This window comes from Carya illinoinensis, chromosome 15, assembly GCF_018687715.1.
Source record: "Carya illinoinensis cultivar Pawnee chromosome 15, C.illinoinensisPawnee_v1, whole genome shotgun sequence".
Taxonomy (NCBI): Eukaryota; Viridiplantae; Streptophyta; class Magnoliopsida; order Fagales; family Juglandaceae; genus Carya; species Carya illinoinensis.
Window position 1 is genome coordinate 45,552,746 of NC_056766.1, and position 71,352 is coordinate 45,624,097.

Here is a 71,352-nt window from a genome sequence, read left to right on the forward strand (position 1 = left end):
GGCTTGGATCATAGGGCGGCCACTTCCATTCACTAGCGCATATAAAAAGTAGTGGATTCTCTATAGTATCCCCCGACAGAAGAGAAAAATTGAAAACAAATGGACAATGAATATGAAAAATTGGACCAATCGAATGGTGAATTATTATTTGTTAATGTAATTTCCTTCCATTTTCTGGACTTTATTATTTACACTTATCTTCTTGTTTTGTTCAGCAACAACCAAGTACGTACTACTTCACGACGACGTTATTGCCAAGTGTGTGTGTGTGTTTGTGTGTGCATATATATGATGTTATTGAGATATTTAACATGGGGCCATTAAACTGACACAAATCTAGCATCTGGCATTGGGAAAATTAGTAAAGAGATGAAATACCATACAAAAGGAAAAGTATTTTGTGTTTATGATTATTTTTGGAATTGAACTTTATGCAAAACATAGTAAAGTTTAATATCAACTACATTAGTTTAATACCACATTAGTTTCACATAAAGTTTATCGAAGAAATAGAAAAACACATGCAGGAAATATATTTGTTCTCACAAATACTCTTAAATTATACTTTTTAGATTTAATGGGAAAAAATGTCGTTAAAAAGTTTGTTATAAATACGTACCAAAGAATGAAAATCATGTAAGTCGACAGTGGCACAAGGTCAAGACAAATGCACAATATAATATTGAAACATTGGAAGGAGAAAGCGGGCTAGCTAGACTTTGACATCATAATACACTACTGTCACATGACAGAAAATAAGGAAAAATATACTTAACTCAATCATATTCAATATATGTCATCTACCTAGCGTGAAATGTCTGACTCTTTGAATTTTCTTCTATTTTTTATTGATAGGGATTATAAGTCAGAATTTCTCCAAACAATCATTCGGTGGGTGAACCCAAAAATAGTAAATCGAACATCTTGAAGCATTGCCAAGCATCCAATTGGGATAGAGTCTCGTATATGAGACATTTATCAGCATTTAAGTATCAAAATGAATGATGTCATAAGCTTGGTGGGGATATTCGGAACTAGTGGAATTGGTAAGACAACTATTTCAAATTATATTTATAACTAGATTTCTTTTCAATTTAAAGGAAGTTGTTTCTTGAGAAATATTAGATAAACTTTAAAACAAGAGGGAGCTCTAATTCAGCTGCAAAATACACTTCTTTCTGAGATCTTAGGAAAAAAATTGGATATTAATGATGTTGTTAAAGGAGCCAATGTAATTTGGCATAGGCTTCAATCTAAAAGGATTCTACTAATTCTTGATGATGTGGATGACTTGGTCCAACTAGAAAAATTAGCTGGTGATCGTTCCTGGTTTGGTTCCGAAAGTAGAGTCATCGTAACAACAAGAGACCAACATATACTAGATAACTCTAAAGTTGATTCAAAATACGAGCTAGGTGAGGACTTTGGATGACAATGAAGCTCTTCAACTCATTAGCTTGTATGCTTTCAAGAAAAACGAACCACTTGAAGATTACGTGGATCTCTCTAAACAAGTGATAAAATATGCTCGAGGTCTTCCACTAACTTTAACAGTGCTAGGTTCAGATCTACAAGGTCGAAATATACATCAATGGAAAAGCGCATTGGATAAGTATAAAAAAATTCCCCACCGAGAAATTCAGAGAGTGCTTCAAATAAGTTATGATAGTTTGGAAGTTAGTGAGAAAGACATGTTCCTTGATATTGCATTTTTCTTCAAAGGAGAACCTTTGGCTAAGGTCATGGAAATATTTGATAGTTGCGGTTTTTCTCCAATTCTTGGTATCCAGAGGCTTATGGAAAAGTGTCTTATTTATACTTTTAATTATGAATATTTTTGGATGCACGACTTGCTACAAGATATGGGTCAAGAAATTGTTCGAGAAAAATCAGCCAAAGATCTCAGCAAACGCAGCAGATTTTGGTTTCACGAGGATATTCATCAAGTGTTTGAAGAAGATATGGTAAGAGTCACAAAGAAATTCTTGGGTTTTACATTTATTTCCTTTTTATAAAAGAGAAATCTAGTGAAAAATATTGACTTATGAATTAATACATGGCCTAGTGTAAAAATCCTTGAAATGATCAAGGATGAATTTGTAGTTATAATTAGAATTTGTTTTTTATTAAGATGAATCACTAAATTAAGTACCATATAAATGTCCTTTTTCGTTTCAAATATATATGAATATTTTTTTAATTTAGTGCCTAGTGTCTCTTGTAGCTAGCATTTGTTTTATGAAAAGTTAAAAGAGTAGTGTACATAAGTTGGGAAAGAAAAGACAATCTTTTATATTTTAACACGCGAATATTTAGTATTGAAAAATAGCATGTAAAGATAACGAGAGGGTAGTATTTTTTATGAAAAAATATACCATCAACTCGAAAATTATTAACTTTAGCAAATTGCAATTTATGAACAACTTTATGCACTAATTTTACTGACACTCTTTATATATGCATTCTCTTATATCAAGGGCCAAATGAAATTGAAGGCATAGTATTAGATTTACCTGAAGGTGATGAGGAGATAAGCTTGCATTCGGATGCATTTCGACATATGAAAAGACTCAAGAGTCTTTATAAACCGTAATGCACGTTTTTCTTGTGGACCCAATTACCTCACCGACAAGTTAAGAGTCCTTGATTGGTATAAATATCCTATAGAGTCTTTGCCACATAATTTCCAGGGAAAGAAACTCATTGTCACATGCGTGATAGCTTGGTCAAGGAGTTAGGTGATGGATTCAAGTCCCAAGGTACGTACACAATTATAATAATCAATAATTTTTTTTATTTAAATTATGTAATAAATTTCATTAAACTTTTTTTTTCTTTTCTTGTACAGAATTTGATGATAATGACTTTCTATGGTTGTAAATTGTTAAAAAATATTCTTGATCTTTCAAGCGTCTCAAATTTGAAAGAATTGATTGTCCAATATTGTAAAAGATTAGTTGAGGTGCATGATTCGGTTGGATCTTTGAAAAATCTTTCCAGGTTGGATTTTGATGGATGCTCTAAACTCCAAATACTTCCAAGAAGCCTTAAGTTGAGATCTTTATGTGAGCTTAATCTTGGGAGTTGCTCAAGCCTCCGTGATTTTCCTGAAATCGAGTGTAAAATGGAATGTTTAAGGAAATTGAGTTTATATAGCATTGCAGTAGAAGAACTCCCTTTATCCATCAGGAACCTCATTGGACTTGAGACATTAGATCTATTGGATTGCAAAAACCTTATGCGTCTCCCAATTGCTTCCATCCCATTGAAATATTTACGCTGCTTTTGTATGGGTGGACATGATTCCGTTGATCTGCCTAATGATTCTACAACAATGGAAGATGAGATATCAAATTCAAGAAATGGGAGCACTGCATTACAAGTACCGAATCTTCAAATTAGTTGTTCCCATTCAGAATCAAATTTCTTTCCACTATGTAGTTTATTTGCCATGTTTAATTCCTCAGCCACTTTGGATTCGTTATCTCTATCGAGACTTGAAATTGTTAGCCTTTCCAAGAGCATCAAAGAGTCTGTTACACTAACTAATCTTACCTTGGCCCGTTGTTGTAAACTCGAAGAAATACCAGAGCTTCCACCAAATATAAGACAAGTAGATGTTAGGAGATGCAAGTCATTAAAAATATTTCCGGAAGTATAAAAATATTGGAATTCAACGGAAGCCACATCAAATCGCTAGGAAGAATTGAATTGAGCAGCTGCTACAAAATGCATGAGAATATATGGAATGATAAAGTGCAAAATCCTTTATTATTGTGGAAGGTATGTCTTTGCGATCTCATTTTTAATAGTATGCATGCATGATTCAAATTAAATTGATAATGATGATGATGATATTGGTTTAACAGGGACTCTATGGTTATGATGCTACTTTGTTTTCGGAAAATCAATTGAGTTATTTTCATGATTTTTTAAAAGTTAAAGAAATGGTAAAGTGGCCTGATGACGAAGAAGAGTTTGCAATAGATACCGAGAGGCCGCAGCCTTGGAAGACGATAAAGGGATTTTTCTTAATGGTTGGTGTTTCAAGCAGGGAGAGTGATATTGATGATGCTACAGTTGCTGCTACTACTATGGAATTTTTGAAGTATTTTACAGATATACTTGGAATAGTGAAGGGGCCTAATGATGATGTCCGACCGAGGAAAAAAGAAGAGTGGGTAATAGATATTGAGGGGCCGCACTATTTGGAGGAGATAAGTGGAATTGTATTATATGTCGTAATTTTTTTTAAAGAAGATGTTTCAGTCTGGGATGATAGTGATATTGTTGATGCTAAAATAACCAGTAAGATAACCAGTAACGGCTCATATCATGTATGCCGTATTCAAGAAGAGGTACGATTGGTTAATAGTGGTTTCCACGAAAAGGAAAATAGGACTGGATATTTTGTATGGGTGGGGTACTCCAATTTACAATCTTTTGAACTTAAGGTTTTGGACAATTTGCTAGTTCAATTTTATCCCAATCATCGTGGGATGGTGCCGTTTTATGAAAGTTACAGAGCGAAAGTGGTATACAAGAATGAAAGGAGAGCAAATTAAAAAAGAAAAGTAGATGAAGCCAATGTTGCAAAAACTCCTGATCAACAACAATTCAATTAATGATAACCCCAGGTGAGTAAGTCGCCCCTCATATTCTCTGTTCTTTTCTCGTATGATTTCTTTGGATTACTACTTATGTTTATAAAAAAAATCACCTGATATTCTTAAACTTGGGGCATTAAACTGCCAGATCAAGTGGAGAAGGACTACGATGACTCAAAGGACTCCATGCCTTTTTCTTCTTCTTATTTATTTATTTATTTTTTTGGCCATTGCCCTGTTTTAGGCCCATAAATTTTTGTGTAGGATGGACCATATATGTTTACTAAAACTTTATGTGCAATCACTTTTGTGTACTCCTTGTGCACTTTAATAATGTGATTGGCTGCTTCACTTCTTTTAATATAAAATAACTGTTTTGGCTGACAATCACATTAATAGAGTGCGCTAGAAGTGTGTAAAAGTGACTACATTAACTGTTTTCGTTTAATTTTTGTTTGTTCTCACTGGTCTTTAAGACTTGATTTGGTATTTGCCATTGAAAATTTGAAATCAGATGTTGTCATTTGTTTCATATATGATGTTAAGAAATTGCCATGAATCTACTCTTCGGCTGCATATGTACTGGTTGTATTGCTCATGTTGGTTGGTTGGGATTATGGTAACACAACTCTATTGATCTCAACTTTTGGGTTTAGGGAACTGTACAACATGTGCACTGATGTAACATGTCTTAATTTCCAAGGGACCTATTCCAGATAAGGTGGTGAAGGACTATGATGATCCAAAGGTAGATTTGGAGTTAGAGATTCTACTTGTTTGAGATGGATGAATGACATGTATGTTTATAAGAGCTGAATCTTAAGACCACTACACTATTGCTACTGTCATCCATCTCTCTCTCTCTCTCTCTCTCTCTCTCTCTCTCTCTGGTTATTTATAAGATTGAACAATTTGGAGGTAACCGTCAATCTTGCCAAAAGTGGGGAAATCTTCATGCTTAGCTTGTAAGCTTTTCACTTTGGTCATTTAATTATAGCCATTAGTTTGTTTCTTGCATGATGAATTTAAGTTTTGTCCTGCCCTGAAAATTTTCTTCTATATACTTATTGCAGCAAGTTTCTGCTAAACACACAACAAGTTTCTGCTAAACACACTTAGCTGAAAAACGAGAAAACACCAGTTATCTCATTCAAAAACTCCCATTAAGTTGGAGAGCAACATATACAGAACAACGAAATATTAAAACAGGCTTATTTACATCTTAAATTTGCAAAATTAGCTCTTTCTAATATCAACCACCCCATACAGCACCAGGAAGATTAGACCTATCCAAACACAGCCCAGAATTCTCTTTAGCATCTTCTATAGTAAAAAAATCTGCAATCTGATTAGTTTCGCTATATCCGAAGATCTTGGTGCGTAAAACTTGACACCATGCCCATCTATACCAAGAAATTAGATTTAAAAAAAAAAACGCCCCTCCGTATTAGCCTTTACATGTGTATCTTCCCCCCTCCTAGGACAATAAGGTATAGCATTAATCTAAGATGCCAAATCTGATCCTAAATGGTCCTGTAATTTAACCAAATTCCACCCAGATGAAGGCATGACCTATTAAGGTTTGAAAAGTCTGAGAAGAGCATGGTAACAAACCTCAAAACTGATTTGGGCACATTCAGAACCGAGAGCAAATGAATTGGCATGCTTGAAAAAACATGCTTAATCAAGACCAATTTTCCCCCATTAGACGAGAACTTTGACTTCCAACCAGCAAGCTTATTCCTTAATTTCCCTTACAGAAGCTCCAACATTGTTCCTTTTAATGAGAATAGGTACATCAAGATACGTACAAGGAAACAGATTATCCCTAAAAAACCAATTTCTTCCAGCATAATATGTTTCCTAGAAACAAAAGCGTTTTTTCCTTCCACTTACTCAATACGTCAGATAAACCCTTCAAGGATTTATTGGATTGATTAAGGAAGATAACAATGTCATCAGTGTATAATAAAAGAAAAACCAAAGGCCAAACATATCCATAAAAATCTCCATTCAAGTCTACCATAAGCTTTTTCCATGTCCATTTTAACCATCAAATTGCATCCTTTTTACTTTTTTATTGAGACTAAGAGCGAATTCATGAGCAAGAGCTGTTGTGAAAATGATGACAATAAAGTGAAAAATATGGAATATGAAAGAGAAAATCACACACGACACACAGATATACGTGGTTCGGCAAATTGCCTACGACCATGGGAGCTGCAGAGGATTTTATTGCTTGAGGAATCACACTACAATGGAGGGGCCAAATACTGTTCACCAACAGTGTTGTACCGTACGGCCAAATATGTAGAAAACACATATTTATAGTCAAACGGTGGAAAAAGCCCTAGATCTAAAAATATACGATGTTCGCTCGAGCGGCGTGTCGAACGCGCGTCGAGCGAACTCCCTTCCGCAACGGCTCGAGCTCAGATCGAGTGTTCAACTCTACCTGACTTCGCTCGAGCGGCTAATGCCTCCACTTGAGCGAACTTCCTTTCCCGCAACCGCTTGAGCTCACTGTCGAGCAACCTTCAAGCGTTCGAATCTGCATGGCTTCGCTCGAGCGGTGGCTTTTGGCCGCTCAAGCGAAGTGGACCAGACTCCACAATACTCAACAATTCTCCCACTTGGAGACTGGTACACTCACTGCATCGTCCTCTTCCTCAAACGTGATATCCTCCACCTCTGCAACTCACTGCCCCTGTCTTCATGCTAGAAGACCAACTGAAGTTGCGCACAACTTCAGTTTCTCAAGTGTAACACCCTTAGTCAACATATCAGCAGGGTTCTTGCTTCCACAAATTTTCTCAAGTAACAATTGTCCGTCATCTAACAATGATCGTATGAAGTGATTCCTGATCTGAATGTGCTTGATCCTAGAATGAAATGCTGGATTCTTGGCAAGGAATATGGCGCTCTGACTATCACTGTAGAGAGTGCCTTTTTTATTCTCCTTACCCAATTCCTCCAAGAAGTCTTGTAGCCATATCATCTCCTTTGTAGCCTCTGACACTGCAATATATTCAACTTATGTAGTAGACAAAAAAACTATTTTTTGTAGATTAGAACCCCATGACACTGCAGTACCACCAAGAGTATAAACAAAACCCGTGGTACTCTTTCTACTATCAATGTCTCCAGCTAAATCAGCATCAACATAGCCCTGTACCTCTAAACTCTCTCCTAAGAAACACAAGCAGTTTCTGAGGAGCCTTTTAGGCACCTCAAAATCCACTTCACTGCTTCCCAATGTTCTTTTCCTGGGTTACTCATGTATCTACTCAACACTCCCACTGCATGGGCAATATCCGGTCTTGTGCAAACCATAGCATACATAAGTGAACCAATAGCTGAGGCGTAAAGAACCTTACTCATGTAGTCTTGTTCCTCCTCTGACTCGGGTGACTGATTCTTGCTGAGTCTGAAGTGATTGCCCAAAGGTGTACCAACTGGTTTGGCTTTGTCCATATTGAACCTGTTGAGTACCTTTTTCACATACTCAGCCTGTGAGAGTCTCAACGTGCCTCTGACTCTATCTCTGACAATCCTCATGCCAAGGATTTGCTTTGCAGCTCCCAAATCCTTCATTGCAAAGTGCTCTGACATCTGCTTCTTCAGACTGTTGATCTCATCAATACCATCCCCTGCAATAAGCATGTCATCCACATACAACAGTAGAATAATATAAGAACTGTCAAAATGCCTGACATAGCAACAATGATCTACCTGACATCTGATGTACCCTGCACTGTGCATGAAATTATCAAATTTCTTGTACCACTGTCTAGGAGCTTGCTTCAGGCCATACAAGCTCTTCTTCAGTCTGCAAATTGAATCTTCCTTTCCCTGTACTACAAACCCCTCAGGCTGATGCATGTAGATGTCTTCTTCAAGGTCTCCATGAAGAAAGGCTGTCTTCACATCTAACTGCTCAAGAAATAAATCTTCGGTAGCAACCATAGACAGTACCATCTTGATGGTTGTGATCTTCACCACAGGAGAAAAAATCTCAGAGTAATCAATACCCTGCTTCTGCTGAAAGCCTTTACAACAAGTCTAGCCTTGTACCTCTTACTGCCATCATGCTCAGTTTTCACCCGGTACACCCACTTGTTGTGTAATGCCTTCTTCCCTGATGGAAGTTCTGTCAACTCCCATGTCTGATTCCCTAGCAGGGAATCCATCTCACCTTTCATAGCCAGCTCCAATTTGCTAAAATTTTCATCTTGCAAGGTTTCTTCATAACTCTGCGGTTCTCCACCATCTGTCAACAGAATGTAGTTCAAAGTTGGTGAGAAACGCTGTGGAGGACATATAGTCCTAACTGACCTGCGAACTGCAACTGTAGGAGTGGACGGCTCTGAAACTGACTGCGGAATAATAGGAATGGGTGCACTGGACCCACTCTCCTCGTCACTCACATCTCTACACTGCACTGTGACCTCTGGTAGGTCATTCAGTTTTACGAACTCGGACTCCCGAGGAGCTACTTCAGAAGTTGTACTAGACTTGTCCTTGTACGCAATCTACTCATTAAAAATCACATTCCTGCTTCTTATGATCTTCTGACCCTGATCATCCCAGAAACGATAGCCAAATGCCTCGTCTCCATAGCCAATGAAATAACATTTCTTTGACTTAGCCTCAAGTTTACTACGAGCATCAGAATCAATAAGAACATAAGAAAGACAGCCAAAAGTTTTAAGGTGAGAAAATTTGACCTCTTTCCCGCTCCAGACCTCCTCAGGCAATTCACAATCTAATGGGATGGATGGCCCCCTGTTGATCAAGTAGACGGTAGTGCTGACCGCATCTGCCCAGAAAGTTGGTGGTAGTCCAGCGTGCAATCTCATGCTTTTAGCACGCTCATTAATGATCCTGTTCATACGCTCCGCAACTCCATTTTGTTGTGGTGTCCCAGGAATGGTCTTCTCCATTCTGATACCCTGAGCTGCACAGTACTCCTTGAACCCATCATCAATGTACTCACCACCATTGTCAAACCACAAACATTTCAGTTTTAAGTCTGTCTCTATCTCAACCATGGCCTTCCAAGTTTTGAATACATTAAATACATCAGATTTATGCTTCAAGAAATAAACTCATACCTTCCTACTATGGTCATCAATGAACGTGACATAGTAACGAGAACCTCCAAGAGATGCCACTGGAGAAGGTCCCCACACGTCTGTGTGTACAAGATCCAGTTTTCCTGTCTTTGGCGTTCTGCCACTTTTCAAGAAACTGACATTTTTATGTTTCCCCATAATGCAACTCTCACACATACTGAGATCAACTGACTTCAGTTCTGGTAGCTTGCCTCTGGACAGAAGTTCTTTCATACCCTTCTGACTCATATGGCCAAGCCTACAATGCCACAAATCTGCTGTGTTTTCTCCAACGGTAGTAGCAATAGTGTTAATTAAACCGGTAGTCATATATAGTGTACCAGTTTTCTTACCCCGAGTCAGTACCAATGCCCCTTTTGTGACCTTCCAGGTGCTATCTGAGAACACTACTAAATGACCACACTCATCGAGCTGCCCAACAGAAATGAGATTTTTCTTCAACTCAGGAATGTGTTTGACCTTTTGCAAGGTCCATTTGTTCTTGTTAGGGAGTGCAATGTCAATGTCTCTCATCCCCACCACGTCCAAAGCCTCTCCATCAGCCAAATACACCTTCCCAAAGTCACCTGCAACATAGTTCCGCATTAACTCCCGGTGGGAAGATGTATGGAAGGAAGCCCCTGAATCCAGTATCCAGTCATCAACTGGACTATGAGCTGCAAGCAATAGTGCATCCTGTACTTCTTCAGTTACAACATTAGCACTATCATTCTCTGTCTTCTTAGGATTTTTGCAGTTCTTCTTTATGTGGCCAGCTTTACCACAATTCAAGCAAGTTGCTTGCAGACCAGGCCTTGATGTGCTCTTGCCTTTGTGCTTTAATTTTGATCTTCCTTTGTTTGAGTTCCTGTCTTGTGATCTCCCTCGAGGATCAACATTCAGTGCTAAACTCAAACCCGAGGTCTCGCCAGAATCTTTCCTGCGCACCTCCTCAGCCAAAATCAAATCACGAATATCATCATATTTTAGCTTAGATTTACCGACAGAATTTCTAACAGCCATTCTCATGGCTTCCCAGCTATTTGGCAATGAAGCCAACAATATCAGTGCACGTATCTCATCATCAAATTCAATTTCAACAGACGACAATTGATTTGTGATAGTATTAAAATCATTCAGATGTTATGCAACAGACATACCATCCGCCATCTTTAAATTGAATAACTTTTTCATCAAGTGTACCTTGTTATTCGCTGACGGCTTTTCATACATACCTGACAAAGCCGTCGTGAGATCCGCAGTAGTCTTCTCCTTGATGACGTTGTGTGCAATGGATCTCGACAAGGTTAATCAAATAACCCCCAGAACCTGTCGATCCAACAGATTCCAATCAGCCTCATCCATCTTTTCCGGTCGCTTTCCCAATAACGGAAGATGAAGTTTCTTCCCATAGAAGTAGTCCTCTATCTGCATCCTCCAGTAACCAAAATCCGTGCCATCAAACTTCTCGATCCCCGATACCTTCACTTCATCTCCAGCCATCGTTTTCCCTCAGACCCGAACCTTGGCTCTTGATACCAATTGTTGTGAAAACGATGACAATAAAGTGAAAAATATGGAATATGAAAGAGAAAATCACACACGACACACAGATATACATGGTTAGGCAAATTGCCTACGTCCACGGGAGCTGCAGAGGATTTTATTGCTTGAGGAATCACACTACAATGGAGGGGCCAAATACTGTTCACCAACAGTGTTGTACCGTACGACCAAATATGTAGAAAACACATATTTATAGTCAAACGGCGGAAAAAGCCCTAGATCTGAAAATATACGATGTTCGCTCGAGCGGCGTGCCGAGCGCGCGTCGAGCGAACTCCCTTCCGCAACGGCTCGAGCTCACTGTCGAGCGGACATCGAGCGTTCAACTCTGTCTGACTTCGCTCGAGCGAACTTCCTTTCCTGCAACCGCTCGAGCTCACTGTCGAGCAACCTTCGAGCGTTCGAATCTGCCTGGCTTCGCTCGAGCTATACTCAACAAGAGCTATATTATCAAAGATACTCCAACCTTTAATAAAGGTTCCTTGCACCTAGAAAGGTGCAAGTCTATTCACCATATATATATAACTTAAAAAACCTTCCACACCAGATATATCTTATAACCCTTTTATCAGTCTAAAATTCTGACCCCAACAAAAACTCATGAGCAGCTTCAAGCAAATCTTCCCTGATGATTTCCCAGAAAGCCATGAAAAAGCTTGACTGGCCAAATCAAAGGCTCCAAATATTTCCAAGATATATAGGCAAGCGCCTCCAAAGGTACTGTCCACATCAAAAATCAACTTGAAGCAGGAATACCCCCACATTTAAGAACAACACTTGTGGGGACTCGGAAACATTTGTGCTCCTACCATCTTATTCCTTATCCGTTTTAAATTCTAGCTGTACAGCACATATACGATCGTAGCCACTGAATGAACTGGAATCTCATTTCCTGTTTAATCATGTCATGCTGACTTTAAAACAACATTCTAGTACTTTCTGTGTTGATCAAGTACCAACTCGAACATCATTTTTTGGCAAGCCGATAATGTTGTTTGAAGAACATAGAATTCACACTTTTGTTCCCTGCAAAGTCAAAATCCCATGTCACTTTGATCAACTTGCATGTATAGTTCATATCTGACAAACTACATGTTTGACATGTTAAAGTTTATTTTAATTGAGCTGTATTTTGTTGCTGTTTTATTAATTGACCATCCAAAATCAACCTCATAATTTATCATAAATAATTAGCTTCCTTCCTTCAGTGCATTGGACACTTTAAGAAGATGTTGATCATCTTTGTTTTATGGCATGTGACCCAACTTGTCTGCTTTCTTCTTTCTTTTATTTATACTAGAGATTGAGTTCTGTGGCTTCACCTTCTTTTTTTAATATGGGGATATTCACTTTTCTCTGGTGAGTGTTAAAGAAAGTGTGCCTACAGAAAAATCAAACAAGACAGCTGCAGGATAATCCGCATGGCATGATGAAGGAGAGCACGTTACAGCTGCAGAACAAGGACAATCCGCATGGCATGATGAAGGAGAGCACAATACAGCAGCTGGACAATCTGCATGGCAGAGCACCAGAGTGTGCGAAATGGTACCTGCACCAAATAAAAGCACAAATGGTTAAAATATTGTTGTAACAGAAAGTTATTCTTCAGAGACACATGTCAATAGATTAGGATGAGAGTTGGTTGTGTCTTGAATGTATAAATACATGTAAAGGCCGAAAGGCAAGTGCAGAAAAACAGAGGCTCTGCTGTTTGCTCAATACACACAGCCCACAGAGGCATTTTTACAAATGGGTTTCAATCACCTCTATTTGTTTTAACAGTGAGCAGTAATCAGCCTTACATACATTACTTCCTGCATGTGTTCTGAAGGAACCTCTTCCCCTTCCTCTTCTTCAAAATACTATGCAGGAGGCAGCAGTTGTTCCACCATATGTTGCTCTTGCCATAGACCAAATCCTGGATTTTGGGAATTTGTTAAGGTGAACTCCGAGGACTTTTCACTAGACGCTATCACTGCTTCAGAATACTTGAGATTCAAAGAAGTGATCTTCAATGAAAACTGGTAATTAAGTGTGACTTGGGGGAGAAACTGACATGAAAAACTAGCATATAGCAAGCAGAGTGAGAAAACCACGTGGAACATAATTTTGCAACGACTTGAAATTACATAGTTTTCTTGAAAATATGGATATGTATAACCCTGAGATTTATGTATTTTTAACAAAAAAATGTGTGTGTAGGCTTTGAGTTTTTTCATTCTCATGAACTTGGTACTTGATCTTGTAGATAAAAAAAAAAATTCTATATGAGATGTGATGTGCCTTGTAGATAGATTTTGGAGTCCTTGACTTATCCACTCCTCGCATGACTCTTAGTTCCTCTATCAGAAATGGTGTCAGCTTCATCTCGAAGTTCATGACGTCAAGGCTGCATGGGAATCCTGAGAGTGCAAAGCCACTACTCAGGCACTTACAAGCTCTATATTATAAAGCAGAGGTATAAACGCAGCTCATACTTTGGATAGGCACACGGAGAATGGAAGAAAGTAATTTGTTGTATCTTACTTTGGATACACAAATAATGGTGTTCCAATTTAGCAGGATCTTATGATGAATGCAACTTTGGATATAGTCGCAAAGCTACAAAGTGCCTTGATTGTATTTGTCTCTGCAATCCCCAGAGAGATACCATTTCTTAATTTTGAGCAGAGGTGACCATTATTTTATGTTTACCACCCTCATTGAAAGTAAAACTTGTTTTGACACAAATTCCATGATAGGTGGATATTGGATAATACACGCTTTTTCTGTATTTTGCCTTCTTGTTGGTTTAAGGAGTGGGGCTTTGAGAGAGGGTGGGGGAACACTGCAGAAGTGTTCAGGAGAATGTTAGTATGCGTTCTAAGGTACTCCAAGCACCAGAAACTGCAAAGTTGGAGTTGCTCTTCAGTAGGCTTCCTTACATATTCTACATTGTAATCATCTCCCCTCATGGCTACTTTGGGCAGTTAGATGTCCTTGGATTGCCTGATACTGGCGGCCAGGTAAATAATGCATTCAAGCATCATTAATTCTTTTGGTGAGCTATTAACAAAGGATTTTAAGAAATAATTCTTAAGCAGTATTGAAATTCCCAACGTACCCCTGTAAAACCACGAAATTGTCTACCAATTTCCTTGAACAAATAAGTTAGATCTCAATTATCAAGATTATGAAACAAATCAAATACTTTAAAATAAATAATCAAACTTGCAAGACACAACGATTGGTTACGAAGGGAAACCCTTTAAAGAACTCTTTAAAGGTAAAACCCTACGGGGCAGCCAAACCCAGGAAAGTCAATCTTATTATTTGAAGAACAATTACAAGCAATAATCAATTACAAAACCTTTGCAATTCGACTCTCTTACTTGCCTAGACAAACGACTCGTTTGTCTTCTACCGCAGTAGCAGCCAGAACCTCTGGCGATCTTCAAATGTTGACTTCCCTTCTGGAACTCCAGAGGCTGAAATCCAATCGATGTTACTTCACACTCAAAGCATGATCACACTCAAGAAGATATGAAAAACCCCATGAAAATTCTCAAGTGAATTTTCTCTCATGAACACTCAGAATCTTCTCTGTAAAATTCGTGGCTTGAAGTCCTTGAAAAGATACAAAACCGAATCCCTTTAAATAGAAAGTCTGGAAAGAGTTCTAGTCGCAACAGACGCGAAAACGTGTTCCGACGGACTGCTAACATTTCACGATAATATCTTCTGTTATTGACTAAACTCTGTTCAAAAGAGTTCTAGTCGCTGTAGGACTCTGCTGACGGTTAGCAACAGACACGAAAACGTGTTCCGACGGACTGCTAACATTTCGTGATAATATCTTCTGTTATTGACTAAACTCTGTTCAGCTTTCTTCTTGATAAATACCAATATTCCAGAACTCGATTTTAACCTCAAAGACTTATCTAAACAACACCTAAGACTTCTAGATAGACTCAATATTGTTTAGATACAAATCAATACTTATTTTACATTCATCCAAGTTTAATCAAATAATGATAAGATAAACCTTATCATTCATTCAAATTTAATCAAATAATGATAAGATAAACCTTATCATTTAGTCATCTAATCCTAGCCAATTTTTGCCTTTACAATCTCCCCCTTTGGCGGATTGGTGACAAAACCAACTTGATGAATGTCTTGCATATACAATCTTCCCTTTGGCGGATCGGTCACAAAACCAACTTGATGAATGTAGTGTGTACCTAAGACAAAAACAACCAGCAGACCAAGATCTCATGAAAAATATCTTAATACAGTAATGATAAGAAATGACATAGAACATTCCTTGAAACTAGTCTCAATAATAATCGAAAGTTAGATGTAGTATAAACCTACAAAAAGAAGGTGTTCTAGTCATCATCAATAACCATGTTCAATACTTAGTTCTCCCCCTCAATATTCTGCTGCTCCCCTTTTTATTTTTAGCAAATTCATTAAACTCCCACTTACTCAAACTCCCCCTAAAATTCATAATATCAAGATATTCCAATTTGTTTTTCTCCCCCTTTTTGTCACTAATCTGACAAGACACAAAATAGAATAAATATCATTTATGTGAGCCAAGATGAAGATACTAAGAAATGATGAACAACTCACATGTGTCTCAATTTTTCATGGATTAAATGCACATGATGTATGAGCATGAATGTATGTTTAAACAATGAGCAAATGATTGAGACAACTTGGTTGAGACAAAAAAACAAACACTTGGTGGGCATACCATGAAAACCGAATGACAAAGATCAAGAACCCACTCAAAAAACGTCCTCAATACATGCATAGAGTAGATATAACAAAAAAAAAACCAATTGATTTTTTTTTTAATTTTTTTTTTATAAAAAAAACAAAAGGGCAAGTAACATGCCTAGATGCATCTTAATTCAAACATAGTATAACTCACAAAACAAATTCAATAGAGTACACCCTCTTATTTGCAATAATCACTATGGATGTTCACTTCTCATAAAATCATCAATGTCAAAGTTCATGTGAGTGTGTGAGTGAGTATACTTATAACATAGCATTTTTATGAACTTCTTTCTTCAATATCTTTTTTTTTTTTTTTGATACCTTTGTTCATGAAAGATAGCTTCTTATAGATGCTCAAAAGAGTTTGTTGCTTCACCTTAAAAGTCAAACTTTATGCTAGGGCCTAGATACATGAGCATCTCCTCTAAACACTAGTTTGTACACCCCCTTTTTGTGTTCATGTTTGTTGCTCATCTTTTTCCATAATGATTAGAGCAACGATTTTTTCTATAAGAACTTTAAGGTGGTAGATCCGTGTAGTGTGTTTGTCTTTTTCCTCAATGAATTAACATCGACTTTTTCTATATGGATCAACTCTTTGTGTTTGGCAAGAGGAGAGCTCTTTATTGATGTACTAGGTTCAACTAGTATTAGTCAATTCAAGGCATGAACTCCCTCTTTGATGAGCATCTCATTAAATGATGTGAACTTTAATTATAAAAAAAAATATACATATAAGTTTCTCACTGTGCATTGAAAATGAACTTTGCCAAGATAATCCATAGGGTTAGTATGCACAAAGTGAATTGCACAAAGTAGAGAGATGCATAGGTTCAGGAATTTATTAAGTGAGAACACCAATGCTCAAACTTTGACATATCAAGCATGCACTTTCCTTAAAGAAAAGTTTTGAACCAAACCAGAATTTTTTTATATTATATTTTTCTTATTTAAAACTGAAAAATAGAAACATAAAACAAAACAGAAAAATAAAATGCATGTCCTAAGCTAATCCAATAATATAACGGATGCAAGAACATGCAAGTAATCCTATCCATTAATGTGACATGGCATCCTCTTTGACCACCCATTTTGTTTTAAATTTTGGCCTATTCTTTTTATCAACATCACTTTGTATGATCTTTTCTTTATTTTGAAAGCAAAAATCTACTATTTCACCAATTTTGAGATTTAAAAATTTGATTTGTTGACTCATATCACAAACCTGATTCTCTAGACTATTTCCTTTCCTTTTTGGATTTCTTTCACATCCATTTTTCTTCACTTTATTCAAGTTAAAGCAATTTGGTCTTATATGACCAACAACACCACAATAATGACAAATAGGAATAAACTTACCTTTGGACTTACCTTGTTTGGGCTTCTTTGTCATTGATCTATCATGTGAGGCTCTTGGAACATGAGTTGTAGACACGACCTTCTTTGGAGTTTCCTCATCTTGACTTCCTTTAACAAAAATGATATCTTTTGATGAGGTGGCAGCGGATGATGGGTCTCTAAGTTCCATACCTTGGGAAGTCATATACCCCAAACCCGTGCGATCACAACTAGATTTTTGAAAACTCAACATCTCTTCTAGTTTCTTTGTTGCTGTTTTTTCTTGAACCTTTTCCAATTCCTTTTCTAATGCAATATTTTGATCCCTTAATCTTGCTATTTCAATATTAGAAATTTTGAATGCCTTAGACAAATTATTTTTCTCACTCTCCATATTAGTGAATTTCTTGTACAGCTTCTTGTTGAGTTTCTTTAATTTGATCACTTCTTCACACACATCATTGTAAGCTTCTTGTAAACTCAACTCATGATCATCCACAACTAGAGCAACCTCCGAATCACTATTGTCATCATCACTTTCAAATTTTGTTAGCTCAATATCAGAAAAATCATTAACAATAGTAGAAAAAGCTATAAAAGATTTTTCATCATTGGATGATGAGATTGAACATTCAGAATCTGAACTGTCACTAAGTGTGACATTCAATACTTTTCCTTTATTTTTCTTAAAGTTTGGACATTCAACTCTTATGTGACCATATCCTAAGCATTCATGGCACTTAACTTTTTCATTTTTCTCAAATTTATCTTTCTTCCAATTTTTAGATTCATTTATCTTTGTAGAAAATTCCTTACCTCGCTTTTGTTTTCCATTAGCTTTCTTGTAAATCAAGAATTTTCTGAATTTCCTTAATAAGAGATCTATATCATCATCGAAGTGTGGCGGGACATACAATGATGTCGACATGATCTACAAGGGCACGGATCACACTCGAATGAATGAACCACGCTCTGATGCCAATTGAAATTCCCAACGTACCCCTGTAAAACCACGAAATTGTCTACCAATTTCCTTGAACAAATAAGTTAGATCTCAATTATCAAGATTATGAAACAAATCAAATACATTAAAATAAATAATCAAACTTGCAAGACACAACGATTGGTTACGAAGGGAAACCCTTTAAAGAACTCTTTAAAGGTAAAACCCTATGGGGCAGCCAAACCCAGTAAAGTCAATCTTATTATTTGAAGAACAATTACAAGCAATAATTAATTACAAAACCTTTGCAATTCGACTCTCTTACTTGCCTAGACAAACGACCCGTTTGTCTTCTACCGCAGTAGCAGCCAGAACCTCTGGCGATCTTTAAATGTTGACTTCCCTTCTGGAACTCCAGAGGCTGAAATCCAATCGATGTTACTTCACACTCAAAGCATGATCACACTCAAGAAGATATGAAAAACCCCATAAAAATTCTCAAGTGAATTTTCTCTCATGAACACTCAGAATCTTCTCTGTAAAATTCGTGGCTTGAAGTCCTTGAAAAGATACAAAACCGAATCCCTTTAAATAGAAAGTCTGGAAAGAGTTCTAGTCGCAGTAGGACTCTACTGACGGTTAGCAACAGACGCGAAAACGTGTTCCGACGGACTGCTAACATTTCGCGATAATATCTTCTGTTATTGACTAAACTCTGTTCAAAAGAGTTCTAGTCGCAGTAGGACTCTGCTGACGGTTAGCAACAGACACGAAAACGTGTTCCGACGGACTGCTAACATTTCGCGATAATATCTTCTGTTATTGACTAAACTCTGTTCAGCTTTCTTCTTGATAAATACCAATATTCCAGAACTCGATTTTAACCTCAAAGACTTATCTAAACAACACCTAAGACTTCTAGATAGACTCAATATTGTTTAGATACAAATCAATACTTATTTTACATTCATCCAAGTTTAATCAAATAATGATAAGATAAACCTTATCATTCATTCAAATTTAATCAAATAATGATAAGATAAACCTTATCATTTAGTCATCTAATCCTAGCCAATTTTTGCCTTTACAAGTATAAGGTTAGCAAGGATCAGGATTAGTTATGCATTTAACTCCTTAATTTCATTTTACAGTAACAAGACTTATACCTGATAGTAGAGGGACCAAGTGCAACCAGGAGTTGGAGCCTATTGCCAACACTAAGCACTCTCACATACTCAGAGTCCCATTTAGAACAGAGAATGGGATTGTACGCCATTGGTTTTCCCGTTTTGATATATGCCCTTACCTTGAGAGATTTTCCCAGGCATTAGCCATCATCTAGCATTTCATCATGTAAGGAGTTAGACCCCAAGTATCACTTTTCATGTCAGTTCACAGCCGACATATTTCAGTTAATGCAGCCGATTTCATCATAAAAAGCACATATCAAGAAATTTTCGGAAGGTGGAATTCTACAATATGAAACATATATAGCATTTACTATGCCTGGACTTTATCGAGTAGTCTCATTATCAATCTCTTTGATCCAAAGTTCAACGTTGCTGCCCCTGGGGTTGATCAGTCTGTCTACTTCCCATACACGGAGACACAGAGGCGGCTAACTTCTTTCCGCTCGGCCGTTGAAGAACTACTATACAGTAAGGACGGAAAAAATGTGCACATGTAAGTCTAAAGCTTCTTGTAGCCTCTCGGTTACATTTAATTTATGCACATCCATCATGTACTAAAAGTATCATCATAGTAGTTTAACTCTAAAGCTGGATGTGTGCCCGTAAGTTGTAACAGAGGATATTTGGCAGACAAGAATAAACCAATCATCTTCTCAATGGCACAACTTGATACAGTGAAAAACATTACTGGAATAACTAAGTGATATGGAAAGAACAAGAATTTAAGAAATTTGGTAAAATCTTGTTGTTGTAGCAGGATTTTTCAGTCCATCCAAATCAAATGACTGAGAAGAAACTGCAGAAATAAAAAAGTTGAATGCCTTGATAGAGAAATACGAACTTTATGGAGAGCTATACCGCAATTTTGCTGATACAAAAGAAGCTTTTGTGCATCCAGCATTGTACGAGAATTTTAGTCAAACAGTTGTGGAGGCAATGAGCCGCGGATTACATTCACTCCATATTCATCATGTGATGTGATGTATTTATAAAATTATAGTCGTATATGAATAGACCATTGTAACTTTGCGTTTACAAATTCACTACAAATAAAAACTCCAAAATTAAGCAAATCTTATATACAATGAGCAATAGATGAGACCATTAGTGAAGAAAAGCCAACGGGTTTTAGATTACGTGTGATTCAACTGAGGCTGGCCTCTTCTATTGTGGATACCAATTTGATTTATCTTTTAAAAAGTAATTCTATTGAGTTTTCAATTTCTTCATCGGATACATTCAAATGAACATCAATATTGTCAAGGAGCACATCTTGATGGTGATCCTCTGCATTCTCTTCATGCTTGTGTATCAAATGGATTTTGCAAATTTTAAAGAACATAGATTTTGAGTATACATGATCATGATTTGAGTGTCTTAAAGCAATAACTCTTTGAAATACAACACCGTTAGGCATCACTAATGATTTCAACACCATAACCAATATCAGGTGTTGTATATGAGGAGATAGCGGGCAAAGGTCCAATAACCACACATATGGCGATTCCTCTAATTTCATTCGAACACAAGATTCCATTAATGCCAATTACAAATGAAATATTGTTTGAGGTCTCTTTGCAAAGGCTAAACCAGTCTGGAATCCAATTTCCAGAAAATATAACGCCACCTAAAAAAATATAATATCATTAAAAATATTTCTTTAATTATTAAATAAAAAATAAATAAAAATAATATCGAGAAAATGTCTCGGACCACCTACAGTGGCCCAAGCATTTCCCATGTCCAATACCGACCAAAATGATTAAAAAAGACAAAAGAATACAAGCTAATGGAGAAAGAGCTATCATGGAAAGCCATTGAAGAAATCCTCATGGAACAACTTGGTCATATTAGTTAGTAAAAGAAAAATGAGCAACTTCCTTTCAAAGAAAACTAATTGGAATAGGAATAAATCATACACAGCATCTTTTGTAAAGAAAAAAAGCACATGTCTTGGAATAAATCACCAACAGAACCTTTTATAAAGCAGACGCTTTTGAAAAGCATAACAGCAGATGTCTTGGAATACATCACCCACCCACAGAACCTTTTATAAAATGAGTGGTTGTGGTCTTGGTTACAATACCTAAACTTGTTTTTATCTTCTTCAAGCACTATAGCTAATGGACCTTTTATTTTTTGAGAGGTGTTTCTTTTAAAGATAAAAATAAGCCTAATAACTAATGGACCTTTTTCTTTTAGTGCGTAGTCCTTTAATTTATTTTTTCTTTAATTTCAGACCGAACATTCCCGCCCTGCCAGTACTATAACTAATGGACCTCTGATCTTGTGAACATAGAAGTTGTAGATCATCATGCCTGTGGTTGCAAGTCATTACAAAGATTTCCAGAAGTAGTATCCTGAATTCCCAAGTGCCAAACCCTTTATTGTGGAAGAAGGTATATATCTTTCTAATTAACTCCATTTTTTCAAACCAAACTATTTTGAATTAAGGCACAAAAATTTTGTTCTTTTTAAAGAGATCATTCAAGCAATCTGTGGTATAACATGGTCATTATCAGAAAGAATTTTTTAAAAAGTTAAATTGTTAAAAGTCAGGATGAAGAATGGGTAATAGGTATTGAAGGGCAGACTATTTAGAGGAGATTAGTGAAATTGTGTTATATGCCGTTGGATGCTGAGATAACAATTAAGTAACGGCTTAGATGATGTATGCAGTATTTTTGAAGGCATAGACTTGGTTAATAATGATATGAAGGCAATTGGGGGCGGAAGGTTTTGGACAATTTGAGAGTTCAATTTTATCCCAAAGATACCGATCGTTCGTGGATACAGTTTTATAAAAGTTTCGGAGTGAAAGTATTATATTACAAGATTAATGAAAGAAGATCAGCAAATAAAAAGAGATTAATTCCATGTCAGTGTGAACTTTAGACCTTAATTTGATTCTTCTTAATTAATCAACAGCCTTTTTCCGACCACTAATTTGCTTTCGGCCCGACCAAATCAATCACATTAAAAGAGCATTATTGGAAGTCACAAAAGTCTTACTTATCATTGTAAAATTCACTAATTTGCTTTCGGCCAGACCGAATGGAATCTGGATCGATCACGTTAAAAGAGCATTATTGGAAGTCACAAGACAAAAGTTACAAAAGTATATCATTGTAAGTGGACCTGCTCCAACATCGTTTTGGGCGTGTCAATAATGTTGTTTAAAAGAACAGAGAATCCATTTACCTTTTTATTTATGTAGATATATAATGCATATAATTAATCGTAATTTCTCTGTTTTTGTGCTATTTGCTACATAAATTCAACATCCAACATGAGCCATATTATATAAGTAATATATATTTATATATATATATTATATTGAACGATTGAGCAAAATATATATATATATATATATTGAACGTTGGGTGCAAAACTTAACCTAATTAAACTACTACACTAGTTTATATCATATTTTAATTAACTAATTTTTTCTTCCCATTTTTCTTTTATAATAGTTTTGGGACCCCACCCTCCAAACTTTATTTCTATGCATATTATTTCTTTTGAGAAACCTCTTTTGTCAATATTCAAACCTGTTTTTCATTCTCAAGTTTTGTTATATACAAACAAAGTTGTGTACTAATCTGTGTACTAATACTGATTCCTTCATATTTAAAATTTAAATTAACATTATTTTCAATCAAATCAACTTTTTGACCAATTACATTCAATTGGTGCACATATTAGTGCGCAGTTATGCTTGCAATTAAATTTTTTCTTTAATTATATATTAACCTTGCTGGCTAGCATATCATCCAGCCTATTGCCAAGAAGTTTCTCTTCTTTTTCTGACTCACTTCGGAGACATTTGTCGGGAAATTAAATTGAGGGAAAGATATAACATCCGGAAGGTTGGTGACAAAGATCTAATTAGATGGCACTTTAAGGGAAAGTTGCCAATAAATTTCATTCTATCTTTTCTATTAACACATTTGACCTACTTGTCAATTTTTTCTACCATATGCACTTAGTAATGATGGATATTATGTGCAGGCTACCTGTTGCCAAGAAGTTGCCGAGAAGTTTATCTTCTATTTCTGACCCACTTAGGAGACATCTATCAGGAAATTAAATCGAGGGAAAGATCTGAAGATTGGTGACAGAGACCTAATTAGTGGCACTTTAAGGAAGTTATCAAGAAATTTTATTCTATCTTTTCTTTCAACACACGTTTGACCCACTTGTTAATTTTTTCTACCATATTTACATGATGAGTAATGATAAATATTATGTGCATTTGAATTTGGAAATAATATATTTAAAATGTTCTTTTAAAGATTAAAATGTTCTTTTAAAGAGAAAAATAAACCTGATAAAGTATAACAAATCAGTCCAATAATTCTAAAGTTGGAATATTGATCATTTTTATTAGGCTTAAATTATATTTAATGACCCATATTGAATAAGTCTACTAGTATTAATAAATTATTGACGTTAATTAAGAATTTTAATTAGGCTTAATAATTATATTAAATTCCAATTAATTTTTATTAAATGAGTTGGACTCCTTTTAAAATTTAAATATTGGCCATTAAAAATTTATTTCAATTTAAAATCATCACTGATTGAAGTCTCCTATGTAGTCTCAATCACTGCAAATCCTACATTGAATGAACTGCTAGATTATGTTTTCAATTTCAAGCTCTCTTATTAAATGATCACCACAGAGTCCAACTCAAACTCGTTAGCACCTTCTCCCAAATCTCTATATAAATAATCTTGTAATATTTATATAAATTCCATCCTGCTGTATGCTAAAGTTCGAAGGAGTTCGAAGGATATATAAGCGTTTATAAGCCCCATTCACAAGCTAGCCTGATAGGATTTTAAGCACAGAGATGAGTGCATGGTGATTTTTCTTTTTTTACAATATTGCTAGCTAGATTGCATCTTACAGAAACTTATTGTGCACCAGTAGATAACTTCATTCTCAGGTCTACAAGCAAGGACTTCTTTCGACGTCATCAGCCATATGTATGGCTACTGTGACAGTATGATCATATTTAAGTTTTGGGGCCAACGTCCTTTCCAGTATGATCATATTTAAGTTTTGGGGCCAACGTCCTTTCCTTTGATGTGATAAATCTTCAATGCCTCCACGTCATCAAGATATCCCAATTAATAGTCTAAAGTTCATACAGAAAAGTCATTACAACAATCCTAATGAGTATTCAATATGGATCTTTGTTTTATGTGGACGGACTTGATCAGCTCAAAACCATGTAAATGCTTGGGTATTGCAATTTGGCTTACCAAGAAACTTCCCACCCAACTTCCCCACGCTGATAATGTCATTTGACCAAGAAACTTCCCACGCAACTTCATTTAATTAAATTTGTACTTGATGTTGGAGTAGATACATGACGTGATAAATCTTTAATCCAGCTCACATGTCAGGAAATTCCCAAAGTCTAAAATTCATACATGCAGGAAATTCATTTAAAACATTCCTAATGGATATTAGATATGGAGTTTTACGCGAAGCGACTTTAGTTCAAAGCCATTAAATGCATGGGCAGTGCAAGTTGGCTTGCCAAGAACTAACCCAATAGTCTGTTGGCTTGCCAAGAACTAACCCTGCCTAGTTTGTTTTCAGAAAACTTTCATCTCATCTCATCTTAATTATTACAATTTTTTCAAATCCCCATATAAAATAAAATTTCAATACAACTTTTTAAAATCCCAATACAACTTTTAAAATCCCAATACAACTTTTTCAAATTCTAATATAAAAATAATATATTCTAATAATATTTTATTTATTCTAATAATATTTTATTTAACTTATCTCAACTCATCTCATCTCATCTCATTTCATCTCATCTATGAAAACAAACTAGGCCAGTTCATACAGAAAATTCATTTTAAGAATCATAATGGGTACGTATTCGATATGGACGTTTGTTTTATGTGGAAGGAAATTAAAGAAATCCGGGCCTAGCCTTTAGGTAGGCAACATTAATATTTGCATTCCAGCAACCGGTCAAATGATTGGAGTGGTATAATATATTTGACCTGCTGGTTAGCAGGCTGGTTGTTGCCAAGAAGTTGCCGAGAAGTTTGATCACTCACTTCTCTATTATTATTTATTTGCAATAAGTACTCGATCTATAATTATTGGCCGGACCTCTTGGTGATACTAATCTCGCATACACATCTGATCGATCAGGATGAGCACTTCTTCCATGGCCTTTCAATTAGGAGCTTCTTCCTCTCTCTCATTCTCCTCTTCTTCTTCTTCCATTCGTAGGTGGACTCACGACGTATTCTTGAGTTTTAGAGGTACGGATGTTCGCAATAACTTCATTGCTCATCTACACTATGCTTTGTCTCGAAGGGGAATCAACACTTACATAGACAACAATCTCAAAAAAGGAGAGGAAATTTCGTCAGAACTTCTCAAAGCAATTGATGGATCAAAGATTTCTATCGTTGTACTCTCTAAGAACTATTCAGATTCTAGATGGTGTTTAGATGAGCTATTGAAGATTCTTGAGTGCAAGTCAACGGTGAAACAAATTGTTTTACCCCTGTTCTACGACGTAAATCCGTCAGATGTACGACATCAAAAAGGAAGTTTTGGAAAAGCATTTGCTAGACTTAGATCTGCTATTAATGATGAAGTAAAGGTTACACTGTGGGAGACAGCTTTAAAAAAAGTAGGCAGTTTGGCCGGCGTCGTATTAGGGGACAGGTACTTCTAATGAGTTGTGCTTATATATATGTTTATATATGATGTTCCATAGAAGTTTATGGGGAAAATTTAGACAAATCCAATATATGAGAGTTTGCAAATTGATTAAGATCATATGGTGCCATGCAAATGTACTATTTGATATTTATCGATCTTTTCGGCATTGAATTTTATGCATACCACACTTAAATTAGAAATCTTTTCTTACCGAGGGATTTAATATGGTACTACCACATTAATTTCACATGAAGTTTATAGGAAAAAGAGAAGAGAAGAACATGAAAAAATACAAATCCATCGAAATCTTCTCTCTTTTTTTTTTTTTGTTTTTTGCCCCTTTTCTTTTCTTTTGCCCACGTAAAATTAAGAAAAAAGTTGTGAATTGTTTGTTTTTGGGTTCTATAAAGTATACACAAAGGTTTTAATTAAACATCAATTTGTTTAGAGAGACTGAAAAATCCTCTTAGTATAAGTTTCATAATTAAGGAAGGGACAAATTCGAGAATAGAACAAGAAAGAAGTTTTTAAGACGTTTAAAAATTCTTGTAATGAATGAAGAATGTAGTCTTGAAAGACCATGAGGAAGAATAAAGCCAATCTTTGACATGTTTATGATCTACTAATGTCATTTTGTAAAGGAGAAAAAAAGGAATAAAAAAAAAATATTGTAACTGAGTCATCTTTATGTGTGTATTACATTGAAAAGTCTTAACTCTTTAAATTTCTCGTCTTTTGTATTGATAGCAATGAAGCAGACTTTATTTTGGACATCATTACATGGGTGGACTCGATAATGGTAAATCGTACATCTCTTAATGTTGCTAAGTATCCGGTTGGAATGGAGTCTCGTGTACGAGACATTTATCAACATTTAAGCTTGGAAAGAAATGACATTACATGCATGGTAGGAATATGCGGAACCGGTGGAATTGGTAAGACAACTATTTCAAAAGAGATATATAATAGGATTTTTCATCAATTTGAAGGAAGTTGTTTCTTGAAAAACATTAGAGAATCTTCAACAACAGGAGGTTTGATTCAGCTACAAAATACACTTCTTTATAAGATTTTGGGAGAAAATTTGGATGTTCGTGATTGTGATAGAGGCATAAATGTGATCAGTCATAGACTTCACTCTAAAAGGGTTCTCCTAATTCTAGATGATGTGGATGAGTTGAAACAACTAGAAACATTAGCTGGAGATCGTAAATGGTTTGGTCCAGGAAGCAGAATCATCGTAACAACAAGAGATCAACATTTATTAAATATCTCTAAATTTGATTCAACATACAAGATGAAGATTTTGGCAGACAATGAAGCTCGTAAGCTCTTTAGCTTGCATGCTTTTGAGAAAGAAGAACCACTTGACAGTTATGCAAAAGTCTTTGAACAAGTAATGCAATATGCTCAAGGTCTTCCACTAGCTTTAACAGTGTTGGGTTCAAATCTAAAAGGTCAAACCATTTGTCAATGGGAAAGTGCATTGGTTAAATATAAAAACATCCCCCACCCAAATATTCAGAGAGTACTTCAAGTTAGTTATGATGGACTGGAAACACATGAGAAGGACATGTTTCTTGATATTGCATGTTTCTTCAAAGGAGAACCTTTGGCTGATGTCATTAAAATATTTGAGAGTTATGATTTTTTCCCAAGTCATGGTATCCAAAGGCTCAAGGAAAAGTGTCTTATTACAGTTGAAGGGTATGGTGATGAATATGTTTGGATGCATGACTTGCTACAAGATATGGGTCGAGAAATTGAACGAGAAAAATCAACCAAAGATCCTAGGAAACGCAGCAAATTGTGGTTTCACAAGGATGTTCGTAAAGTGTTGGAAGAAGATCATAAGGTAAGAGTCACAAAGAAATTCTTGGATTTTACATTTACTTCCTTTCTATAAAGAGAAATGTACTGGAAAATATTGACTTATGAATTAAGACCTGTCCTAGTGGAAAAAATCCTTTAAATTATCAGGAATGAATTTGTTGTTATAAATAGAATTCGTTTATTTATTAAGATGAATCACTAAATTAAGTACCATATGTAAATGTCCAGCTTTTTTGTTCCAAATATCAGATTATTTTTTAATGTAGTGTCTACTGTCTCTTCTGGCTGGCGTTTGTTTTATGAAAAGTTAAAAAGAGTACTCATTTAGTTACGTAAGTTGGGAAAGAAAAGACAGTCTTTTATATTTTAACATGTGAATATTTAGTATTGGAAAATAGCATGAAAAGATAACGAGAGAGTAGTACTTTTTGTGAAATAATATACCGTCAGCTCGAAAATTATTAACTTTAGCAAATTCATGTAACTTATGAACGACTTTATATATGCACTAATTTTGCTGACACTTTTATATATGCATTCTCTTATATTAGGGGCCAAACGAAATTGAAGGCATAGTAATAGATTTACCTGAAGGCAATGAGGAGATAAGCTTGCATCCAAAAGCATTTCGACGAATGGAAAGACTGAGAGTCTTTATAAATCGTAATGCACGTTTTTCTTGTGCACTAAAATATCTCTCTGACGAGTTAAGAGTCCTTGATTGGTATAACTATCCTTTAGAATATTTGCCACAAAAATTTCGAGGGAAGAATCTCGTTGTGTTTAGAATGCGTGATAGCATCATCAAGGAATTAGGGAACGTATTCAGGCCCAAGGTATGTTCAATTATATTCATCAATATTTTTTTTTTTTCTTCAAGTTATTTAGTAAACTCCATTCAACATTATTTTCTTTTCTTTTACAGAATTTGAGGACCATGGCTTTCTGTAGTTACTTAACAGAAATTCCAGATCTTTCAAGCACCCCTAATTTGAAGAAATTGACTGTCATATTTTGTAACAATGTAGTTAAGGTGCATGATTCCATTGGATCCCTAGAGAAGCTTTCTAATCTGAGTTTTTTTGGATGCTCTAAACTCCAAATTCTTCCAAGAAGCCTTAAGTTGAGATCTTTACGTAAGCTTAATCTTGCAAATTGCTCAAGCCTTCGTGATCTTTCTGAAATCGAGTGTAAAATAGAAGCTTTACATACATTGGATCTATCTCACACTGCAGTAGAAGAACTACCTTTATCCATTGGGAACATTGTTGGACTTAAGATAATAGTTCTACGTAATTGCAAAAACCTTATGCGTCTCCCAATTGCTTTGATCCAGTTGCAATATTTATTCCATCTTCATTTTCATGGTGTTACAAATTTTGTAAAGAAGATGATGAGGGATGATGGACAATCCCTTGATCTGCCTAATGATTCTACAACAATGGAAGGCAATATATCAAATTCAAGCACTGCATTACAAGTATCGAATCTTCAAATTAGTTGTTCCCATTCAGAATCAAATTTCTTTCCACTATATTGTTTCTTTACCATGTTTAATTCCTCGACCAGCTTGAAAATGTTAAATTTAGGGGAGACTGATATTGTTAGCCTTCCCACGAGCATCAAAGGATTTGTTACACTAACTTGGCTTTGCTTGGAAAATTGTCATAAACTCGAAGAAATAGCAGAGCTTCCTCCAAATATAGTAGAAGTAGATGTTAGTGGATGCAAGTCACTAGAAAGATTTTCGGAAGTATCAAAAATATTGGAATTCAATGGAAGCCACATCAGATCTTTACTTCACATTGATATGCGTGGTTGCCACAAAATGCATGAGAATATATGGAATGATAAAGTGCAAAATCCTTTATTGTGGAAGGTATGTATGTATGTGTGATCTCATTTTTAATAGTATGCTTGACTCAAAATTAAATTGATGATGATGATGATATTTGACATTTAACAGGGACTCTATCATTACGACGCTGCTTTGTTTCCGGAAAATCAGATTCCAGACTGGTTCAGATATGTTCATAAGTTTTTAGATAATGAGATGGAGAAAGGGCCTGATGATGATGCCCGACGGAGGGGAACAGAAGAATGGGCAATAGATATTGAGGGGCCACACTATTTGGAGGATATTAGTGGAATTGTATTGTATGTCGTACAGTTTTTCAATGATGCTCGTATGTCGAACACAATTATTGGTGATGTTAAGATTACCAATAAGGGCTCAAATCATGTATGCGGTGTTCAGAAAGGGGTAGAATTGGCTAATATGGATTGGATGAACGAGGGAGGAACTGGATGTGATGTATGGGTGGGGTACTCCAATTTACAACCTTTTGAACAAAAGGTTTTGGACAACTTGCAAGTCCAATTTTGTTTCCGTGCTCATTATCCCTCATCTAATGTAGATCCGGTGCCGTTTTATACAAGTTGTAGAGCCAAGGTGGTATACAAGAATGAAACGAGAGCAAACAGAAAAAGAAAAATGGATGAAGCCAATGTTCCAAACAGTCCTCAACAGCAATTGACTTAATGATAACCCAAGTAAGTCACCCCGGTTCGTACTGTGTTTTGGTTGGGATATCATTCAGGTGTGTTTTTGGGAAAGAATAATTCTATATGAAATTTTTTACGCTACATATAAGATCGTGTGCTCTCTGTACAGAATAGAATTTTTCAAAAAAAAAATAGAAAAGAGAAAATATAAGATCGTGTGCTCTTTGTCATAGATCTATACTCATGTACTGACAGTATTGCCATGCTGCTTCAGTTTCTAGTAAATATAAAGAAATTGTCGCCAAGCACAAAAAATTTGGGTTTAGGGACACTATGATGGACTTGTTCTGTAGATTTTAATAATCTGTCTGTTATTTTCTAGGATGATTATTTGGATTGCTTTATACTTAAGTTTATGAAAAAATAACTTGATAGTCTTCAACTTGGGGCATCAAACTTCCAGATCAGGTGGAGACGTACGATGATTCAAAGGACCCTGCCTTTTTTTGGCCATTGCCCTATTTTAAGGCCCATAAAATATGAAATATGATGTTTAAGACCTAATTTTAGTCCTTGCCAATGAAATAAAGGTGGCCATTTGGTTACTATTTGATGTTAAAATTCCTTTAATCTACTCAGGTTGCATGTGTATTGCCAGTATTGCCCATGTTGGTAGAGAAAGAGGACAACTGCATTGATTCTCAAGAATATTATTGCTCAAATGGCGGTTTACTTTCAAGTAAGGCGATTAATTCTTCACTATCTGGTTTTTCCCTGTAGAGTACTAATAGTTCTTTATTTCCTTAGATAGAGTACTTATTTCATAGATTTTAATAATCTGCTTGTCTAGGATGATTATGCTTTGCTTTGGTGATCACAAAGAATACCAAGGTTAGAAAAATCACTTTCTTGTCCATTCCTTTACTTCCAGTTTATACTTGGTTTCATTTTTGAACCAGAAAGGAATGAATAGACACTGAAGTTTCATATGGGGTAGCGTTTAGTGAACATGGAAGCACTTGTGCAGAAGTGGGAAGAAGCAACTCCGGTTTATCATATTTGCCAAAACCTATCAGCTCCATTCAACATATATAGCATTTCCAAGTTTAGCATTTGCAGCCCAAGTGGTCTACCGGCCATTGTTGCTACTATTTCTTTGGAATCTTTGGAATCTCAGGTGAGATTTTCCTTTCATTTTTGTTTGTTCTCTCTAGTCTTAAGACTTCATTCTTGCGTCATATATCTTTGGGTTTAGGGACCTGTACAACATGTGCACTGATGTATCATGTCTTTATTTTCAAGGACTTCCTCTTTTGTAGGCTTCTGTAATCTATCTATTCTAACACTATTGGAATTCAATCCGTAACCTTACACAGGAGAAAAGGGGGATTCTTAAACTTGGGGCATCAAACTTCCAGATTAGGTGGGGAAGGACTATGATGATCTAAAGGTAGATTTGGAGTTAGAGCTTCGACTTCTTTGACATGGATGAATGACATGTATGTGTAAAAGAGCTGAATCCTAAGACCGCCACACTACTGCCACTGCCATCCATCTCTCTCTCTCTCTCTGGTTATTTATAAGGTTGAACAATTTGGATCTAGCTGTCAATTTTGCCAAAAGTTAATTGGGGGAATCTTCATGCTATTAATTAGCTTATAAGCTTTTCACTTTGTCTGTTTGCTTATAGCCCTTAGTTTGTTACTTGCATGATGAATTCAAGTGTTGTGCTGCCCTGAAAATTTTCTTCTATAGCCATGCTACAGCAAGTTTCTGCTAAAAACACTAGCTGAAAAACCAGAAAATACCACTTACCTCAATTAAAAACTCCCATCGAGTTGAAGAGCAACATATACAGAACAACGAAATATTGAAACAGACTTATTTACATCTTAAATTTTCTAAATCAGCTCTTTCTAAAATCAACCACCCCATACATCATGAGGAGGATTAGACCTATCCAAACACAGCGCTGAATTCCCTTCAGCACCTTCTATAGCTGAAAAATCTGCAATCTGATTAGTTTCAATATATCCGAAGATCTTGGTGGGTAAAACTTGACACCATGCCCATCTATACCAAGAAATTAGATTAGCCTTTACAGGTGTATCTTCCCCCCTTCGAGGACAATAAGGTATAGCATTAATCTGAGATGCCAAATCCGATCCTCAATGGTCCTGTAATTTAACCAAATTCTGCTCAGATGAAGGCATGACCTCTCAAGTTTCAAACCTTCTTGCCAACCACATCAACTTTTTGAGCCATCAATATTTGATGGCTGCTTCTTTGAAGGATTCGGGTGTTTGGATCTGGAAAGGACGGGCCATAACAAGCGTCGAGCTCCCATATAGAAAATTTCACGCTGACTAATAAGGATATATCTCATGACAGCGTGCAATGCACCTCTCGGCCTTAACCATTGCTGTGACAGCGGCTACAATTGATTTTCTAGCATTCCTGTAATCATGCTCTACTTACGTATATTCAGTGCATGATCTAAGGCTAGACAAGTTTCCATATTTATCCTGACAGCTACAATGTAAATAGCTTATATATATGTAATGTTATGACATCCAATACAGGAGAGTTTCCTTCATAAGATATATTGTTTTATGGTATCAAAGCGTCATCCGTGACCTCTGTCAACTTCCTCTCTAATGGCCGGCTCTTCTCCCCTGTCCGTCAACCCAGCCAACATTCAAAGCTTAGTGACAGTGAAATTAACCAAAGACAATTATCTTCTATGGAAAACTCAAGTCCTCCCATATCTGCGTGGACAACAGCTTTTCGGGTTTGTGGATGGATCTACTCCTCCACCACCTATAACCATTCCCGATCCCAACACAGCCACCTCTTCCGATACGACGGCAGAAATTCCAAACCCAAAATTCACCACCTGGTATCTTCAAGATCAGGTAGTACTTAGCACCTTGGTGTCTTCCCTGTCTGAAGGCATCCTTGCTCAAATGGTCGGCCTTACCACCTCCAGAGAAGTGTGGTTGTCACTAGAGAAAATGTTCTCTGCGCATTCAACCATCCGTGCTATCCAAACTCGTCAATTCATGGCAACAACCAAGAAAGGTAATCAATCTATCTCTGAATATTTTCAGAAAATGAAGTCTTTTGCAGATACCTTAGCTGCCATTGGACAGCCTCTGCTTGATCAAGAGTTCACAGGCTCTGCTTGATCAAGAGTTCACAGCGTATCTACTGGGTGGTCTCGACACCACCTATGATGCTATAGTCACCTCAATTTCCACTCGCATTGATCAAATGCCCATTGAAGAAATGTTCAGTCATCTTCTCAACTTTGAACTCAGACTTGAACAACACCACTCTACTCTTGAAGCCACCGTAGGGACAGCTAATGTAGCAATGAGACAGGACTCACATTCACGAGGTGGGAAACAACCACAATATCAGCGCTCCTCTCATCAACAATATCGGGGCCGTGGACGCAACACCCTTGGACGAGGGAATCATTTTTCCCCTTCTGGCCAATTTTCGCCATCTCAGTCCAACAATACTCGGCCAACTTGTCAGGTATGCAACAAAACTGGACACACGGCCATCCAGTGCTATCACCGATTTGATCAAGCCTTTCAAGGACCTCCTCCCAACATGGCTGCATATCTGACTGCACCTTCCTCTGCATCTGATACAAACTGGTATCCCGACACTGGCTCAACAAATCATCTCACCCATGATCTTCAAAACCTCAACCTTCATGCTGAACCTTACGTTGGCAATGATCAAATACAAGTGGGAGATGGGGCAGGTTTGCACATTCAACACATTGGTTCTACTACTCTGGATACTTCTACTCGTTCTTTCTCTTTATCCAATTTATTACATGTGCCTACCATTAAGAAAAATCTTTTGTCTGTTCGGCAATTCACTGACGAGAATAACGTGTTTATTGAGTTTCATTCCTCTTATTTTTTGGTGAAGGACGAAGCCACGGGGACAACACTTCTACGCGGCAACACTAAAGATGGCTTATACACTTTTCCAACCCCCTCACACTCCTCTCCTCAGACCAATTATTGTCAACGTGCTCCTCTTGACGTCTGGCATTGTCGCATGGGACATCCCTCATACGCCACCGTTCGTCAACTCGTCTCAAAATTTTCTCTTCCAGTTTCAACAAATAAAAATCCCGGTGTTTGCCCCGCTTGTCAACAAGGGAAAAGCCATCGACTTCCTTTTTCTCCTTCGACGTCAATTTCTCAAATGCCTCTTGACTTAATATTTTCTGATGTATGGGGACCTTCCCCAATTTTATCATCAAATGGAAATAAATATTATGTTTCATTTGTTGATCATTTCAGTAAATATACATGGCTTTTTCCCATTTCTTAGAAATCCGATGTCATGAAAATTTTTATTTCTTTTCAAAAGCTTGTTGAACGACAGTTTAATTGCAAAATCAAATCTGTCCAAACAGATTGGGGCGGTGAGTTTCGCTCCTTACATACTTTTTTTGCCACTGTTGGAATCCAACATCGCGTGACTTGTCCACACACTTCCGAACAAAATGGCTCAGTTGAAAGGAAACATCGCCATATCGTCGAAACCGGCCTTTCTCTTCTATCTCATAGTAGTGTTCCTCACCTCTACTGGGCTGATGCTTTTCTTACCGCCGCGTACCTTATTAATCGTCTTGCCACGTCTCCTCTTGGCATTTCTCCACATGAAAAATTACATAAACAAGCACCCGATTTTTCCTCTTTCAAAATTTTCGGTTGTGCATGCTTTCCTTTCCTTCGTCCTTTCAACAAACACAAACTTGATTTCCGATCTAAACTTTGTGTTTTCCTTGGCTATAGTAATCTTCATCGCGGTTATAAATGTCTTTATCTCACTTCCGGTCGCATTTTTGTCTCTCGTCATGTGATATTTGACGAAGCTTCTTTTCCGTTTCGTACTCCTCCTCCATCGTCTGCCACTTCATCTGCATCTCCCTCTACAACATCTTTTCTCCCTTTCGTCTTCCCTCCAACCGACACAGACGCACTCCCATCTCAGCCTGCTTCCCTTCCTATGTCTTCTCATTCAACCGAGTCTTCCCTTCCGTCAGTCCCATCTGAATCAACATCGTCTGGACCCTCCACTCCTCCTCCCGACTTCCTACAGCCCTCCTCTGCCTCTCCCCTGCCATCTGATAGTGCTGCTGCCGAAGAACTCCCTCCACTTCGTACTCACCCCATGAGGACTCGAGCTCAGAATAATATTGTCAAAGCTAAAGTCCCTACAGATGGCACGGTTCGGTATCCTCTTCCTCGGGCGTTACTCACCTTTGGCTCTGTTCCTGAAGCACCCACGTGCTACTCCGAGGCCTGCAAATTTCGAGAATGGCGTGCTGCCATGGATGCTGAATTTTCAGCTCTAATGAAACAAGCTCCCATATATAAAATTTCATGTATAAAATTTCATGTTGGCTTCATGTGTAATGCTCTCTTTTCCCTCACACCCAATCCTCTCTCATCGATAGGCTGACATACCTTTTCCCAAGCAACCATTTTTTCTTTACTTCACCTTCTCTATCTCTCCAAAGAGAAAAAGTCAGAGAAGCGCTTGGTAATAAACCTCGAAACTAATTTGGGCACATTCAGAACAGAGAGCAAATGAATTGGCATGCTTGATAAAACATACTTAATCAAGACTAATTTTCCCCCATTGTTCCTTTTAATGAGAATAGGTACACCAAGATATGTAAAAGGAAACAAATTATCCCTAAAAAGCCAATTTCATCCAGCATAATATGTTTCCTAGAAACAAGAGCATTTTTTTCCTTCCACTTACTAAATACTTCAGATAAACTCTTCAAGGATTTATTGGATTGGTTTTGGAAAATAACAATGCCGTCAGTGTATAAAAGAAAACCAAAGGCCAAACATATCCATAAAAATCTCCATTCAAGTCTACCATAAGCTTTTTCCATATTAAACGTTATGTTGGGCCCTGAGAATTATCGACGTGGACTACTCTCTGTCATTGAAAGCAAAACCTGTTTTGTCTCTAAAATCCCCAGCGAGAGACCATTTCTTAATTTTGAGCAGAGATGACCATTATTTTGTGTTTACCACCCTCATTGAAAGCAAAACCTGTTTTGACACAAATTCCATGATAGGTGGATTTTGGATAGTACATGGTTTTTCTGTATTTGCCATCTTGTAGGTTTGAGGAGTGGGGCTTTGAGAAAGGGTGGGGGAACACTGCAGAAAGCGTTCAGGAGAATGTTAGGATGCTTTCTAAGGTACTCCAAGCAATGTTATGAAAATAATATGATGTCGATTAGAAAATGTGATACCCAAAAGAAAATTTAGATCAAAAGAATTTCTAGAAGTGGGGAATCTTTTCAAAAGAAAATTTAGATCAAAAGAATTTCTAAAATTTAGAAAATGTCGATTTACCTCAATTAATTTGGAGCTAGCCGGCAATCATGCTAGAAGTGGGGAATCTTTTAATCTATAGCTGGAATTCAAGTGTTGTGTTGCCCTGAAAATTTTCATCTACAGCAGATGTCGATTTGCTTTTAAGTGTTGAAACGAACGACATACGAATGATAGGAATTTTTGGAGTTGGCGGAATTGGTAAGACAACTCTAGCCAAAGCGATTTATAATTCGATTGCTTTTCGATTTGAAGCTCGTTGTTTTCTTGCAATTGTTAGCGACACTTCGAATCAAGCGGATCGTTTGGTCCAATTGCAGCAGACACTTCTCTTTAAGATTTTAGGAAAATGTAAAAGTTTGAAGATTGACAATATTGAGACGGAAATCAGCACTATAAAGCGTAGGCTTTCCTCTAAAAGAGTTCTTCTAATTCTTGACGGTGTAGACCACTTGAGGCAATTAGAAACATTAGCAGGAGCTCATGATTGGTTTGGTAAAGGAAGTAGAATCATCATCACAACAAGAGATCAACACTTGTTGACTACTCATGGAGTTGATTCAACATATGAGATGATGGGATTGAATCAAAATGATGCTTTTCAGCTATTTTGTTGGCATGCTTTCAAAAGAGAGATACCGGATGATGGTTTTGGAGAGTTTGTAGAAAGGATCGTAAATTATGCTGGGAGGCTTCCACTAGCTTTAACAGTGCTTGGTTCAGATTTATGTGGTAGAAGTGAACGTCAGTGGGTAAGTGCAATGGATGAGTATAAGCAAATCCCTCACCAAGATATTCAAAAAATACTTCAAACAAGTTATAATAGATTAAGTGAAAATGAAAAGAATGTTTTTCTTGACATTGCATGTTTTTTCAATGGACAAGTACGGCTTGATGATGTCATTACAGAGATACTAGTTAGTTTTGGTTTTCAGCCAGACTTTACAATCCCAAAACTTATGGAAAAGTGTCTTATTTCGGAATGCCGCGGAAAATTACAAATGCACTCCTTGTTACGAGATATGGGTAGAGAAATTGTTCGAAGAGAATCGCCCAACAATCCAGGTGCATGTAGCAGATTATTCTTTCATGATCATGTTCAAGAAGTACTGCAAGAAGATACAGTAAGTCATATCAAAATCTCTTTCAATTAAACATTGTTTCTTTGGCACATGCGAAGTATACGTGTATGTATATAAATATATGAATAATTTATTTTTTGATTTGTCGGCACACTTAAACATCCATTGTTTTCCTATGTAGGGAACAATTAGTGTAGAAGCAATTTTTGCAGATTTTCCTAAAGGTGATGATATCATCCACTTGAGTCTCGAGGCCTTCAAGAATATGAGAAGGCTCGGATTATTTAGATGTCTCAATGCACACTTTTCTGAAGAATTACCTGATTGTCTACCAAATAAAATAAGCATAGTTGATTGGCCAAACTGTCATTTACAATCTATGCCATCTAAATTTCGTGGAGAAAGACTCTTTATTTTACGAATGCCTGGTAGTCACATCCAGGAGATACCCTTATTTAAGGTAGAATTATTATTATTTTCAATATTGTTTTCTTTAGACTTAGTTTGATGTTCTTTTCTTTTTAACAGAATCTCATGGTTATGAATTTCCGTGGTAGTGGACGTATAACGGAACTCTCAGATGTTTCAAGGTGCCCCAATTTGAAGAAAATAAATCTTCGAGATTGTACAAGTCTAGTCAAAATTCATGATTCTGTTGGATTTCTTGATGAGCTTGTTAAATTAAATCTTGCTGGATGTTCCAATCTAAGGAGCTTTCCAAGGAGACTCCAGTTGAGATCTCTGGGATTCCTTGATCTTAGTAATTGCTCAAGCCTTCAATACTTTCCTGAAATCGAATGTGAAATGAAACATTTAGGCCATGTTGACTTAACAGGCACAGCAATAGAAGAGTTGCGTTCATCCATTGAGAACATCACTAGGCTTGGATTTTTAGACCTAAGTAGCAGCGTAAAACTTAAGTGTCTACCACGTAGCATTCATAAGTTAAGATCTCTAGGGTGGCTTGATCTCAGCGATTGTCCAAATATTATAAGTTTTGGGACGGAGGAGGAGGTGCATGGTGGACAACGCACGCCTCCAACAAAACCAACCACTGATCTTGAATTGCATCTTAAAAACTCTAGCCTATCAAGATCGAATTTCTTTGGACCATTTCATTTCTTTCCCAATCTGACAGTATTAGATCTATCAGGCAGTGATATCGTAAGCATTCCTGCAAGCATCGAAAGATTTTATTGGTTGAGGGATCTTATACTGAATGATTGCAGGCAACTTAAAGAAATTGAAGAGTTTCCAATGGAACTATCAGTATTACGGGCTAACGGATGCATTTCACTAGAAAGTTTATCAAATCCATCATCAATTATTTTCCCTCGCTCACTAAGTTCGATTAAATTGGCTAGATGCTCTAAAGTGAATATGGGGAAGTTGATGCCATATATTATGAGTCCGCATGTCAAATCAGATTCCGCATGGCCTCAAGTAAGTCCTTATATATATTTATCTTTTCCTCATATATTAATTCGTTTTGTGTGGCTAATCGATTTTTGTACGTATATGAATATAGTTGATATATATATATATATATATATATATATATATATATATATATTATGATGTATTCATCCAACAGGAGGCTAACATGATATTTCCGGGAAAAAAGTTTCCAGATGGGTTCATGTATTGTAAGGAGACTTCAAATGATCATCGGTGTGAATTTGATATTCGATCGGCTGAGATGGTTGGCCTCGATAGAATTTGTTTTTGTGCTATTATTGAACCCGTTGGGAGGTTTTGGAGCGTTGACATGATGATAGGATCAGTTGCCTACGACAGTAACCATTATGTTGGAAAATTTGATGAAATGGATTCAGATCATGTATGGTTGCAGTACTTCACCTCAGAAGATGTTAAGCTCAAACGAGGGATCAGTTTAGATCAGGCTGACAATCTGAGGATTATATTTGAAAGCAATCCAAAGTCAGTGATCTTAAAACGTTGCGGAGTTCATCTGTTCTACAAGCGGCATGGACAACAGAGGCATCCTGTTGATTATGATGATGATTGCAACAAGCCTGTTTCAACCTTGGACATCGAACTTTTTCTGTACACTAGTGACATGTGCCATAATGTCTGATTATGGTTGACTTCAAATTTGTTTCAAACTCAAACTCAATATTAGGTGCGGGAGCAGCTTGATCTATAGATTAGTTTTACACCCTCCATTTGCACGCTGCTATCTATATCATGATTCTACCTCTTTTACATTGAATTAAGGCAATAAATTAACTGAATTCAATTTTAGTAAATAAATTCTAAAATGCTAAGATATGAGCATAAAATTTTAAAAATACTAATACTAATAATTTTTAAAACAACTTCGAATATTCAGGCTGTCACCCAAGGTGTGGCTGCCACCACTCCGAGAGACAACCAAAATAGTCATATATATATATATATATGCCACCATCAATTTTTTTTTTTTTTTTTAAAAAAAAGTTACAATAAAAATAATAAATCTAAAAGATGACTCCAGTTTAAAAAGCATATATTGGACGCAGGTGTTGGACATGAACGGAGTCATGTTTTCCTAAATCCCAGAACATCAAAATTAGACTTTAATCAGAATACATATTCATAATCCCATGCTAAGGTTTTTAGATGCCACAACATATCAAACAGAGTATGGAACAAATTTAGATCATTTCACATGTTCAAAGATAACAGAATCAGAGCATCTTTATTTAATCAAAACGAAAATTTTAAAATCTCATATTTGCTCTTTCTCAATTCAGAAAACTAAATGTACAAAATTAGCTCATATGGACACCAGTCATGATAGAAAATTCTTTCTCATTACATATTTCATGAATATGCATAACACATCTGAGGTCGTTTTCAAATATATTTTCATAACACAAAAACATGCATATTTTTCCAAAAATCAACCTCATTCATTTTTTTTTTTTTTTTTTTTTTTTTTGTGCAAAACTAGTAATTGAACCCTGCATACCTAACTCTTGCAGAGAGTTACTTAAGCTTTGGACCTGAGCTCTATCAATGTCACAACCTAAACAGAAAATTATTCACTAACATGTTAATAACTCGTATCTGCTCATCAACTTAACTAACAAAATTCCACCATTCTAGGGATGGAATAAAGCAAGCCTACAAGCAAAAGCATTTAGAAACAGCCCAACACTAACACATTCCTCATGATAACCAACACCAAACCAACATCAAAATACATCTCCAAAACCAACAACAGCAACTCCCACCACTAAAACATAACTCAAAACAGCCACGTCAACTCCAACCTTCAATATAAAACTCCAACACAGCCACCATATATTTTTAATCATCCAACACTTCAATCCCGGGCATCTACGCCACTCATAACACATCCAACATAACCAGCCCAAACACACACACACATTGCACAAACAGCCAATAAACCACCTCGAACAGGCACCAATCAACTCCATTCGCCACACATCAACCCAATTCACCACACTTTTAACATTTCAAAGGGCAAAACACAACCAACATAATAAACATGTACCCCGGACAGCCATGTAAAATCATTAATTAAAATTAATCCCGGCAACTAAAATTCATTGATATAGTCCACGTAACAAAGTCGATCATAAATCTAAAATTCTGAAAATCTTACCTAAGTTCGGGTGCGTGGCTCGTGAAAATTAAAGAGCGGAAACAACACTGTTTGGGCGCTAGCTAGCTATGACCTGTGATTTAAAATAGTGACGTTAAAATTAAACTCAAGCACGTGTAATGTACGCTTGTGGCTCATCTTGAGGCAAGGCCTTACTTACGTCGGTGAGGGAATTTTTGTAGCTCCAAACAGCGGCGATTTCTCTGCAGTGGGAGAGGAAAAATAATCTGTGCAAAGTTTCTATGAGTATTAAACTAGTGAGAGTGTATAGAGTGAGAATAAATACTATCAAAATTACCCAAAGATCAAAGTGGCTCACCACTGTAGGACAAAATAGCAGGAACAAAGAACCTCAAAATTTAGTGGTGTCGCATGGCTTGCAATGGGGAAAGAAAATCTGAAAATTTCATACCAAGCTAAAACTATATATTTCAAGTGAATAGTAAAACCAGTGGGCTACGAGAGGGAAATGGCTTACCGGCGAGAAGAGAGTCCACTCGCAACGACGTTGAACGCTGTGATGGCACGACACAAGTCTGTAAGAAAGCTTGTGAGTTTCTTGTGTACAAGTGTGTGTGAATGGAAAATCTGTGAGGGTGAGTGAAGTACAAAATACAGAGAGAGAGAATGAACATGTCACAGTCCACAAACGGAATGGTTGGGCCAGGGTTGGGCCAAGTCTAACAGAACTTGATTTATTTGGGCCGCAAGGTATCTGGGCCGTTAGTCTGTTTACTTTCTTTAGTTAAGTCTGCTAGTTAATAGTCGTGAGTCATGTTTGAGCAAGACTGAGGCCTTTTTTCTGTGAAAGATTTTAGCATATAAGATTGTGTTACGTAGTAATCTACGTATTAATATTGATTATTTTATATTTAAAATTTAAATTAATATTATTTTTAATTATTAGATTAATGCACATATTAATACATAATTATATTTGCAACTAAATTTTTTCTATAAAATTACTGTATCACCTGAAAAGAATCATCCAAAATAAAATTTCTATTTTCCTTTCTTCTTCATTTATTCTGTGGAGGGGAGCTCCTTCAAAGTGAGCAAATTCTATGTATATCTCATTAAGCAATTTGAGGTGTGTTACATAATAAAGGCATACGGGCGTCGTTGAGGGCCACATGCGACGGCACCTCGTTGGTGGTTTTGTGCAACGGGGAGGAGAGAGGTAGGTCATGTTCTGCAAGTGGGAGATTTTGTGAGGATGGGGATGCACACTACAACGAGAAAGTGATAAGAAATAGAGAGGGAGAGATCTGAGTGATGAAACCAAACAAAAAGAGGAGTCAAAACTGTAAGATTGTGGAGAGTTAGAAATCAGAGTGGAGGGATTTTCAGGATTTCAGAAACTGGGGAAGAAAACCATCGGGAAGGGAAAACTGCAAGTGGAAGGTGAAGACAACTTACCCAAGGAGAAGACCTACAGCTGCGACTCCGTGGAAAAAAACATGATGTAGCTGAGTTGGGCTGTGGGGGGCTGAAGATGGCGTGGCTGGGACTTCAACGACAACAGAAGATGCGGACATCGTGCGGAAAGAAGAGCAACGTGAGCCTGCTGCTCCAGACGGCCAAACGAACGGCCTCCATGCGGTGGTGAAGCTGAGATAGAGAGAGAGTGAACCGAGAGATCGAAACGAGTGGGCATGGCGTAAGGGAAAAGGGACGCTCACCAAGAAATATAGCTGTACGCGGCGCAGTAGCTGGGAGTGACGGAAGAGATGGCGCTCGGAGAGGTTGACCGTGGAAGAATAACGGTGGCACGACTGGGATACACAGCAAGCGCCCAGAGCGATAAGAAAGAGCTTACGTGTATTTACAAATGAGTAATACTATACGTACGTACAGTTTTACTTTACGTATAATTTTACTTATATTTTTATTTACAAAACTCATTTTATTAGTTTTTATTTTAAATTTAAATTTTAAATTTCAAATTTCAAGATTTTTAACGTATCAATTACTGATATGCAGAGAAGTAAATTTTTTTTAAGTTTTTTTTTAGTATATTTAATATTTTCCTTTACAAATTTATTTTATGTTTTATTTTTTTTTTTGAAAAACCAAACATTTTTTTAAAAGAAGAGAGTCATTTTATAAGCATGAATGGAGTCGTGTCTCCCTGAACACCAATTGTTAAAAGGAAACAACCAAAAACAGAGGAAGAAAAATGCTTCACCTGTTGGACTTTTTGCTCCTTTGGTTAGTCCCACATGGGTGAGAAATGGGAAGGAGCAAGCTCTCAAGGCTTATAAATAAGAGGCTTAGCCTCTTAGTTTAAGTGCACCAGTCAAATGCTTAGCTAGTAACTTTTGACTCTAGTTAAATTCCTCTGTTGTCCATTTTGTAAAATGGGAAGATGTGTGAGTTAGAGTTTTTCTAGTGGGGAAAGCTTTGTGGGTGTGTTTGGGGTGAGGAGAGAAATTATGTGATTGTAATAATTTTTCACATAGTGTATTTTCTTCTCTGGGTCTAGTGGTTTTTCTCCTGTTTTGGAGTTTCCACGTAAATTTCTTGTGTTGTTATTATTTCTTTATTTTTCCTTGTTACTCCTGCAAAGGGTAGATCCTAGGGGGGGTGAATTTGGGAGGTCCAAATTCCCAACAATTGGTATCAGAGCCACTAGGTTCTTTTTGTGGGGTGGAGTTTTGGTGTGGTAGTGTGGATACGTACAGTCTAAGTAGGTTCTGTCTAGGAGATTGGAAATTTTAAGTGTGTCCATTGTGACCCTCCAATCTTTCCTGGGAACTGACTTAGTGAGGTACTATTCATTTCTACGGTAAAAATTCATCAAGACGAGGTTAGGAATGAGGTGGAGAAATTGGTTTACACAAGGTGTGGAAGGGCAGATCAACCCCTGAAGTCAGCAGTGATTCTAGCGACTGGTGAAACGGCTAGTACAAGGAGCTGGTTCGGCAAGTGGCTCCAAGTCAGTAAATGGAGATACTGGTATTGATGCTAATGTTGTGTCTCTCTCCATGGAAAAAGAGACATGTATATCCTCATGGCATGTTGCTAATTCCCAAAGTTGTCATGATAGAGGATGTGTTAATGTTAGCAGATCCACAAGTTTGCACACGGGCATTGGTTTGGCATTAATGCAGGGTGTGTGGTGGAAATTCATGTCGATGGCTGATGAACTTCCAGGAAAGCCAAACGTGGAAGTTACACCATAATTTTCAGCAAGGTTGTTTTCGACATGGGCCGAAGTGAAATGCTTGGAATTGGTTTATTCTAAGTGGGTATGCTTTTATGGTGAAGCATGATAGCGGAAGCTATGAAGATCTTCATTGAGGTGGAGCTTGGCTGTGGGACCGGTCAAAGTCGCAAGGTGGAGATTGTTGGACTTTTTGCTCATTTGGTTAGTCCCACATGGGTGGGAAATGGGAAGGAGCAAGCTCTCAAGGCTTATAAATAAGAGGCTTAGCCTCTTAGTTTAAGTGCACCAGTCAAATGCTTAGCTAGTAACTTTTGACTCTAGTTAAATTCCTCTGTTGTCCATTTTGTAAAATGGGAAGAGGTGTGAGTTAGAGTTTTTCTAGTGGGGAAAGCTTTGTGGGTGTGTTTGGGGTGAGGAGAGAAATTATGTAATTGTAATAATTTTTCACATAGTGTATTTTCTTCTCTGGGTCTGGTGGTTTTTCTCCTGTTTTGGAGTTTCCACGTAAATTTCTTGTGTTGTTATTATTTCTCTATTTTTTCTTGTTACTCCTGCAAAGGGTAGATCCTAGGAGGGGTGAATTTGGGAGGTCCAAATTCCCAACATCACCTACAAGAAATCTGCCAATTAGGTAATGATACATAATCAAGATTGTAAAAGTAGCATTGCTTTTCACTGAACATTATCTCAAACTCAATTAAAGAGAACGTCATACCAACAATGTATGTACCTGATATTGTTGATTCCATGAACGATAGAGGGATCCTGTTGACCCAAATGGGAAAACCAAAAGCCAATAATGCCGGATAGAACAAGAAATCCAGCTGTTTATAGAACAAGAAAACAGTCTCTGCCATCCCATTGAACATCACTTAATCAAACTGAAGAACTGCGCTCCAAAAAACTTCCCTACATTTGTGTAGTACTTCCCACTGGCATTTCTGTCATAAGGAATAAGTTCATTCAATTCATGACCACAGTTGCTGACTCTCCCAGAAACAGAGAGAGAGAGAGCTGAAATCAACTGCCATTTCAAAAAGATATCTTGATGGTTTGATGATTCCACTAACATCCTGAAGTATCTGGATTTTTCTTTGCCTGGATGGAGCAAGGTGATCAGCTAGCTAACCTGAGGATACTCTATTTGCCTGCTTTGCAAATTAGAGGCAGCTTTGAAGTGGACAACACCGGACACTCTTGCATTTCAAAAATCTTATTATGGACTTGGTACCTCTTCCACTTCACCCCCAAACTTCATATAATGGACTTCTTCCCCACGAGACTTCTTCAATGCAACTTGAGCATGGAAGAATGATTCTGCAACTTCATTGTCGTCAGGAAGTTCCCTCCTCAAGATATCATAATCTTTCACAGCATCAGCCCATATTTCCAACTGCAATCCACAGTAACTAATGGCATAAACCATACAAATTCTAAAAATTTTGAAAGAATATAAATTGAACGTAAAGTTGAGTCAATTACCTTGCTGTTTGAGGCTACCTTTTGAAAAAGTGCTTTTAGCTCACGTTGAAGATAAGCTAGACCATCATCTAGAATAAATATTAAAAAATTAAGTTAAATAGATAATAAATTAATATAAACAAGATTTTAAAGTTTCCAGTAATTTATATAAAAATTTACCTTCAAGGTCAATTGACTATACGCATTCATCCAACTCACAGATGTCGACTGATTTGATCCTTTGCCAATTTTGGCTGGTGCAAATGAGGACTAAGACGATGAACTCATAAAATGATCCAAGATACGTCCTCCAATACTAAATGTAGACTCCGATGCAACAGTAAAAATATGGGTGTCTAACACATCACGTGCTACCTCAGCAAAAAATGATAATTGACGGCATTAACACTTCACCAATCTAAAATATTAAAACCAGGTGAGTTTTTAACACACCTCTCAGAAAAATACCTCTCTAGCCTCGATCTAAACTCCATAAAATCCTGCTCCTCAAGATATTTGTCTAACATGACATCAAATCTATGTAGAGGTAGTGTTGATTCATTACCAATGTTTGTAGATGTGGTGTTTGGCCTCCCTTAGTCTCTATCCTATCCACCAACTCGTGCCCTCGGTAATTTTTTAACCAAAACTTCATTATCATTATTTTTGTATTGTGGCACAAAAGCAATTCACACATAATAAAAATTTAGTGGTGGGCACGGCACGCCGCACATTAAGTTGTTTTGCATCATAGTTCACAAGTTATTGTGGACTATACATACTTCCCTCTGCATCCTTCTTAACATTAGATATTTGACTTTTTTGAACTCTTTTAATTCTAAGAGGAGAAGTTTCACATTCATTATAGAGGTGGTGCATCATGGATGAAGTGTTTCCTGTAGTAGTAATTGAATAGCTTAGCCCAATAATTGTGCTGGGCTTTCAGATTACCATGGTCAATAAGTTTCACTTTAGTAAAGTGTTTACATACCACAATTGATTGCTAGATGATTTTTTGGATTTCTTGAATAAAACTGAGACAAAATGGGTAGGGTTTTGTATATTTGTGGATAAAGGGGTTGGAAAACTCTCAAACTTTTCAATTTTCACAAGAAGAGAAGAAGAGTCACCACCAAACCCTTGAATTATACCAACATTACAACTCAAAATATATTTTTTCATCTTTTATTGAGTAATAAAGACTAATAAATACACTAGAATAAATGATATAAAATATTTAAAATGATGATTTTGGTGACTTGCTGCAACGAAGTTACAATTCCATATTAAAATTTTTATGTTTCATTATTGACATAATATATAAAATAATGGAACAGAGGTGGAAAATGGAGGCCATAAAGACGTGTGAACTCACAAATCATGTTTACGGGTCATGTTAAGACATGTACATCGTACTATATGGATCTAATAGAACACGATCCGTTAGGGCTATCGTGTCAAAATCTCAAACCTTAACATTATTCATTAACATAACGGATTGACACGACCTGTTTTGACTCGTTAGTGAATACGGAATAGATTGACCCGACCCATTTATGTTAATGAGTTGAACAGACCCGTTTGACCTAATTGATTTTATATAAATATTCAAATATAAACAGTATCTATAAAAAATAAAAAAACTAACTATAAGTCAAAAATTACATTCTAAATAATAAAAATACTTTAGGGAACTATTTCCATAAAGCTTCTTATAAGAAAAATCAACAAAATGAAACTTGTAACGAGAATCCAATATAACTGCTATAGCCAACAACACATTAAACTCAAACTAATATTTCTCAAATTTAGCAAGCATTTGACAAGACATTTTCTTTATGTAATCATCTTCACTTTCAGATTACTCTTTTAATGTCAATTAAATAAAAAATATTACTAGAAAGTACAAATTGGTTGCAGGATATTTGGTTCCAGAAAAGTCACAAGTGGTATCATAAAATACTCCTAATAAACTGTTAATCTTCTCCACTTGTTCCCACTCAGATGTTGGTGGATAATGCTTAAAATTGGAATCAGTCAACTCCAAATGGCTAAAGGCACTACGATAGAAAAGAGCACTCTCAAGTATAAGAAAAGTAGAATTCCATCTGGTGGAGACATTCTGTCTCAACTCTTTCCAAGTCCAGCATGTTGAAGTCAATCAAATCATCATTTTTACCTGCTGCTTGAGTTATTTGACAACAAACAACAAGCAAATATGTTAATAATGTTAACAACAAACAAGGTTGTCTATGAAACTATAAATTGCATACCACTTAAAAAGACAAATGAAATGGCAGGATGAAGAACAAAAGATTAAATCAATGCATGCACCAATAAGCATTAACATAACATATTGTATGTTGTTAATCTCACAAATTCATTAATTAGTGGTGGTGATTACTATATATCTAAGTGTTGGACTGAAAATCGTGAACTTAAACAGATTAATTAGGACAAGGACACTTGAAATTTGACTTTAAGAGCTGCATTTGGTTCCCAAACTCAGCTGAGCTCAGTCTAATTTTAAACTGAGTCTAACATACAAACACCAAATTCTCAATTTACTAAACTCATCCCAACTCAAAACATTCTTTACACGAGAAGCCTACAATATTTTTCAACTTAAAGCATCTTTATACGTGAGACCCACAACCTTTTTCAATTTCTTATAAAAATTAATAAACTCATCTTAACATTTAAACACACTTTAAACTCAGTTTAGATGGGCTCTACATAACTTCCTCCACTACTTAACTCACTACTATTAATAAAAAATTGAGGTCAGCTTAGCTCAACTCAACATTTTTCTCCTCTGCAACTAGTGCTTACCTATTGATTGGTTATTATCTCCATATTTTCGTTAACTAATATATATGAGGTATGCATGCATTGAATGGGTTAATTAGACCCTCAGAAACTTAATTTGGGCTTAAAGATCAGTTTCATGGGACCTTAATATTATATATAAATAAATATAATATATATGTATATATATATATATATTTATATATGATTTTGGCTCTACCCATGCATGATAGTTCAGAATTCATTTCAAATAAATAAGCAAAATCAAATGGGTAGTAATTAGGGCCTAGTTAGCTAATCCTCCACTACACATGATGTTCGGCACACTAAAATAATTAAGTTACATTTGCTGGTTGTATTAAGAATCTGAGAAGCACATTTTCCACTAATATGTGAGAGTTTTCTCTGAGAGATAGCACTACAAGAAAAACGAGTTTTTGTGACCAATTTATTGCAACAAAAAGACTATTCGCAACCAATGATTAGCATACACACGCGCACACATGGGATTGTATTTGCCCTCAAATACAATAAATAGAGTTTTAATTTACAGATCAAAAAGCTTATCAACATACACACGCACACAGATGAGAAGCCTAACAACTCAGCATGCATAATCAAACTTGACAGTGGAGCATAATCTAGCTGGGAATTTCTACAAGGGCCCATGTCTATGTTGTTTCTTAGTTTAATTTGTCTAATTCCCTTGTGCTTCCTCTTGTGATTCTACAGCTAGCCCTAGGGGTTCACATGCTAAATTAAACTTGATCGTGTGTATATATATACATATATTGCAACTTAATTAGCTATATACAGAAAAATGTGACTCTGCAAGTTGCCAATGGTGGCTAATCTGTTACGATGTTACCTTTGTGTGAAGATTCCTGGTTGAGGCTTTGAGCCGGTTGAAGATCTCTAGATGAAGAGAGAGGGGGAGACCAATGGCCTAGGATGCCATGAAGAGCTCTATGCCTCTATGTAAGGAGTATGCTGATGGCTTGGGCAACCGTGAGAGTCTGAGACAAAGAGAGCTCTGGGCTGGGGCTACACCGTTGTGTGGGTTACAGAGGTACTCGTGAGTCATGACTATGTACTATGTGGGTGTGGAGTAACAAGCGTGGGTTACAGACTCGGTTACAGACTCGTGAGTCGTTACTCTGTACCGTGGGCATAGGGCGATGGGCGATGGGCGATGGGCGAGGGTTACTGGTTGAAGAGAGGGGAGGCACGAGACTTGAGTAGTTGAGTGAATGAAAATTGATAAGTTACGTCTAAGGGTATAAATATAAATTTAACTTTCTTAACGGGTCACAACAAGTTGACCCGTTAGTGACCTGTTAAGTAGTCATGTCTTAACAGGTCAACCCGTTGAAACTAAACACAAACTCATTTTTATCGTATCGTGTTCATATTGGATTAATGGATTGTGTCACATATTATCATTCATAACCCTTTGTCAAGCGATGGTGTACAGAGAGAGTTTAAAATTTCCACAAGTTCTGGCCATGTGGACCTGGAAAAGAGTTCTTCATCTATGCCCACAAGAGGAGGGGCTATTACGCCCGAGTTCTGGCAGGTTTGTATTCATCTTTATTATTATTATTGTTATTATTGTTATTATTATTGCCATTGTCGTTGTTGTTATGCTTGTTATTGTTATTGTTGTAATTATTATTATTGTTATTATTATTATAATTGTTAATGTTGCCAGCTAACATTCAAATGTCCTTAATTAGGGCAACGCTAGCTTTTACTGCTTTAGCTCATGGGACTTGAACCATCATATATTGTTAATTTGTTACTATTAGAACTGCAATTTCAGTCTGTCCAATGCCACTGGCCCACTAGTTTATGGCTTAAACTGTTCTGGGAAAAGGAAAAAACAAAAAAAAAAAAGATTTCAATAAGATCATGTTTGTCTGTCAAGTCACACAGGGCATGTGGTTTTGCACATGACTATTCTAGAACCCCTAACATTCAATTAGTTTTGAATCTTTGATGTCTTTTTGCCTAATTCGAGGTATGGTGCCAATTATGTGTTGCGCTATTGTAGAGGTAAGAGGTAGTAGAAGGTGAGAACTCAAGAGAGTTTTATTTCCAAATATAAAAATATAAATAAAATAAAATATTTAAAATTAGTTTTTAAAAAAATGTAAAAAAGATTCACATGAGAATTGAGATCATCCACCTCTTGTGGTTGCCGAGGGCCACCTTTAAACTCACTCCTTGACATTGAGACATTGTGATGGTGGCTTGCGAGCCACTGCACATTGACTTGGTGACCAAAGGGCAGCCTTAGTTTTTTGTTTTAGTTATTTCTTAAACCCCATAAAAATATTCTTCTAATTTTCTTCTATTCAAACACTATCAGCAAAATAGACTCAAATCAATAAATAGAGAACGAAATAAACCCAAATCAAGTGAGAGATGGTGATCAATGAAACGAAGAGAAACTAATTTTGTTTCTTGACATCAACGATAGAGATGTTGTTCATATAATTGGCAAAAGCCACAAAATGACGAAGTTCCAATTAGCAAAGAAGACTAGTCTAGCATATGACGCCCCCAACTCCCACGTACAGACACATGGAAACCGAGGCATTGGGATGATAACAACACGAGTCACATATCCCATCGCCACGTGTTAAGTGTGTGTACATGGACACGTGTACAACCAAAACGCAACAGAATAACTAAGGTCAGTCGACTAAGTACCATAATTGTTTAAATACAAGTTTACTTAAACATAAGCATTCAAAAAATATTACAATTAACCAGTATAAAAACAATACAAATAAAAAAACATTAGCCAAAAGTGGGAAATAAAAATCAACCCACGAGAGAATAATCCCCAATCAATCCTCCGGCAGAGCCGCCTCCTTAGGCCCAGTCTCCTTACCTGCACCAAAATCTACGGTACTGCAGGTAAGTAATAACTCAAATAAACCACAAGATAAATAAATACATTCATGTAATAACAAATGAATGCTCATGATGCCATATGCATGAGACCCAAGAATCATCATTTTCCAAAATGAATAATTTTCTACGCACGCCAAAAATCACATTTGGCCCATAAATCCAGTTTATTAAAAACATATCCGCAATTTTTTTAGAAAATAGCTCAACATAAAATCCATTAATCAAATCTCGTCATTTTTCCAGAAAATGGCCGACATAGAAAAATCCATCATTTTCCCAGAAAATATTCCGCATATTCCAAATCAAAACTCGTCATTGTCCTAGAAAATGACCTATTATTCAATTATCAAAACTAATTATCTAATTTTATCGTATGCACCATGATTTCCCTTAGGGATCATTCGCACACCCTGGCTCTCAATGCCACACCGCATGTAACGACCACGCATGTGACATCATAACGAGCAATACTCGGCGCCCAACGCGTACCATAACCAGGCATCCTCTAGCCCCTGCCAGCAGAGGGGCCACTGATTCGGCACGATAACGTTACTGTATCATCCGAGCCTATTGTCTCCCAGAGACAATTTAGGAGACGTCACTTAGTATATTCTGCTCCTGAGTGACCAGAGGAGCTCCACCGAGATAATGTCCAATCTCAGCTTAGGGTCGTGATACACACACCTAGGGGTGAGTTCGGTCGGGTCCGGTCCGGTTTTGTGGACCGGACCGGACCTATTTGGTCCAGGGTTTTCCCACCCTGGACCGGACCGAACTCCCTCAAGACCGGTTCGGTCCGGTCCTATTTGGTCCGGTCCGGTCAGTCCATTCGGTCCACGGTTAACTTGTTTTTTTTTATCTAATGACATTTTGTTTAATACTTATGTAATTATATTGTGATATATTTAATATATAGACATATAGTATACTATTATATATATATTATTAATACGCTAATACTATTAGTCTATTAGTAATAATACTATAACTAATAACTATATGTAATACTAACTATATTATAACTAATAACTATATGTAATAATAGTAATACTAATAACTATATATGTAACTATATGTAATACTAATAACTAATACTATTAGTCTATTAGTACTACTAACTATACTAGTACTAATAACTATACTAGTACTAATACTATAACTAATAACTATATGTAATGATAGTAATACTATATGTAATACTATATTAAATAATAGTAATACTCTTATTACTAATACTCTATGTAGTTATAGTGATTTAATACTACCATATTACATATTAAGCTAATTATACTAATACTATTATAAATTTTCAAATATATGATATATTATAATTTATACTATAACTTTTATAATATGTTAATACATTAATATATATACTAGTACTATATTTTTTTTTTGATCGGTTATACTAGTATTACATATTATAGTTAATAGTTATACATTAAAGACTATAGTAATACATTGATACTAAATATATAGTTATAGACTTATAATGATTTAGTTATTATGAATTTATGATTAGTATAATTATATAATTGTATTAGTATTAGGCTATTAGTAATTCAATTTGGATATATTATATTAGTAATATTAGTTATGTTGAATCAGTTAGTTAGTATAACTATATTCTACATTATTAGTATTAATATAAATATTAATATTAGTTATAACTGTATAGCCTATATTAGAATTGAGTCTTAGACTATATAATAGATTAATAGTATTAGTACAACTATATAAGTATATTGTATAGCTATATATTAGTTTTAATTATAGTGATTAGTATAACAAAATAATAGTAGACTATTAGTATAACTATATATTAGTATTAGTTATACTGTTATGGTGATTTAATATATTATAATTTATATATTATATTTATATTATAACTCTTATAATATATTAATATATACTAGTACTATATATTATATTTATATATTAAATAATATAATAATACATTCATACTAAATATATATAGTTATATTTCTAGTGATTTAGTTATTAACTTATTATGATTAGTATAACTATATAAATTATAATAGTATTAGACCATTAATATAGCTATGTATTAATAATATTAGTTATGGTGAATTAGTGCTTTAGTATAACTATATAAGTATTAACTATAATGATTTTTATATATTAATTAAATATAAGTATAGTGATAATTAAATTATATTAATTAAAGTGATAAATATACTATATAGCTATACATAATATTAATTATAGTGATTAGTATAACTATATAAATTATATAATAGTATATTAGTATAAATAGTAGACTATTAGTATAGGTCACTATTGCTATTGTTGAAGTATTAGTTATAGTAATTTAGTATAACTATATTAGTATAAATATAACTATAGTCTATATTAGACTATTAATATTTTTTTATACCATATATAATTATATAATTAATTATATACAACTATTATATAAATAATTTTTTTTTTAATTTTCTATTCGGTTCGGTCCGAGGGATTTTCGGACCGATCTCAATTCGGTCCGGTCTGGTCCAAACAGGACTGGTCCGGTCAGTTTATCCGATTCGGACCGTCCGATTCTTAGCCCTACATACACCCAAAAATTCATTTTACACATAAAAATTTAGTTTCTATTTTCAACACCTGAATATGCATGTAATATGCGAAAACCTAAAATAAATATGCATCCGACCCCCGAACTCCTCGGACTCAATCCGGCACAATAAACCAATGTCACAAAATAATTATTAAAGCAAAAATATATTTAAATTTTAAAATTATTTGAAAAATACTTACAACGCTGTTAAAGATAATAATTTTGAAACATCAAATACCTAATTAATTCCAAAAGCTAGTTTGAAAATAACTCACTAAAAATTTACAATTTTTTTGACTAAAATAGTTTTCGAAAACAATATGATTTTGAGTAATATTTTTGAGAAACAGAAGGGCTGATTTTACTGAAATAAAATAAAAGATGATGGCTGGAAGCTGGAAAATGTGAGACTCACGGCTGAAACACAACCCACCAACAAAGAAAATGAGATTCACGGACTTAGGCCAACAACAGGGGGGCACGGCAAGAACCCAAAAATCAAGCAAACCCAATATGATGCTCACGGCTTGGGTGAAAACAGGGGCACTAAAAGCACTAGAATTTGAAGAAGGAAGAGTGGAGATGAAGATAAAATGAGAACAAAGAAAACTAGAGTATGGGCGCACGGTAATTCGGCCAAGAACAGAGCACAAATTCTGCAGCTACAATAAGGCACGGCAAAGGCAAAACATAGCAAGGAAATGCTCCAAACAAAGTGAAAATGCAAAGGAATAATCACAACCACGAACCCACGGAAATACTAGAGGAAAATGGAGGAAAACCAAGCATGAAAATGGGGTCCAAAAACAGAGCAAAGTTCACGGTTTTGGGAAAGAAAACAGGGCACGAAAATGGCCAAAACCAAGCAAGGGTTGGGGGAAAAATGGTGGTGGCGCGATCGACGGTGGAAGAAGTTGCAACCAAGGCTGCGGGGTGAGGCTGGGCTGGCTGTGGAGGACGGCGCTGCAACTCGAAAAACAGAGAGGGAGGGCCTTGGATTCAGCTGTAGGAAGAGGGAAAACAAATGAAGAAAAGAGATGAAAGAAGAAAAGAAATAGAAGAAGGAAGAAGGGAGGTGAAAGCTGCAGCACAATGGAAGAAGAAGAAGCAGAAAATTTCCCATGAAAGAGAAGAAGAGGTTGGCGCATCAGAGGGAAGGAGGTGTGAAATAATGGCCCAAGGGCTGAAGCCAAAACGCATAGCATAGAGAGAGAGAGGCTGGCTGGAATACAAAAGGGGCTAGGCTTCAAGGGCTAGACGGGCTGGGCCCAAAATAGAATTTAAAACCCACTAAAAATAAGACCACCTAAAAATAAAGAGTCCAACAAAAGAAAAATACACAATAAAATAAATTAAAGATAAATAAAAACATTATAACTCAATATTAATATAATAAAATAATTAAAATCCAACAATAAAATAATTCAAACTAGAGAGTAATTTAAATGCAAAATAATTATTAACAAAAAGAAAGCGCATTATTTGAATCTCAAAACTTAAAAATCATAAAATAATACAATAAAAAACACGTTTAATTTAAAATAAGAGAACCATTAATTATAATAATTTAAATAATTATTCAGTAAAAATACATGTAAATACAGAATATCACACTAGGGTTTTGATGAGAGAGAGGGGGCCAGTTGTGTTTTTAATCCTCAGCCTAAAACGACATCATTTGGATACTAAATTAACTTTTTTAAACTGAAACTGGGTACTGGATATTAAACCCAGAACTCGGGTTCTATAGCCACACTCCGCACTGATAAGGCCATATTGGATGTTCTGGTTTTTGGCTCATGACAAACCCGTTCCGGAGGTTTCAGATTGAACTGAAAAAAGACCTGACATAAATAAACAGTCTTACTTATAAATACAAAATATATTATTAAGGCGTGTTTTGTAAGCTCCAATCACACCGAATGTCTAAAAAAGAATAAGATTTCGTTTGTTTTCACAAATAAGATGAAATGAGTTGAAATAAAAGTTAAAAATAAAATAAAATATTATTAGAATATATTTTTTTAATATTATTTTTATTTTAAAATTTAAAAAAATTAGATTGTTTATTTCATTTTATATGAAAATTTTAAAAAATTATAATGATGAAAAAAGATGAAATAAAATGAGATGAAAAATTTTATAAAAGAGTGGTGCTCCAGGCCGGTCAGGTATGAATTTTGCTTTTGGAAGCAATAGGCCACCTAGCCAGACATGTTGGGTTTTTCTGTAGACGAGGTTTATGAGCTGAGAGCGGAGAGTGTGTGGCCTTTGGGGTTTGGTTGGTAAAAGTTCGGAAAATTTCTTCAAGTTATGAAACTCGGGTTTGGCCTAAGATTGGAAATTAATAGCTGAGGTTAGAATAAAGTTTAGCTTTTGAGTGAGAATTAAGTGGATTTTGTGAATTCATGAATCAGATGGTAGTAGAATTGTCTGCTATCCACATCTTGAGTGCAGATGGGGAGGGAGAGGGGGAGAGAGAAGGAGAGAGAGAGGTTTCGGGTGTATGCAGTCCATTTCAATTCTTTTCTAAATGCCTTGGTGGCATTTGTTGATTGGTCAGTGTGAAATTAATCTTCACACCCGACTGGCTTTTTTTATAAAAATAACGATTCCTAAAAAGAAGTGGAATGCGTCGGGGAAGGGGGGACAAGTGCATGGGACACGTAGCAACTTCCATTATTAAATTATTAATACAAGACGGCAGAGACTTCATTATACTTTCTCGAGAAAGAAAAGTAAGTTGGCAAGTTGCGAAGAAATTGCCGACAGGTTTCTCACCCCTTTTGAGGGAGTTGCTGAGAAACTACCTTTTCTTTTTGGGTTCTTGTCAGCTTTACCAACGTGTGACCAGCCTTTATTCTTTTCTCTTCCATGATGAACCGGCAACCACTTCCCCAGTTCAACAGGATGCATTATTTGATTACATCCATAAATATTCTTTTTTTATTTATTAACTCGACATTCTAACTTATACTATATCTATTCGAATTAACTTCAAAATATATCTTAAACAATTAAAAATATTTTATATGTTGGCCTAAATGATGGGATCAGTGTTAACACACCTAGCATACCATTAATATAAAAGAATTATTGTTTTCAATTAAATTATCCTATCCACTTATTCAGAGATTTTCCAAGATAAACTCTAGAATAATATATTATGTATTTATTTATGAAATTACTTTTCTCTAATTGTAGGCATTAAAATTCTTCTAAACATATCATGCCGTCCTCTTACTTGTTACAGGTCATTCGTCCAATTGATAGCGTAAAACACGTACCCTTTTCTTTAAGTTTAAAAAAAAAAGAAAAAAATGAAAATAAAAAGCATATCGTGATGGTGCGGGACATCAATGGATGCAATAATTATGGTCTTGAGAATACACCCCAATCATGTTGTACAGCCTGGAGGGTACTATATATATATATATATATATATATATATTTTTGTCAGCTTTACCAACGAATGGGTGAGCAAGACTTCTAAAAAATGGGTGAGCAAGACTTCTAAAAAAGCATACCATGTGACGGTGTCGGACTTCAGTGGATGCAACAATTATGGACCTTACGGTACTCTTGACTAACACAATCCTGACCCCAATCATGGTGTACAGCTTGGACGGTATGCGCAGCTGTCATTGTACCACACTATTTTGTTTTTGCCAGGAGTACTCACGAGAGTTATTGTGTGAACATGACATCTCTTAAAGCTGGAAGAAGAAGTTGCAAGGAAATTGCCAAGAAGTTCACGCGGTATTGACTCATTCATTGACTTCACTGAGTTCTCAGGAAAGTTGTGATTAAGATATCTAAAACGCATACGGTGTAAATAGAAGAATAGACTTATTCTTTTTAGAAAAATCCATTCAGTTTAACTTATTTTTTGAATAGCCTATATTATTTTATCTCTTCGTGATTTTATTTTTAATCTTATCTAAAAACTAAATTATAGATTGATGATTTGACCCTACAAATATCCACCAATTTAAGGATAATTTGTTGGATAAGAAGTCCTATTTTTTCAAAAAAGTCCATCTTATCAATTTATTTTTTTTAAATATGATGTATTAAGTGAACTTTTAATGAGAATTATTTGATTAAGTGAATTTTTTTTAATTATTAATTCGACGTTCTAACTTAATTTGATATATCTAGATCTATTAGAATTAACTTCAAAATATATTTTCAAAAATTATAAATATTTTATATGTTGGCCTAAATGAGGTGAGTAGTGTTAAATTAAGTACTAACTAAACCATTAAATTCATCATTTTTCATTAGGGGCAAGCCTTGAAAAAACCAATCTATTTGCAAGTTGATAATTATTTATTAACACACCTAGCATACCATAGATATAAAATAATTATTAATGTTTAAAATTAGAAAAATTCTATTCATCATCCCTACATATTGCGAACCACATTATTTCTTCTCTTATTAAATGTGTGGTATATAGATGATGAGTAGAAGAATTTAATTAGTTCAAAAAGAATAAAAGAAAGTTTTTTTAAAAATAAAAAATATATATAGTATGTAGTGTGTGTCAGTGTATAGATGATAAATAACAAAATTCTTAAAATTAAATTATTTTAATAACTGAAAAAATGCCATGAAAGGCAATCTTTATTTATTTTTTATTTATTTTTTATTTTTTTATTTTTTATATTTTTTTTAAAGCACGTAAGATTCTATCCAACAATTTCTTGTTATACGCTTTTCTTTATGGTTTAAAAAAGAATTATAATACTACTTCTTTCGATGATGGATCTCTATATTGGTTTCGACATAATTTTTTTTAATTTAATAATTAAAGAAGAGCTTTTTAATGATATTATAAGAGCATTGTTAATGGATTATGCATATATAAAGGACAATTTTGATGAATATAAGATGAATTTAGATTTTGGTTATTCCATTTACATAAGTTTTCATATTGGAATAGCTATTTTTTTATTATATAATAATAAAATAAATTTGACTTTGGTTATTCACATCAAATCTCCACATTAGATTATCTATTTATTTATTATATAGTAATAAGTAATTAATAATTTAAAAAATATTTAATTTTTTTAATTTTTAATTTATTTTATTTTATCATATTTTAATTATTATTTTATTTTATTTTATCATATTTTACTATTTAATTTAAAGAAACTAAAGGAAGTATGTGGATGTAGATTGAGAGAAGAGAATGTGTTATAAAAAAATAATAAAATAAGTATTTGAAATGTGTACAGTAACTATTAAATTTGATTTTAGTTTTAAAATTACTATAACTAAAAGCTACTGTAGTTACCATTTGCATAATCTAATATCGACAATTTTATTGTCTTAATAGCTAAAAAGTATAATATTTATAGATTTAGATAATTCAAAATAGCTAAAAAGTATTATTGTCTTAATAAACTTTTATCTTCTCCATTTTTTTCTACTCAGATGTTGATGAACAATGCTTAAAATTAGAATCGGTAAACTCCAAATAGTTAAAGGCAGGACCATAGAAAATGGCATTCTTAAGGATAAGAAAAATATAATTTTATCTAGTGGGACATCCTATGTCAACCCTTTCCGTGTGGAGAAGATAGAATCTTGTAAATGACCAAATCGAGAAACTCGAGCAATTAATAGAACAAAAGTGAGAAAATCAGATAAATACAATCCTAATCAAAGTAGCACAAGTTTGAAAGCAAAACCTTATAAGCTCGCTGCATAGATCAAACCAAGAAATCAGATCAATTACTGGAACAAAGTGACAAAATCAAATGGATACAAACATTAGAACAGCACAAATTTAAAAACACTAAAGCCAATACAAACTATTTGCAAAATGCCGGCTTTATTGCTTTTTTATATATATAAATATAAGCAAACTGCGGCTTTATTGAATTGCAATTTTCACTTTCAGAATTGAGAGAGACCATCTATTTAAAACTACTTCTTATTTTCTTTTCTTTGTTCAATTTGGATATAAAATAAATGTAGAATACTGGAATATAAAATAAACACCTAATTTGTAGTTTAAGAGGAAAAATTAATCAGCCAAAGAGAGTTGTATTTTCCCTCTCTATTCTTTCATTTGGTGTTCATACATATACAAAGTTGATCTTGTGAATAACTAATCACTGAGAAACAGTTTCTTCTCTTCATCTTCTTCTCGAGATAAAACTTAGTTTCATTAACATGGCATAAGATCATCATGCTTAGTTCTCTCACGGCATCCACTTTGATCATTTCCATAAGATCAAACGGTGGAAAGGAAGATATTGATCTTAGAAAAAAGCATAATTGACGCGGAAATTAAGGGAAAGCTAGCGCCAGCTTTCGGCTGTAAGAAAATATATATATATATATATATATAGAAGGGAAGGGCCAAGGACGGAAGACACGGAAGAAAATTAAAACAAAATGCCCAACATGTTTGCTTTCGGTGGAGAGATGCACCTTTTCAAAGTGGAGAATTTCAAAAATATATGTTGGGAGTTCTATATTGAGGGGGAGACGGACGAAGGGAAGTTGTCAGTTTTAATTTTAGTTTTTTCTTTTTTAGTTTGTGGAATAAAAGAGAGCTTTTGGTATAAGGCACTACAAGAGAGTTTTAATTTTGTGGGGTTTTATGAAGAGAAATAATAACTCATGTTCCATAAATAAGAATACAGGCTATTAATCAAAATCATCAAGAATAAAATGAGAATAATAACTATTTGTAAGGTAGAGGAATAAAGCTTTATTTTTATTAATATTATATATTTAGTTATATATATTTATATATTTAGTGTAATTTATATAGAGTTATTCAAATATATTTGTAAAAATTTAAAAAAAAAAAATCAGAAAATTATATCCTAGTATTTTACTGAGTTCAAATATTTATCTTTTTTATAGTCTTTTATCCTAGATTTGTAAATTTAGATTTATTATAAAAAATTAATTTAATTTATTATAAAAATCTAATTTAATGTGACATTCGAAGCAAATTGAGAATCGCGTGAAAGTTTGAGGGGGAAAAGTGAAATTTTTTATTGTGGGTATTTTTGTCTTTATAGGTGAAAAAACTGCATGTGCTCAATTTCCGTCTAATTTAAAGCTGATGATAGATGGAAGGGGGAATTGAGAAATTTTGAAAGTAATCAGGTCCATTTTGATGCAATAGTTAGTTTTGAATGAACATTGTGAATTGAATGAAAGTTCGATGAGATAAAATATAATTAATCCAAGAATTATTAACGTTTAAAACTAAATTATTTTAATAACTGAAAATAAAATCGCATCATCCAAACAGAAAAGAATTAAACCGATCCTGGCGTTTACATTTGAGAAGATCAATTTTTTGTTTAAAAATAATATTCAGCTAGCCTTTTCAGCTCAACAAATTTAGTTAATCATACGATCTAAAGTTAAAAATATTGTTTATTTATTAAATTCACTACTATATTTTATTTGATATATTAGTTTTTCTTTAGTTAAAATTTAATTTTAACTAGCGTTCTAATAGAATCAAGACATTAAGGACAATAAACGCCTAAGACCCTACCCAACAATTTCTTCTTATACGTAACCTTTTCTTTATGGTTTAAAAAAGAATAATGCTACTTCTTCCAATTATGGTTGATCTCGACATAATTAATTTTTATTTAATAATTAAAAAATTATGTTTTTAATGATATTATAAATTTTCTATGTTTTTAAAAAAATATAAAAATATATTTAATTTTCTCAAAACAATTTGTCAGACTTCGTTCAGGGTTAGCAAGACTTTTAAAAAAGCATACCATGTGATGGTGTCGGACTTCAGTGGATGCAATAATTATGAACCTTACGGTACTTTTGACTCATACAATCCTGACCCCAATCATGGTGTCCAGCTTGGACGGTATGTCGAAAGTAATAAGTTTATTTATTTATTTATTTATTTTTATTCAGAAGTGATAAAATGACAACCTCTTCTTGATTAATAAGTTTTACACAAGTTATTCATAAATAGTATTAATAATTTTAATAATATTTCTTTAGTTTTAAAGTGTCTGAATTTTAAAAATAATATTATTTTACTGTATACGAGTATTAATGCATGCGCAGTTGTCATTGTACCACCTTGTTTTGTTTTTGCCAGAAGTACTCATGAGGGCAGTGTGTGAACATGGCATCTGTCATAAAGTTTGAAGAAGTTGCAAGCAAATTGTCAAGAAGTTACTGAACATCTTTTGTTAATAATTTAACGCGGTATTGACTCAATGACTATACAGTCTTCAAGGAAGTTGCCATGAAGATACCATTAACTGAAGCGCGTATGGTGTAGAAAGAAGCATAGACTTGTCTTTTTAAGGATGATTGATGATGTCCGACTCTCTACATTCAGTAAGTAGACTGATCAGGCATTGCATACACACGTCCACTGATCAGGCATTGCATACACACGTCCACTGACTAATTTCTCCCATGGCCTCTTCTTCATCCTCTTCTTCAGTCACCTCTCCATGGCGCTACGATGTCTTTTTGAGCTTTAGAGGAGATGATACCCGTGATACTTTTACCGCTCATCTATACCGTGCCTTGACTCAAAAGGAAATCCTTACCTTCATAGATAAGGATGAGCTTAGACGAGGCGATGAGATTTCACCTGCACTTCTCCAAGCTATAGAAGGTTCAAGAATTTCCATTATTGTGTTATCAACAAATTATGCATCATCAACGTGGTGTTTGGATGAGTTATTGAAGATTCTTGAGTGTAAAAAATCAAAACAACAAAGAGTTCTACCTGTGTTTTACCACATAGATCCATCAGATGTTCGACATCAAAGAGGAAGTTTTGGTGAAGCATTGGCTAAACATGCTGAGAAATTGAATGTAGACATGAAGTTGCAGCTGTGGAAGGAAGCCCTTCGAGAAGTTGCCGGTATACTTGGATACCCTCTCATAAATGGGTATTGTATTCTAACCGCTTTTAATTATGCCTTCTATTGATCAAGATTGCCTTTTTGCCCCCATTCTATGTATAAATCATCAGTGTCCATGATCTTTGTCCAATACGGAAGAAACTAATCACAACTTGATCAACAGAAATATATAAATCATGTTTATCATTTTTTCTTGTCTATCATGAGCTCTTAAGTATTGATCAATTTTCGAGAAAACCAAATAATTTTGAAGTTAATTAGAAGACCGTATTTTGAAGCATTTAATCCAACATCTAGTCTTTTGTCTAAATTAAGTTCATTTCTAGGACCGTATAAAACTCAACTGAGGACTCGTTTGGGAAGTGAGATAGTTTTAGGTAGTAATTTTTTGGGTTTTGAAAAATGAGATATAAAAAGTTGAATAAAAAATATTATAAAATTAAAATATTGTTAGAATAAAGTTTTATAATATTATTTTTGTTTGGTATTTAGATAAATTGAATTGTTTTTTATTTTTTGTTTGAAAGTTTGAGAAAGTCTTGATAATCAGTTTGATAAAATTGTAATGATTAATTAGAAAAAATTATAATGATTAGTTTGAAAATGTTTGTATTTAAATTATGTTTAAAAATGAGATGAAAATTTTGAAACAAGCCAATGATAGTTGGGAGAAAAGAAATAAGAAAAACAATAGGCAATAATTTATTTTCTGGCTTATAGAAAACAAACTCTAGTCGTAGTACTGAAAGAAATTTAAGAATGAGACGCACATTTTGATTTTTGAGTAAGGAGAGAACTTGCCGTCAACTCGCGGCAACATATATCGCATGTACCCTACAGCCCAGCTACCAATTTCTTATTTTATTTTATTTTTCTGCCATAAAAGAAAATTAAATTATGCTGCTTGTATTTCATGTGAGTAAAATTCATTAATTGTTTCTTTTTTTTTTCTTTTATATATGCATGCGTCTACACACATGTAGGCATGAAGCAAATTTAATTGAAGAAATCGTCCAAGAAGTCTCAAGAATAGCAAATGATCATTTTTTTTTACCCGTTGCCAAGCATCCTGTTGGATTAGAACCTCATCTAAAAGATGTTGATTTGCTAAGTGTTGAAACGAACGACATACGAATGATAGGAATTTTTGGAGTTGGCGGAATTGGTAAGACAACTCTAGCCAAAGCAATTTATAATTCGATTTCTTCTCGATTTGAAGCTCGTTGTTTTCTTGCAATTGTTAGCGACACTTCAAATCAAGCGGATCTTTTGGTCCGACTGCAAAAGACACTTCTCTCTAAGATTTTAGGAAAATGTAAAAGTTTGAAGATTGACAATACTGATACGGGAATCATTAATATACAGCGTGGGCTTTCCTCTAAAAGAGTTCTTCTAATTCTTGATGGTGTAGACCACTTGAGCCAATTAGAAACATTAGCAGGAGCTCGTGATTGGTTTGGTAAAGGAAGTAGAATCATCATCACAACAAGAGATCAACACTTGTTGAAAACTCATGGAGTTGATTCAACATATGAGATGAAGGGATAATGATGCTTTTCAACTATGTTGTTGGCATGCTTTCAAAAGAGAGATACCGGATGATGGTTTTTGAGAGTTTGTAGAATGGATCGTAAATTATGCTGGGAGCCTTCCACTAGTTTTAACAGTGCTCGGCTCAGATTTATATGGCAGAACTAAAAAAGAGTGGGAAAGTGCATTGGATCAGTACAGGAAAATCCCTCACCAAGATATTCAAAAAATACTTAAACCGAGTTATGATAGATTAAGTGAAGATGAAAAGAATGTTTTTCTTGACATTGCATGTTTTTTCAATGGACAATGCCTTTATAATGTCATTGAGATGCTAGATAGTTTTGGTTTTTTCCCAAACTTTTCGATCCCAAGACTAAGGGAGAAGTGTCTTATTTCGGAATTTCACGGAATATTGCAAATGCATAACTTGTTACAAGATATGGGTAGAGAAGTTGTTCGACAAGAATCGCTCAAAAATCCAGGAGCACGTAGCAGATTATTTCTTCATGAAGATGTTCGTGAAGTACTGGAGAATGATACAGTAAGTCAGATCAAAATCTCTTTCAATTAAACATTGTTTCTTTAGCACATGTGACATATACGTATGTGTATAAATATATGAATAATTTATTTTTTGATTTTGTTGGCTCACTTAAACATGCAGTCTTCCTATACAGGGAACAGATAATGTTGAAGGAATTGTTGTAGATTTTCCTAAAGGTGATGATATCATCCGCTTGAGTCCCAAGGCTTTCAAGAAAATGAAAAGACTCAGATTATTTAGATGCCGCAATGCACATTTTTCTGAAGAACTTAATTTTCTACCTAATTCAATAAGAGTGCTTGATTGGCCTAATTGTCCTTTACAATCTATGCCATCTAAGTTTCGTGGAGACAAGCTCTCTATTCTACTCATGCCTGGAAGTTCGAAATTTAAGGTACAACTATTATTATTTTCAATATTTCTTTAAACTTAGTTTGATGTTTTTTTCTTTTTAACAGTATCTCACGGCTATGAATTTCGATGATTGTCAATCCATAACGAAATTTCTGGACATTTCAAGGTGTCCAAATTTGAAGAAAATAAATCTTAGTGGTTGTAAAAATCTGGTCGAAGTTCATGATTCTGTTGGATTCCTTGATAAGCTTGATACATTAAATCTTTCTGGATGTGACAAACTAAAGAGACTTCCAAGTAGACTACAGTTGAGATCTCTGCGACTCCTTATTCTTGGTCATTGCTGGAACCTTCAAAACTTTCCAGAAATAGAATGTGAAATGGAACATTTACAAGAAGTCTGCTTAATAGGCAGCAAAATAGAAGAATTGCCATCATCCATTAGGTACCTCACTGGGCTTTTAAGATTAATCCTATGTTACTGTGTAAACCTGAAGGGTCTACCAAGTAGCATTCATCAGTTGAGATCTCTAAGATATATTGGACTCAAGCATTGTCCAAATATTATAAGTTTTGGGATGGAGGAGGAGGAGGTGCATAATGGACAACCCACGCCCTATGTAGTGTCTACAAGCTGGGAAAATGAAGCTTCATTGGGTGCAGAATTATTCCCATTGCCGCCTCCAACAAAATCAACATCTTCTCTGGCCTTGCATCTTGAGGACTGTGGCCTATCAAAATCGAATTTCTTTAGGCTATCTAATTGCTTTCTCAATCTGTTTTCATTGCATCTATCAGGTTGTGATATCATAAGCATTCCAGCAAGCATCAAAACATTTGTTAGATTGTCGACACTTTATTTGATTAATTGCAAGCAACTTCAAGAAATTATGGAGTTGCCACCGAATCTTCGATGGCTTTATGCTATGGGATGCACGTCACTGGAAAGATTACCAGAAATATCAAAAAAAAATCATTTCCCACGGCTAGAATTCATTGACTTGACCGGATGCTTTAAAGTGAATGTGGGGAGTTGTATGCCAAACCCTGCATGGAATGGAGTAAGTCCCGATATATACTTCACTTTTCCTTGTATATGCATTTGGCGTTTTGTGGCTAATCGATTTTTGTATATGAATATAGTTGATATATATTTTATGATGTGTTCATCCAACAGAATTTTGAAATGATATTTCCGGGAAATAAGATTCCAGATTGGTTCAGCCATTGCAAGGAGACTTCAAATAGTCATCGGTGTAAATTTGATATTAAATGGTCCCCACCGTATAATTTGGATGACATCATAGGAATTTCTCTTTGTGCTATTTTTGAACCCGTTGGGCCTGGGAGTTTGGAAGTTCGCGTCGGAGGAAAACCCGAGGACGACATACATACTCATTTTCATCATATTGGTGTATTTGATTCAGATCTTGTATGGTTAAAGTACCTAACTAGAGAACATATTCGGAGGCAACAAGATGTGAGTGTAGATCAGGCAGATGATCATCTGAGGATTATATTTAAAAACTGTTTCCCAGATAATCCTTTGATCTTCAAACGCTGCGGAGTTCATATTTTATACAAACACCATGATGAACAGAATGCAAAAGATCATGAAAATGTTGATGTCCATTTGGATGCACCCATTGAAGATATTGGAAATTTAGCAAATCCAATAGATCATGGAAGTCAACTTTCTAAGAGGCGTCGTATTGATTATGATGATGATTGCAACGTCATTGAATCCGACATGTACCCACAACGTCATTATGATGATGATCACAACATTGGATCCAACTTGTACATCAGAATTGTTATGTGTGCTTTTAAATACTAAGAGGCGTCCTATTGATTATGATGATGATTGCAACGTCATTGAATCCGACATGTACCCACAACGTCATTATGATGATGATCACAACATTGGATCCAACTTGTACATCAGAATTGTTATGTGTGCTTTTAAATAAAATGATAAAAATAATAAATTTGTATGTTTCTATTATGAAAAAGTCTGGATGCAGTCGTTTTGAGCAGTCGGCTTGCAAACGGCTCCGCTGACGTGGATAAAACGAAAACGCTCCGTTTTGATAATTTTGATTTTCACAGTCGTGGAGTCCCTCAGAAGCCCAGACGTCATTTCCCTCCTCTCTCCATTCAGTCCTCCCACCTCGACTCAGTCCCTCAGACCTCGTCTCCCTCTCCCTCTCTTCTTCTCTCATTCCATGCCTCGATGCAGTACCCTAACCCAAAACCCAGTCCCTCCGAAGAAATGGTCTCATTCAGTCCCTCAGAGGCCATTCCCTAACCCTAAACAGCTCTAGATCTAACCCAAAACCTAACCATTTGCAAAACCCTAACCCAAATCAGATCTGTTGCCCTGGCTCCACTCCATTCGTCTTGGTTCGTGCTGCGTTGCTCTCTACAGCTCCGACCGTCGAAACCGTGAAGATCCGCTGCATCGGTGTGCGCCACAAGGCTCTGCCAGACAAAGCCTCTGTTTTCCCCCCTGCGATTCTCTTTCTCTCCTCTGCACCTTTGCTCACCGTGGAACGTCCAGACCGACGCCTCTCGCTCTCGGTTTCCGACACCGGCATGCATATATTTATCCGCTCACGTTCCCTTCGTAATATTTTTCTAGGGCTTGCTTACGCTTTCTATTTTTAATGACTGTTATCTTTTTTTAATTGATTTTCCTGTTGATTTCCGGGGTTCTTGCGGCGCTAGAACCTGATTTTCAGGTTCCTTCAGAGTGTAAGCCCTAATTTTTGTTCTTTTTTCGAGTGATTTTTGTCTTATGGGTTTTTTCATAATGGATGGTTCGAGTGTTGGCTAATTTTAGCTCTTTTTTTTTGGGGGGGGGATTGGAATTGGTTCAGAAAGCGCGCATTCAAATTTGGCTTTTTGAGCAGCGAGACCTGAGGATTGAGGGCCGGATCATTGTATTAACAGGTTGGGCATTTCGGCATAGCTAAGGAGTATTGTAGTCATGGATTTCAGAATGTTGGTTTAGTTGCTGAGGGCTGGAACTTGTGAATTGTAACTGCAAGAACAATTTCATTACTTGATGTATTTACAGCAAGACTTTTTTGGCAAAGCTAAGGCTTGATGTAGTCTGGTTTGATGTATGAACATTATCTGATTTTGTTTAAATATATGCCAATTATTGTAGTTAGGAATTGGCCCCTGTTGCTTATGCAAGCTGTAATAAAATCCGTATCTCCTCTTTTCATCAAGTATTTAGCCTCTGGTAGCAATTACATATAAATTTGTGTAATAAGTACATAAAGAAGCCCCCCCGCCCCGTCCATGCGAGGGGCGGGGGGCGGGGGCGGGTTGGGGTTGACCCCGCCCCGGGGGGGGGGGGGGGGGGTGGGTGGGGGGTAGCACCCCTTGGCAGACCCGTCCATGCAAGGGGCGGGGGCGGGTAGCACCCCTTGGCAGACCCGTACAGCTTGCACATTCCATGCAATTACGCACATGAGCACAGGTTTCACTTTCCATGCAGCAGCACCTGTGTACATCAAAACCATAAGTCCACTGAATTCTGCTTTCCTGGTGAATACGAATTGGCACCTTCTCCATAACAAATTACAAATATCAATCATCAATAACTAACCATGCATCCCATACCATTAATTACTCCATTATCCTTTCCATAACTGGATTATTCATCATAAATATTAGCATTTCTTCAAAAAATCATAAAGTGAATAAAATATAACCTCAAAACAATTTTCTTAAATCTCCAAATGCCATAACCTGTTTATCCTCAATAACAAGTAAATTGATTTTCTGTCCAAGGAATTTTGCTATAATCGAGTCCTTCACTCCACTTTCATAATTACACATTATACACAAAATACCACCAATTTTACAAAATTAAAGAAATATACCTCCTCCTTCACCCATAAATACATAATTACATGATTGACACATATAAAATCTCTTCAATGAACCAATAATTACAATGCGTTTTTCATCAAAATCGTCAAAATATTACTTCACAAAAAGCCTTTAAAAATGGTGCAATAATCAATAACCATGATTTTGCCACTATTGTGACCCATCTCCACCCAAAGAGCTCCGGTTGTGCGCCATCCAGTCAAAATTTATCTGATAATTGAAAAATGGAAAATATAAATCATAACCTTTTGATGTATAACCAACGTTATTTGTAAAGTTTAAAAATCTTACACTGTCTTGACTACCAATCATGGGATGCGATTGGAGGGTTCCACTACTATTAAAAGCTTCAATGCTTTAATGGGAGAAGTAAGAGTTGACAATAAAACAAGTAGATTTTGAGGTTGAAAATATGAGGCATTAGATCCTTCTGTTCTTAGAGCACATAATATTAGTCAATAACAATGTATCCATCATCTTAATTGATCTTTTATTTTTTTGCAATCATAAATCAATGACCAAAATGATAAAAAGAAGCTTACCCTTACTCAATTATAACCTCAGTATTTGTAGTCAATTAATTTGTGACCTACAAGCTTGTGAAGACAAGCAGGGTATATAGAGAAGGGTCCCTAACACCTTCCTCTAATCAAGAAACAAAATTCCTTTTAATTTTGAAGGAAATGTGCAAAAAACGATGGCAACAAAACCTGTGAGGGTACCGAAAAGAGAAAACAAAGACAATAGAACAGGGAAAGAAAGCATTGTATTTTACATATTGCCCAATTCAGAGACCAAAACCTTATCTATTTTAAGCAATTTAAACTGTTTCGAGCAAGACAGAGCTAACAAATCCATAATGTAGTATAACAATAATCCCAAAAAAAAAACCAATCACCTAAAGGGTTCATCAATACCTGAAACAAAAAATGTAGGCGTGTGATGGAGAAAAATGAAAGAGCAAGAATGACAGAAAAGATCAAGTTGCAAAGGAAAATAATGTGCTTTACCTCGACCTCTTTTTTCTCAGAGCGGTTTTGAACTTCCAAGGGGCAATTTCAAGCCGAATATGAAAAGCAATAAACGTAGCAATCACGCAAGGACACTCCAATACAGGAAGAAACGGTTGAAGAAATGTAGACTGAGAAAAGAAAAAACTGGATCTTACACCTAATGAAGCTGCTGACGAAGAAGACCCACACGAAAAACCCACGAAAATGACGACCCATGGTGCCTGCATGACGAACCAGAACAATGTGGGTATCAATGAGCCAGATCAAACGAGCAGGAAGAATAAGAAACACAAAGATCCAGACAATGTGGCCCACGGATCTGACCCAATCTCAACTGAAACCAACAACAACGATCGGCCTTTGACCCACTCCAACGCAGACCGGACCAGCCCGAAATCAACCCACTCAACGGCAACAGCTCTCTGCACCCACGACGAGGTAGTCTTCCTCCTTTCAGTTCTGGGGGGCTCGC

The 71,352-nt window shown here is 35.6% G+C and overlaps 6 protein-coding genes and 1 long non-coding RNA gene across 22 annotated transcripts in view; 5 read left to right on the top strand and 2 right to left on the bottom strand.

The window, feature by feature from the left end:
* The first annotated feature begins 997 nt into the window (after positions 1-997).
* Positions 998-3,545, top strand: LOC122297037 (disease resistance protein RUN1-like). Its single transcript, XM_043106825.1, has 5 exons — positions 998-1,046; positions 1,191-1,354; positions 1,416-1,964; positions 2,849-3,382; positions 3,468-3,545. The coding sequence occupies exons 1-5, from the start codon at positions 998-1,000 to the stop codon at positions 3,543-3,545; spliced, it is 1,374 nt and encodes a 457-aa protein (XP_042962759.1).
* Positions 3,546-3,649: 104 nt separating this feature from the next.
* On the top strand, positions 3,650-13,963 carry LOC122297038. The gene is made up of 5 exons (XM_043106826.1): positions 3,650-3,783; positions 3,870-4,535; positions 5,311-5,382; positions 13,578-13,745; positions 13,850-13,963. Exons 1-5 carry the CDS (start codon positions 3,730-3,732, stop codon positions 13,961-13,963), a joined length of 1,074 nt encoding a protein of 357 aa, XP_042962760.1. The 5' UTR covers positions 3,650-3,729.
* An 11,675-nt stretch (positions 13,964-25,638) lies between these two features.
* Positions 25,639-31,576, top strand: LOC122297655 (disease resistance protein RUN1-like). 4 transcript variants are annotated; one of them, XR_006238850.1, is made up of 7 exons: positions 25,639-26,240; positions 26,985-28,092; positions 28,622-28,906; positions 28,996-29,949; positions 30,037-30,623; positions 31,215-31,314; positions 31,535-31,576. XR_006238850.1 is itself a non-coding variant. In XM_043107775.1 (6 exons), the coding sequence occupies exons 1-5, from the start codon at positions 25,717-25,719 to the stop codon at positions 30,610-30,612; spliced, it is 3,447 nt and encodes a 1,148-aa protein (XP_042963709.1). In that variant the 5' UTR covers positions 25,639-25,716; the 3' UTR covers positions 30,613-30,623; positions 31,039-31,207. The 4 variants fall into 4 exon arrangements, 3 of the variants coding, with proteins under 3 accessions (XP_042963709.1, XP_042963708.1, XP_042963706.1); XM_043107775.1 differs by lacking the exons at positions 31,215-31,314; positions 31,535-31,576 and adding an exon at positions 31,039-31,207; XM_043107772.1 differs by lacking the exon at positions 31,535-31,576 and having other exon boundaries at positions 25,674-26,240; positions 31,215-31,349.
* LOC122297656 (disease resistance protein Roq1-like) lies at positions 31,323-40,238 on the top strand. 4 transcript variants are annotated; one of them, XM_043107776.1, is made up of 6 exons: positions 31,323-31,466; positions 31,603-31,752; positions 31,952-38,094; positions 38,234-38,512; positions 38,581-39,495; positions 39,581-40,238. In XM_043107776.1, the coding sequence occupies exons 3-6, from the start codon at positions 37,141-37,143 to the stop codon at positions 40,148-40,150; spliced, it is 2,718 nt and encodes a 905-aa protein (XP_042963710.1). In that variant the 5' UTR covers positions 31,323-31,466; positions 31,603-31,752; positions 31,952-37,140; the 3' UTR covers positions 40,151-40,238. The 4 variants fall into 4 exon arrangements, with proteins under 4 accessions (XP_042963710.1, XP_042963711.1, XP_042963712.1 ...); XM_043107777.1 differs by having other exon boundaries at positions 39,647-40,238; XM_043107778.1 differs by having other exon boundaries at positions 39,677-40,238.
* Positions 40,239-40,617: 379 nt separating this feature from the next.
* LOC122295823 lies at positions 40,618-43,507 on the bottom strand. Of its 3 annotated transcripts, none has more exons than XR_006238285.1 (6): positions 43,369-43,507; positions 43,106-43,297; positions 42,165-42,222; positions 42,006-42,083; positions 41,847-41,913; positions 40,618-41,759 (listed from the first exon to the last, which is right to left on the bottom strand). It is a non-coding gene; the product is annotated as an uncharacterized LOC122295823 (long non-coding RNA). The 3 variants fall into 3 exon arrangements; XR_006238284.1 differs by having other exon boundaries at positions 40,618-41,083; positions 41,687-41,759; positions 43,106-43,506; XR_006238283.1 differs by having other exon boundaries at positions 43,106-43,504.
* A 19,237-nt stretch (positions 43,508-62,744) lies between these two features.
* Positions 62,745-67,900, top strand: LOC122297039 (disease resistance protein Roq1-like). Its single transcript, XM_043106827.1, has 6 exons — positions 62,745-63,557; positions 64,514-65,075; positions 65,143-65,604; positions 65,741-66,001; positions 66,066-67,022; positions 67,139-67,900. The coding sequence occupies exons 1-6, from the start codon at positions 63,073-63,075 to the stop codon at positions 67,796-67,798; spliced, it is 3,387 nt and encodes a 1,128-aa protein (XP_042962761.1). The 5' UTR covers positions 62,745-63,072; the 3' UTR covers positions 67,799-67,900.
* A 1,814-nt stretch (positions 67,901-69,714) lies between these two features.
* The window catches only part of LOC122296305, a 3,669-nt gene continuing 2,031 nt past the window's right edge, over positions 69,715-71,352 (bottom strand). For 3 of the 8 annotated variants that reach the window (XR_006238458.1, XR_006238457.1, XM_043105887.1), the window contains 2 exons: positions 71,205-71,352; positions 69,715-71,101 (listed from right to left, as the gene is read on the bottom strand). The exon at positions 71,205-71,352 is cut by the window's right edge. Coding sequence is in view for 5 of the 8 variants with exons in the window: in XM_043105887.1 (XP_042961821.1) it covers positions 70,926-71,101; positions 71,205-71,352 (324 nt within the window). In the remaining 3 variants the exon portion in view is untranslated. The remainder of the gene's footprint in view (positions 71,102-71,204) is intronic. The other 5 variants (XR_006238456.1, XM_043105889.1, XM_043105888.1 and 2 more) reach the window with 5 other exon arrangements.

Coding starts and splice junctions, on each gene's coding strand:
- LOC122297037 (XM_043106825.1), top strand. CDS start 998: ATGAATGATGTCATAAGCTTGGTGGGGATATTCGGAACTAGTGGAATT. Junction 1,047..1,190: donor ATTCGGAACTAGTGGAATTG/GTAAGACAACTA, acceptor CTGAGATCTTAG/GAAAAAAATTGGATATTAAT. Junction 3,383..3,467: donor ATGGGAGCACTGCATTACAA/GTACCGAATCTT, acceptor TTAATTCCTCAG/CCACTTTGGATTCGTTATCT.
- LOC122297038 (XM_043106826.1), top strand. CDS start 3,730: ATGCATGAGAATATATGGAATGATAAAGTGCAAAATCCTTTATTATTG. Junction 4,536..5,310: donor AAAGTTACAGAGCGAAAGTG/GTATACAAGAAT, acceptor TTAATTTCCAAG/GGACCTATTCCAGATAAGGT. Junction 5,383..13,577: donor TGGAGTTAGAGATTCTACTT/GTTTGAGATGGA, acceptor TGTGCCTTGTAG/ATAGATTTTGGAGTCCTTGA.
- LOC122297655 (XM_043107775.1), top strand. CDS start 25,717: ATGAGCACTTCTTCCATGGCCTTTCAATTAGGAGCTTCTTCCTCTCTC. Junction 28,907..28,995: donor GGAACGTATTCAGGCCCAAG/GTATGTTCAATT, acceptor TTTCTTTTACAG/AATTTGAGGACCATGGCTTT. Junction 29,950..30,036: donor AAAATCCTTTATTGTGGAAG/GTATGTATGTAT, acceptor GACATTTAACAG/GGACTCTATCATTACGACGC.
- LOC122297656 (XM_043107776.1), top strand. CDS start 37,141: ATGATAGGAATTTTTGGAGTTGGCGGAATTGGTAAGACAACTCTAGCC. Junction 38,513..38,580: donor AGGAGATACCCTTATTTAAG/GTAGAATTATTA, acceptor TCTTTTTAACAG/AATCTCATGGTTATGAATTT. Junction 39,496..39,580: donor CAGATTCCGCATGGCCTCAA/GTAAGTCCTTAT, acceptor ATATGAATATAG/TTGATATATATATATATATA.
- LOC122297039 (XM_043106827.1), top strand. CDS start 63,073: ATGGCCTCTTCTTCATCCTCTTCTTCAGTCACCTCTCCATGGCGCTAC. Junction 65,076..65,142: donor CAACATATGAGATGAAGGGA/TAATGATGCTTT, acceptor GATGGTTTTTGA/GAGTTTGTAGAATGGATCGT. Junction 67,023..67,138: donor CAAACCCTGCATGGAATGGA/GTAAGTCCCGAT, acceptor TTCATCCAACAG/AATTTTGAAATGATATTTCC.